Genomic DNA, 70,506 nt, shown 5'->3' with positions numbered 1-70,506 from the left:
ACATAATAAAGATTGAAGTTAATACATCAAGAATAATGTTATGAATAATGTTATGTTATATGTTTTTATTTAATTTTTTATGATATACTTAAATTGTTGTTAAGAGAAAATTAAATTGTTTATAATTGAAGTGTTTGTGTGTAGGTATATAAAATTGTTGAATCAAATAAACTAAAAATAAAATCAAAATATAGTTTATGAGGTGTGAATCTCACTTAACAAATATATATATATATATATCTATATATATATATATATATATATATATATATATATATATATATATATATATATATATATATATGAGATGATAGAAGTTGACATGTACAAACAATTATATAAGATTTTTATATAAATAAAAGTTTTTATTTTAACAAAAATATAATTTTATGTCCTTGTAATTTTAGATTTTTTTAAATAACTAAATTCTTATTAAAAAAGTTAGTGTTTTTATTTATTTGTTTGTAAGTTGTATATGTTTTTTCTTATATAATGAACATTGATTAAATTTAAATGAACAAATGTATATTATGGGCATGTACAATTAGGGAATTTTTAGTATTATTTTTATAATACTGTTTGAATAGTAGATAAACTAATTTATTTAGAAAAAAAGTACTTCGATCTTGAGATTTTCTTGACATTATTTACACCAATAGACAATTAAAAAATTGCACCAGCTTTAAGTGAAAACTAAAAGTACAATCCCAACAAATATTACACTATGTAATATAATAATATAAATAAATACACATAATATGGAAAATTAAACTTAAATTTAGGAGGACTAAAAAATTAATTTAACTTAAAGAATGCTAATATATTAAAATAATATTAAGAACAGCAACATTTTATCCTCCATGTATTTGGATAAACTGGTAATAAGTTAATTAGTATTTGAAAAGTTTGATATATTTTATATCGCACAATTTTTTATTTTATTTTTTTGTATATTATACAAAACTTTCGATATTTCAAAATATTTTTAAAAGATTCGTCCGTGAATATTGTATTACTAGTAATTTAAATGTGGTCAAAGAAAATTATCATGAGTTGGATATTGCGTGGGATGTTTTTGACAATTGATTTCTGAATCGCTTCAAATTTTATATGTTGATATACAACTTTAAAGTGAACTTGAAATATTAATTTCAATATCTGATGTCTATATAATAATGCAAGTGTTAGCAATGGATATGTTAAAATTTTGGTACAAAGGACAGTAAGTTTATTTTGACAAATTAAAACATTTTTTAGTTAATTTTTTGTATTTGCATATATTTGAGTAATCAATTTGAAATATAAAAATTCTTAGTTATTTAAAATTTTTGAAATAAGATCCGATAAAAATAATTTTTAGAATTAGGCTATTAAAGCAATGGTTTTATAATTAGAAATTCAGTTAATCACATTTTGGATTACGGGTTGATATGTTATTCGTGATAGAGTTTGTAGGTGGGTATATACGAAGTTTTGTAAGATTAAAATTCTTATATATATTTTTTTTTGAAAGATTTAAAAAAAAATCGAAAAATTAGAAAAAATTGTGTAATAAGAGTGATTAAACAAGTTTTTTATGATTCAAATGTATTTTTCTTTCCTGAAAGATTCTTATAAAACATAAAAAATTAAATAAATTTGTATAATAAAAGTGATTAAACATGTAGTAGGTGTGTATGAAGTTTTGTACGATTTAAACTCGTGTATTTTTCTTTTTGTGAAAAATTCCTCTAGAACTTGAAAAATTAAAGAAATTTGTGTAATAAGAGTGATTAAACAAGTGGGTGTAGGAGTAATACAATTCAAACTCTTATATATTTTTCTTTTTGTGAAATATTTTTATAAAACTTAAAAAGTTAAAAAATTTGCTTAACAAGAGTGATTAAATAAGTGGGTGTATGAAGTTTTGTATGATTCAAACTTTTATATATTTTCTTTTCGTATAAGATTCTTATAAAACTTGAAAAATTAGATAAATTTGTGTAATAAAAATGATTAAACAAGTATATGAAGTTTTATGTTATTCAAACTTTTATGTATTTTTTTCTTTTCGTCAAAGATTTTTATAAAATTTGAAAAACTTGTGTAATACGAGTGATTAAACAAGTTAGGTATGAAGTTTGGTATGATTCAAACTCTTATGTAATTTTTCTTTTCGTAAAAATTTCTTACAAAACTTGAAAAATCAGAAAACTTTATGTAATAAAAGTAATTAAACAAGTGAATGTATGAAATTTTGTATGATTCAAAAATATTTTTCTTTTTCTGAAAGATTCTTATAAAATTTGAAAAATTAGAAATTTGTCTAATAAACGTGATTAATGTATGAAATTTTGTATGATTCAAACTCAAATGTATTTTTCTTTTCTTGAAAGATTATTATAAAACTTGAAAAATTAGAGAAATATATGTAATTAAAGTGATTAAACAAGTGAGTGTATTTGTATGATTCAAACTATTATGTATTTTTCTTTTTGTGAAATATTCTTATAAAACTTGAAAAATTAGATAAATTTATGTAATAAGAGTGATTAAATAAGTGAGTGTATGAAATTTTGTATAATTCCCTCTTATGTATTTTTCATTTTGTGAAAGGTGATATAGTCGCATCTTCCAGTATGACGACTTTGTTACGATTTCACTTCAGTCACTAATTCTTTTTTTGACATCTCACTATAGTTAAGATAACGACTTCAAACATGATCAACTCCTATAATATAAAGGGTTGTATATACAAGACCATGAACGATATAATTGACCGACAATTACTAGTGATTCTTGCTTCATGCAAATAAATTGCAGCTTACCATCCAAACTAAGAGTTAGCTTACCCTTCTAGAATCACGATTTTTTGTCCTATCCGTTATAGCACATGTATTGCACCTAGTATATAAGAAGTATGATGACTGAAAAATTGGAAAAAATTGTATAATAAGAGTGATTAAACAAATAGATATAATTTAATGCATGAAAAGAAAAGTCGTTTATTTATTTATTTTCTTAAAGGCTTATGTACTTGTTGATTTGATATTTGTTTGAGATAAAAGAAAAGGAAATGTTTTTTTTATAATACATATAAGTCATGCATTCATTCATTACCCACTTTATTTATCACTAATTACGCGTCACAAAAACAGATAATTAACTAATTACAAGCCATATATTAATACGCATCTGAAATTTATTTGGCGACATAAATAATAAATTATAAAGGTTAACACAGTGGCTTGAACTCGTTTTACACATCCAAAAACTATTATTACAAAAAAAACTATTCTTAACCAATTATATTATATAACTAAACAAAACCAATCATGTCACTGACTAAATAGATATGAGAAATACCCATTACCAATAAATATGATTTTCACCTTAAGACAAATTATAAAATTATCAATTATATTTTATCATGTTAATTAAATACTATGTTTATTCATTTTTAGCATTTTTAAAGTTACTATCATTTTCTGACTATACACATAATTTCTATATATATAGAGCGAGAAATTATAAATAATATATATTTCATTTTCAATATAAATAATATATATATATATATATATATATATATATATATATATGTAATATTATATAAAAAAATTATCAGAAATTTAAAAGAAGAGTTAAATTATAATTAATTTTCCAGATATAAAATATAAGAAGACATTGTACTACCCGTGGCATTTTTATTTATTTCATTATTATTTTCCTTTTCTTGCTTTTCCATTATAATACTTTTTCTGCAGGCACGTTCTCGTTTTTGAATTTCCAACGGCTATTCTCTATAGTCGAACCTCAGTCGTCGGATGAATGTAAATCCAAAGGTCCAAATTCGACTCCAGAAATTGACCGTTGAAGGGAGAAGCGTTGTGTCCCTTAGCTTCAAATGTGAAGGCTATTTCACTGTCCCTCTCACCCCCATTTTCATTCAAGCTCATTCTGCGCCTACAGAAAAAGAGAGAGAGAGGGAGGGAAGGGGAAGGTAACCCACCCTTCTACCTAGAGTTGTTTCTCGTACTTTGATTCCATTTTCAAGACCAAAAAGGATATCCCAAATGGCGTCAAGAGCAATAGTTCAACAACACGCAGCCAGAGGTAGTGTCCTTTTCAATCTTTGTATTTTTCTTTCAATGTCTGTTTCTTGTTTGAGCGAATCTTTATTTTCCGATTCCCCTAGGGAAGTTGGGATTCTGTTTCTGTGTTCGTTCCTTTTGTATCGGATGAAAATATGAAAGATACTGTTTGAAATCAAATCTATTTGTATAACGGACAAGTTTCAGTTTTCCCGATCTTTGTATATAAATTTCTTTGCGTAACTCATCAATCTTTTCAGACCAAAAAGTTTTCTATTGTAGGTATTTTTATTGTTGTTGGAACTATCTTGTGGATCTGTGTTTAGATCAAAAGCATTCTTCCACCTTTTGAATGAGTGGTTTGGTTGTGATTTTCCTAGGTGAAGCAGTAATAGGGGGTGAAAAACAGCAGAAGAAGAACGGTGTAGCGGATGGAAAGAATCGTAAGGCGTTGGGTGATATTGGGAATTTGGCCAATGTAAGAGGAGTTGTTGAAGCCAAGCCTCATCGCCCCATCACTAGGTTCCCTCTCACTTTCTCTTTCTCTCTTTCTTTCTTTTTCAGCCACTTTTTCATTTGGTTGTTTAGAAGAAGTTGTTGAGGTTAATATTGATGTGATATTATTATGATTCTTTTAGGAGTTTTGGTGCCCAACTACTTGCCAAAGCACAAGCCGCAGCGGTTGTCGAGAATAATAAGGTACTCTCTATGCTACTTTGTTTCATTAACTTAGGGGCATTATTGTTCAATATAGTTTAGTTATATTATCAAGTCATGACTGTTTCTTGTTTTGGAGTTGCAGAGACAAGCCTGTGCTAATGTGGCTGGTCCTGCTCCCATCGCTGTGGCCAAAAGAGTTCCCAAGCCGGGACAGAAGAAAGTTACTGTAAAACCAAAGCCTGAGGAAGTCATTGACATTGAAGATAGTTCAGACAAGGAGGTCCTGAAAGACAAGAAAAAGGAAGGAGATTGCAAGTCCAAGAAGAATTCACAAGCTTTTACATCAGTTCTCACGGCTAGAAGCAAGGTAGATAAAGATAATAGAGATAAAATGAAAAAAGAAATAAGCTTTTGTCTGAATCAATATTGTATCACTAATATACGTTGCCATCTTTCCTCCTTTTGATGTTATAGGCAGCATGTGGCATAAGTAACAAACCAAAGGAGAATATTATAGACATCGATGCCAGTGATGTTGACAATGAACTTGCTGCTGTGGAGTACATTGATGACATTTACAAGTTCTATAAACTTGTTGAGGTATCAAACATGGTTTCTGTTGTGGTTTTCTGTGTTGTGTCTGATGTGATGGCATTCTAACATTGTGAATGTAAATTGGATGCATAAAGCACGAAAGCCGCCCCCATGACTACATTCACTCACAACCTGAGATAAATGAGAAGATGAGAGCTATTCTGGTTGATTGGCTGATTGATGTCCACAGCAAGTTTGAACTTTCACTCGAGACCCTTTACCTGACCATCAATATTATCGATCGATTCCTAGCAGTTAAGACTGTTCCAAGGAGGGAGCTGCAATTGGTAGGCATCAGTGCCATGCTGATGGCATCCAAGTATGAAGAAATCTGGCCACCAGAGGTATATATTTTTTGTTGCCTTGATAAATGCTATGATAATAAAAAAATGGTGAATAACATGACACTTGTCTTGCATTGAAGGTCAATGACTTTGTCCACCTCTCAGATAGAGCATACACTCATGAACAGATACTTGTTATGGAGAAAGTTATACTGGGAAAGTTGGAATGGACTTTGACTGTTCCCACACCTTTTGTTTTCCTGGTGCGTTTTATCAAGGCATCAGTCCCAGATCAGGAGGTGAGTGAGTGTGTGAGTTTTTTTTTTTTACCTTATTTTCATTTGATGATGATGTCTTGTCTGAATGTCTTTCTGGATTTCTGCATTTTCCAGTTGGAAAACATGACCCATTTTCTGTCTGAGTTGGGAATGATGAATTACGCGACCTTAATGTATTGCCCATCAATGCTTGCTGCCTCAGCAGTCTTCGCAGCTAGATGTACGCTGAATAAGACTCCCCTTTGGAATGACACGCTTAAGTTGCACACTGGCTACTCAGAAGAACAACTTATGTATGTAAAAAATAGATTCGGTGTTGTTAATATTGTTTGGATTTATGATTCAACTGTTTCTTGAATTTATTTGGCATTGTTGATTGCAAACAGGGATTGTGCTAAACTATTGGCGAGCTTCCACTCCTCTGCTGGAAGTGAAAAGCTGAAGGTAGTGTACAGAAAGTATTCTGATCCACAGAAGGGAGCTGTTGCTGTGCTCCCACCGGCTAAGTATCTTCTGCCTGAAGGTTCAGCCTCCCAATAATAGAGTTAAAAAAGAAGCAAAGGAAGAAGCTGCTGTTATAGAGTTTTTTATGCGGATTTCAGAAATAATCCGTTCTAGTTTTATTTCTTTGATTGTACTGGTTTACAAATTCTGGTTTATATTTAGCTGCAAGTTTTGCACTTGCAAATTCCATAAATGAAAACGAAAATGTCATATTGTTGCAAACATTACCAACAGAATTGCATATTTTTTAAAATTGCGTACTTCGCTTTTTTCAAAAACATTGTTTCTAAACCTAACGTAGTGCCCTTCGTTTTTAAAATTACTCTGTTAATTTCTTTTAAATAAAAATTTCGTCTTTTAAAACAATGTTCCATAAAATATATATAAATGGGAAGTAAAGTTTTGGTGCATGGGAAGAAAAGTTATCTTGTAGTATTCTTTTTTTATTATTATTACAGACATATATAATGTTATTGATATTAACTTATTTTAAATTTATTTTCCCCTTCTTTTTCCTTTCTGCTTTTGTCATACACATTCTTACAGAAATCAAATGGTTCTGCGTTGAGAAATTTTCGTTGAGAAAACTAGTGAATCCTGTTGTTAAATTATTATTAAATTAAGTTTGTCGTTTTTCATCCAATAATTAGTAGTATAACAGGTGCAATAATTATTAATTACTATTAAAGAAAATTATAAGTAGGATATAAAAACAAAAATATGTGGTAGGTATGAATCAGAAAGAAAAAAATTGGTAAAATATAGTTAGTTAGATAAGAAATAGGCTTAGCCATATGGACAAGAAAATATATATCATCTGCGGATAGAGTTTATCTTATAAAACCGATAATATTATATATTTCTTCTATCTATATTACTAGTTAATTTTAGAGTTTATCTTATAAAATCGATAGTATCAGTAATTCCTTTTATAAAATGTCTAGGGAATATAAGAGAATTTAAAGTTCGGAGCATGAAAGAAGTTTGTTTGTCTTATAAAATCCATAGTATCAGTAATTCCTTTTATAAAATGTCTAGAGAATATAAGAGAATTTAAAGTTCGGAGCATGAAAGAAGTTTGATGTCGATGAAATGATATTTCATATCTAAACTTAAGAAATAAGACCGTTGTCTAATGGTTTAAATTTGTTGAATATGATTCTTTTGAAAAAAAAAAAAGTGGAGACTTGGAAGAGAAGAGTTAAATTATTGTTTTCTTTTCTTTATTTTTTTCATACACATATTTTTGGAGATAAAAAAAGTTCTACAAATATTAATCTATTATTGTTTTTTAAGAATGAATACTCACTTTAAAGATTTTTAATTTTTCTACAAGCATAGCATCTTTAAGTCGAAATGTTCCAAGTTTTAGTATCTTTAAAGTCAAATTTTAGGGTTTATCTTATAAAATCGATAATATTAGTTATTCCCTTTATATTACTTATCAATTTTTAAAATGTCACTCAATGTGAGAAAAATGATTAGGAGAATATAGAGAGAATTTGAGGTCCGGAGAATGAATGAAGGAAGCTTGCCGTAGATGAAATGGTATTTCATATGTAAACTTAAGAAATAAGACCATCTAAAATGGTTTAAATTTGTTCAAATATGACTCTTTTTAAAAAAAATAAAATGGAGACTTGGAAGAGAAGAGCTAAATTATTTTTTCTTTTCTTTATTTTTTTTTTATACACATATTGTTGGAGATAAAAAAGTTCTACAATAGTAAATATTAATCTACTATTGTTTTCAAGACTGAATATTCACTTTAAAGATTTTTAATTTTTCTTCGAGCATATTTTGAAATCCATCCTAACATCTTTAAGTCGAAATGTTCCAAGTTTTAGTCTCTTTTAAGTCAAATAGGTTGTGATTAGAGCTGTCAAAACGGGTCACTTGGCTCAATTCGACTCAGTCCACCACGGATTGGTCACTTAGTGAGTCAACCTAACCCGACTCATTTATTAGCGAGCTAGAAAAATTCAAACTCGGCCTGACCCACCATGGGTTGGCTCACTAGCTCACTTAATTACAATTTTTTAAAATAAAAAAAATTACAAACTTTCTATAATTCAAATCTAAACAAATTTCACTCCCAACATGAGTGTTTAATTAATTTTGAAAATAAAGAACTTAAATAATTTTTTCAAGCAAAAACAAAATAATAAATTTTTTTTATAAAATTAAAATTAAATTTTAATAAAATAAAATTAGGTAGGTGGGTTGGTGGGCAACCCGGCCCACCACGGGTTCAACCCGCATGAGCCGAGTTTAAATTTGACCCGCATAAAAAAATACAATTTTTTCAAACCCAATCCGGCTTAAATCCGTGGTGGGCTGGGTTGGCCCGCGAATTGTGACCCATTTTGACAGCTCTAGTTGTGATTACAGAAGACACTTCAACGTTCAACTCAATCAAATACGTCAAACAATATTACATATTGTAATAATGGAAAGTAATTAATTTAGCTTGTGTATTGTGCTATTTATACAATGCTTATAGACTTTTACCTCAATAGGTTTGGTCTGCGTGTTTACCTTGATTAACTTTGTCTAATACTCTACTAATATTTTTAATATTGTCTTAACTTAATCACATTTTCCATTATTATTAATAATTTGGCCAATATGATGTCACCCTGATTATGTATACTTAGGCCAAGTACATCTAAGCCAAGGTGGCCAAGATGTTCTTGAGCATGTGTAGTACAATTATAATAACCCTTTTAGGATTCAACAAGAATCCATGTATTTGTGTTTTGTTATTGTGTATTTTGTTGAGTTAGCAAAATTGTTTCGTTCAATATTAACGAAATGAAAATGGTAAGAGGGGTGTGAGAAGATGTTGAACTCTAAATCATAGTAATTTTAGAGATTTTGGTGACTCCCTTCATTCCTTGGGTTGTAACCATGTTGTCATCGAATAGTCTCATGAGTGTGAATCAAGGTCTTCAACACTTCATAATAAGTGTGTCCTATGATCAAGCTAAACCACTTTTTAGGGTTGCAATATTTGCTTCATATGTTTAGGTTACTTATAAGAAATTAAAATAGTGTCATTCTATTTTTTTAATCACATGTCTATCAATTTGTATATGTTTGGTATGATAATTTTGCATTAGATTGTGAAAAAAACTTGTTATAACATTCTTACCACAATATAATAACATTCGTTGATAGACACCCCTAATTCATTAAGCTCGACCCATTTGTCCAAAATGTTACATTATTACCATGTTACACTTGTATTGTAAGTGTATATATATATATATATATATATATATATGTATATATATATATATGTATATATATATATGTATATATATATATATATGTATATATATATATGTATATATATATATATATATTCTATTCTTTGAACTACTCTTACCAACCACATTGTTACCATGCATGTTACACTTATGTCATTATATGAATAGGTCATTCCATACAAAGGTGCAATATCCTAATGTTGATTTCCTATTAGTAACAAAAGAATATGTTGGTGAGTCTCCAACCACTTACGTGAATTTTCTAAGAGAACAATCTTGTTGTCCTGACCCACTAATTTCCATACACATGAAATATTTTAAGAAACTTAAATACTTTAAACTATATTCCTCAATCCATTTATATTTCATAGATAATTTCCAATAAGAATTACATTGTCATATATGATCAATATAAGCCATATTTTCTCTAGTTTAACTCCCACAAGGAGTGTGATACTTTTAATCCATACAACTAAGTAAATCTCTCAAACCAAGTTCATTACTTCACATGCATAAACTTTGTTAAATTGCACAATTTTTCATATATATCCCTATTTAAACTAAGTAGATTGTGCTTACTCCATAAGTACATAGTTACTCCTTCCTCCCAAACTCTATTAAAAATTACACTCTTTTCTCTTATTGCAAAGTCTAATCATGTTGAACTTTGGTACTGATTCCAAATGTCTTTAAATATTATGCTTAATACCAATTTTGGTCCCTAGTTTCATTAGGTGTGTTCAAAGTGGTCTTCCTTTTTTTCAAAAGTTCATAATTGTCCCATATTTGTAAAAACGGTTCAAGTTGGTCATTTTTGCTTACGACGTTAAAAACGTTAACAATATAATGTCCACCCTAGCCAAAAGTGAATGAGTTGTCAAGTTATTGATTGTGTGGCAAGTTCAGGTCAATTGACATGTAAATTTTAAAAGTTAAAGTTATTAACGTGAAAAAGTTAAAGTTAGCGTTAAATAAAATTACAATTAGGTTAGAAGCAATTCACAAATTGGGGTTGAAGAATCTGGTGAAATTCTTCTTGAAATTGGGTTCGTGGTTTGTTGAACTTGCAATTGGAAGAGCGTAGGTCATCTAAGTGTTGTTAACCTAATATTGTTCTTGTTGGTTTTGGGTGTTAGGGTTTAATTTCGTGTTGAATATGTTAATTATGTTAAATGTATGTTTGATTGGGCATGTTTGTCGTGATATAAATTTTGTAATTATGTGTTATTGTTTGGTTAAATGTTGAATCTATATAATTGTTTTGTAATTCGTTGTTAGTTTTGGTTTAAATATGATTAAAGTTGTCGCGTTTTTTGTGTTTAAGTATGGTAAAAATTGTCACATTTTTGGGGGTTTATATTGGTCCCATAGGTGTTACTTTAAGTTAATTTAGTGGTCTTAGTTTCCATTTGCAAGGTTGGGATTGAGATGAATGACGAAAGGTTTGAGGTAGTGGCCCACCACGATAGGACCTTGATAAAAGAGGTGCCCTTTAAGTATATAGATGGGGAGATAACTTATTGGGACATTGATCTCGATAAATGAAGTTTTTTTTGGAATACTAGGTGCCCTTAAAGATATGGAGTACATTGAAGTAAAAGAGTTATTTTATAGTATACATGATACGTTATATAAGTTGTATGATGATAGAGGTGCAATGAATATGATCAATGTGGCAAAATATTTTGGAAAAGTAAACTTGTTTGTTGTACATGTCGTGGACAAGCCAAAGGTTGTAGAAAATTATGTCAATCAAATGTCATAATCTTATGTTTTTAAATGATTTATAACACTTTTGTTACTATATTCGGTCAGGTATCCTTCATATGTATCATAGTCATATACATTACGAACCACATTGCACATTTTTTAATCAAAAGGGGACTAAATTGAACATTACATAATGAAATTAGATTCTTCATTTCAACTAACACAGATTGATACATAATCCATTACATGAACCTACAAACATTAGCCTAAACACCTCAACCTAAACATTCACCTTAACATTACATGAACAAAAGATACAACCACACTGTCCACCTAACAACATCAACCTAAAGAGAACCACAATATCAAAATGTTTAGCGCAATACCAACACACATAGCTCCAACTAAGAATTTTATCCCTTTATTCAATTCTTTCACTAAATTTTCGAGATCACATATCCTCTTCCTTTGCCTGACAGTTATAACATCTCTTTCATCAATGTTTTCTTTAGAACATCACTTGAAAAAGTTACAAGACATCCCATTTGAAGATCCACTATGTTACTCACCAAAATAACTTCAAAGTCAGGGAATGTATCAACACATAAATCCAATAAACATAAAGTGAAAAGGGTATTCAGAAAACCTTGTAATGACGACATCCCAAAAATTGGTTGCTAGCATTTTTTGTAGTTATGGCCACTTTGGTTACAACAATATCACCACAGTTGCAAATAGTGATTATCTCACCTCCCCTCCAACCGCCACCATGTGAGGAATGATAAATTTCTTTGCCCCATGTATTAGAATAAGAAGAAGAACCTTGGGAATAACCCATTCCTATCTCGCCACAACGACTTTGCTCAATTGAGGGAAGAACTTCTACAAACCCTAATTCTTTCCTTTTACCCAATAACTTTAACTTTTAACACTTCCACATCAATAAACCTGACGTTGCCAATTCAATTGACCTGACCTTGTCACGCAATCAATAATGGGATGACCTTGTTGATAAAAAAATAACACCTATACTTGTTCTGAAAGCATCAGTTTCCAATTCGAAGGGTATGGGGAAATCAGGTACAACAAGAACTAGAGCCTCGGGATAGCCTCTTTTTTAAGTCTTGGAAGGTAGAATAACCTTTTTGGACTAAACAAAATTATCTTTTCTTTAAGAAAAGATCATGTAAAGGAGAGGCCAAGACAACATATCCTCTCATGAATCAATGATAATAGCCTATGAGGCCCAAAAACCCATGAAGTTGTTTGACATTAGAAGGAACAAGCCATTGAAAAACTACAACAACTTTATCAGGATCCATATAAGCTCCTTAAGAAGAAACCCTGTAACCCAAGTATATTTTATGTTGTGTAGCAAATGTACATTTTGTTAATTTAACATATAAATGATGTTCCTACCATATAGATAACACCTTTTTCCAAATGCAACAAGTGGTCAGGTAAGGAAACACTACATATCAAAATGACATAAAAGAAAACTAGACCAATTGTCATAGAGAAGTCTGATAAATGTGATTCATCAAGGCTTGAAAGGAAGACAAGGTATTTGTCAACCTAAACGACATTATCCACCATTCATAGTGGCCTTGGTGGGTGCAAAAGGTTATCTTATAACGATCAGGTGGCTTTACCAACAACAAATGGTAACTAGAATAAAGATCCAATTAAGAGAAAAATTAGGCACCATGTAATTCATCCAAGACTTTGTTGACAGTTGGAATAGAAAAGCAGTCCTTGACTATTATTGCATTGAAAGCCCTATAGCTAATGCAAAATCGCCATGAACCATTGTTAACTTATTGGCAAGTGCACCAAATTGTTCAAGTAATAAAACATGGTAAGATCAAATATTGTTTCCCAAGAGACTTGGATAATACTAAAGAATTGTACGATTAATAACTCATATAGACTAAAGAATGTAAAATTATGTGCAAGTAAGTAAATACATAAAGAATAAAGGTGGACTTTTGGTAGCTAGAGGTACTTAGAAGTGGAAAAAGGTCAGAAATGTTATGGAATGACATTACTAGAGGTAGATTTCAATAGGTTCACTCTCTTGCACACACATAATCATCTCCTGTCCATCAAAAACTAATGTTAACTCACTAAAACACTTTAGTCCTAATTCCATAGGTAAAAGAGCCTGAGTTTCCTAACTAAGCATCCATCCTATAAACACTTAACAAACAAACTCGCCTTAAGATCTAGAGTTTAAGATAACTAATGGGTCATGTTCCAACCCTAGATACTAGCATCCACTAGATCTCTAGTTTCAAGCCTAGGTGTAACAAGATACTTCCCAAAACCCTATGAACCATAAATCAAACCATGAATGTCCCATTACATGCAAGCATTAAGAGCTAAAACGAGAGACTAACATTTAATGGAAAAGGCATATATATAATAAAAAAATTTACAAGGTATAAGAGAGTTTAATGGCTACAAATGTCTCTAAGAAGATGGGTTTGGCCCTCTATTTTCATGGAGAGCCTCAAGCTTACAAAATGGCCATGGAAGAAGATGGAGAAGCCAAGAGGAAGAAGAGAGTGTTCCCACGAGCCCTAACAACCCTTTTAGCTCTCCTTTGAGTGAAAACGCGCCTCCAAACCACCAAAGGCCCTTCTCTCCTCGCGAAACCAGAAGAAATAGGGCAGAACTTGTACTCTCAGCATCTCGTCGCCCAACACACAACACCTCTCGCCAAGCGAGAATCTTCAAAAACATTAAAGTTATAGGATGTGGGCGCTCAGCGGTGGCTTGCCTAGCGAGAAGTATGTCTTGTCCAACGCCTAGATCTAAAGCACTCCCTATTTTGATGTTCTTCTTGCTTCTCTGGGTTGCCAAGGTTCTTTGATATGGCGAAGGATCTTCCTAGCACCAAAATAGATAAAAAAAATAGGGGATAAGAGTATTATTTATTTAATGTAGCCCAAAATATAAATATACATAAAAATAAGATAAAAGTGAGGATTTAAGCAAGTAATAAGCTAAATGAGAGCTAACTTTGCCACTAAAATAAAGCTTAGATAATGGTAAGAATTAAAATTATCAGCCATATTTCTTTTTCACTACAATGATAAGTGACGAAAATGGACTAGTGTTGGGTTGAATCAAACCATCTTGCAACAATTTCTAAATAATTTTCTTAATCATAGTTTTATAACTGAATGTATACAAATAAGGACGTACCCTAACCAAAGTAGTACTCCGTATGAGAGGGATGACATGATCATGACTTTGAATTTGTGGTAATCTTTAAGGTTTGCCAAAACAATAAAAGCAAATTTTTGAAGAACACCCAATAATTTTGTAAGAAGAGGTGGACATAATGAGACAAAGAGTTCCTTTAATGTCACATTAGCTTGTTGAGAATGTAAGGTGATAACATTGTCGTTGACGCGATCAAATTAATACTACTAAACTATAACAACTTTAGTATTGCTAAGATAGTAGCCAACAAAATAGAAAGTAAATTCAACTCCCAACGAACACGAAAATGATTATTAACAAATTAGTTCTTAGAAAACTATAAAAAAAGGTTAGTAAAATAATAAAGAAGATAAAGATAAAAAAAAAGGATTAAGGAATAAAGTAACAAAAGATAGAAAAAAAGAAATTTATAAAGATAATTAAAAAGATAAAAAAAATGATAAAGAAAATAGGTTGATTTTGTTGCTTTTTCAAAATAGGATTTATCATTGGTTATCTAAAAGATTACTGTTCAATTAATTATTATCATAGATTTTCAAATTAATCGATGTAAATTCTTAATTATTTAATAGCGTTCTCACTCTTAACCAAAGTACACTTTCAATTAAAAGTAAACAAATTGTAGATTAATCATAGTAAATTTAACCAAAGTACATTCTCAATTAAATATTACTATGCCTAATCATGTTTATTTTTTTACCTCTTATAGTAAAAAACTAATTAACCAAAGTACATTCTTGATTAATTCTTGTTAAGGTTTTTACCACTAATCAAAGTACATTCTCAATTATTGGCAAAAACCCAACCTAGCGAGCCATCTCCACTACCCAACGAGAGAATGACAACACTAGCCCAGCCAAGAGGCCTAAAGAACTGGAAAAAGCCATGTGCCTGAAAAGTGACCTCTCGCCCAACGAGAGGATTTGGTGGCCCAACGAAAACGCACTTTTTGGTGACCTTTTAAAGTATTGAGAGTTGAATAAAAAAGTATTTTTTGTACGTGGGAACATAGAAAAAGCTCAAGACATGGGTTGAGACACTTCTAGGACTTAAAAACTTCATCTTCCTTCATCATTTTCATCATCCAATCCATCTTTGTGTTCTAGAATGTATAGAAGTAGATAAACTCCATTTCATTGGGGTTGGATGTAATGTACCTAAACTATTTGTAGTTCTTTCTATGCAATAAAATATCTTTCATATTCCTTTTGTTATATCCGTTTTATTCACTTGCATGATGGAATATCTATGCTATTTTGTTGGTATCTAATCATTAGAAAATGTTTTGGAACCTAGACATGGATAGAACGACTAAGAGACTTGACTATAAACATAAACCAAGGCTCTTGGTCATTCTTAACATCTTTTCTTAATGCAAATCTTGTGTTTGAATATCTAAAGGATAAGTATTTTCAAATAAAGGTTTAGAACTTGTTTATAAGGAATAAGGGCTTGTTTACCTATGATGTGAATGCTTGAATGTGTTAGAGATATATTGCATGGATGAGTTCTTAGAGTTTGGGTAATGAAATCCAACCCCGATGTACCCATATCATTTTATAATCTTTATATTCAGTAATTTTATATGTTTGTAGTGTATTTGAACCAATTATCATTTATATTCATTTCTTAAATTAGTAAGTAATCATAATTAAGTAAAGAAACACAAATTCCTTGGAAAACAATATTTGGATTTATAATCTATATCACATGAACAATTTAATGCACTTGTCAAAGAGTTAAGAAGGCCTTCCACACGAGTGGCCAGAGACACAAATGTTGTATAATATTGCGGTATCCTTTTGTTGAAGCTTAAACAAGGTTGAGCATGGGGAATCAAACGAAAAAAGGGTCAAAGTGGGTCTCCATCGCATAAGCTAAAGCTTGCCACAGAATAAGAAGGTTGTTGCACTATAACTTCTTAAAGCAGGGCTCAACGTCACCTTCCATATGGATCGCCGCAATGAATAATTGTTGATAATCCAAAGTTTGTTTGGATCATCATTTATATTATTGTTATAATTTATGTAGATGTTATGACCATAGGTATAAAGACTCTTATTCTCGTATTATATCTTTTCATTTTTGTTGTTGAATTTTGTCTCATGAATCCAAACTCCTTTAAATTAACATGATGATGTTTTACATATAATAAATTTTTCTTTGTCATTTTAAGAAGAATTATATATGTATCTAGCCTAATGTGAAAAATTGATAAAATAGGTTCCTCATATGCTCTAGAAACTATTGTAATATCATTTAGCCAAAATGAAATTGTCATTCACAAATTCAAATTTATGTATTTTGTCTTAAACTTCATCAACGTAAGAGCTAAGATTTTGAACTTCTGAAAAAAAAAATACACCAATATGTGTGGACAACTATAAGAGCACCAACTAACAACAACGATGACGAGTAGCATAGAGAGGATCAATCTAGGGAGAACAACAATACAAACTTAGAGTAATGGAAAAGAGTGCAATAAAAAAAAAGCAAAGAAGAAAATGAACAACAATAATGAAAAAAAAACTTATTTCTTATACCACTTATAATAAAGTAGTGTTGACAATTCTTTTAGAAGCATCATTGTTAGCCCCTATACTGACGATTCCTAAAAAACTATTGGTGTATGTTAATGATTCTAAAGGAAGTACCATCTTAAAATTCGACTAAATTATAAAAATATTATTTGTCAATATGATTCTATTCAAATTGTCATTTATTTGGAATCATGATTCTATCATTTTATACCATTAGAAAGTATTTTTAATAATTGGTTAAAAATATAATTTAGCACTATATTATATATTCTTAATCTAACTAAAAAATTATCACATCATATATATATATATATATATATATATATATATATATATATATATATATATATATATATATATATAAATATATAAAGTTTTTAATTTAGGAGCTTTTGGAGTAAAAATGTGAATAGAACCGAATAGATATAGACAATCTTTTAATAAGAATGGGACACATATTTCAATCGACTATATTTCTATAAACTTATAAAAAACAAATATAAGAAAATAAGTTTTCTAAGTTGAAAATATTGTGTAAAATATATTAAAATAATGTTTTGTAGAAGCTAAAATTCACGTAGAATAAACTTAATTGACGTTTTAGCAAATGATTTTAACTTTTTCAAATAGCCCATTTTACCTATTGCATAAGTTTATTTTAGTTTAACTTATATTGAATAAGTTTATTTTTTCTCTTTTATAAATATCTATAAAACAAAGGGTTAAATATGTTTTTAGTCTCTAAATTATTGATCGTTTCTGGTTTTCGTCCCTCTTTCAAAGTAAGTCCTCATTCTTTTTGAACGTTCGTTTTAGTCCTCGGAATTTTGGTTTTGGTTTTAGTCCTCATTTGTTGCTAAATGAGGATCAAATTTTTAAACAGTGTTTAGTTTTCGAGGATTAAAACTAACGTTTTGAAAAGAATGAGGATCAAATTGTATCTTATTTTAAAAAGGAACGAAAACCAGAAACGGCCAATAATTTAGGAAGTAAAAACATATTTAACCTAAAAGAAATTGAGGGTTTAGGACCTAGGTAAAACCTTCTGCATGTTACATTATTCCCACACCAAAACGTTAAAGCCCTCTCTATTGAAAGGGGTTTTGCATTACGGTTCAGTTTTTCCCTCACAACACATAGTAGTGTGAAACAATGCCTTCGAGCTCGAATTCAAAGCAGAAAAGGAAGCAATTGAAGGCGCAGCTGCAAAACTCACCATTGTCGTCGAATGCCACCACCGTGCCTCCCAAAACGCAGCAACAACAAGCACAAGAGCATGCCTCTTTATGCGAAGAAGCTTCTAGAAAGTTCCCTTCTCTCATCGCTGAATCCGCGATCGTCGCTAAAATCATACATGTCGACGACACCGTTCCCCTTTTCAAGGGCTTCAGAATTTGGCTCTCCGAACCTTCGATGCTCTCCTCCTCTCTCTCCCCGGGTTCGATTGTGTCGGTAATCACCATCACCATCACAAACACATTTATGATTATCATCACATTTTTCTTCCACATACGCTTTATATTGTTCAATTACCTTTTGTATAAACTAATGTACCTAACGTAGCATTTTGCTGCCTTCTTAGACTGAACTTGAACTTTATAGTTCCACTCGTTTGGTTCATGTATATTAGATAATATGTTTTGTATTACTGAACTTATATAGCTAATTGTATTTTTATGTGAAGTTAATAAATAAAAATTTATAAAATAATTATAATTGTAAATGAAGTCGAGCTAACTACTCATTTGGAAGTTCAATGAATTGATACCGGATTTAGTCTCAAATTATGTTCGAATTGATACAGTTAATTTCCCTCAAGTTTAAAGAGTTTAACTTTGGTTCTTATAATATTCTGTTTAAAGCAAATTGGTCTTTATGTCAGTTTTGGCACCAACTGTGTCAATTATGGCTGATTTGTCATTTCTTACAGTTTGGCACGTATTACCAAATTAGTTATATGAACTATAAAAAAGGAAAAGATTGGTTTAGCAAAGTAACTTAAGTTGCCAGAGTGAAATTTTTGAAACATGAGGCGAAACTGAAACCTATGAAAGCAAATATTATATTTTAGCTAATGAATGTCAATATCGGTTTGCCGAATCAGTTTGTAATTGGATTCTTTGTTATGCTGCTATACTTCTTTCATCATTTTGATTGATTTTTAGGTGTCTATTCCATCTTCAGACGAGAAAAGTTCACAATTGCATAGTTTTCCCCTCGTGTCATTAGCTAATGAGTGTGCCAAATGCCATGGACTGGAAATCGGGACGGCAGTTGATGATGATGATGCGGGGAACTACTTTGTGCTTGCAACGGTGTTTCCTGCTAATAAGGTTTGTCCTGTTACTATTCTTTTTCATAAAATTGTTTCTTATGAGCTGTATTTAAAGGAGACCTTTTTTTATATGTAAGTCTGTGCATGTATTTATATTTATAAACGTGCGGCATCTACCCTTACCAGACTTCTATATTTTATTACATTTACATAGGTTTTGAAGGATGGAGTACGCCTGTCTTCAAACCTTTATTATTCTATGGGATGTCCTCCTATGGGTTCAAGTGTGTTTGTTTGTGCATTACAGAAACAACTCTTGCCTACTCCTGCCAGTGGGAGCAATCAAAAGCATTATATGGAAAATAATTGTTTACCTATTAATAATTGCAAGGAATTGTATCTTCAGTTGGTTCCTTCTAAAAGTGGGCTACCATTGAAGTTTAATAATTTTCCCTCATTGGACGTGTCTAAGGTGAAATCTCATGTCCAATTTGAGAATGACATTGTGGCTTCTCCTGCAACACCTTCTTCTGTATCAAAGTTTTCTAATGTTAGTGGTTTGTCTTCTCCACAATTTGAGGATTCAGCATCTAGTGTGCCAAATCAGAAGAGTCAATCACTGATTTCATCTGATGTCAGCTTAGCATTAAGTGATGAAAGTTCTAAGCAGTCACTTGAGACATGGGCAACTTCATGGTTATATTCTCGATCTTTACTTCTAGGGAATCTTGTCAGTATTCCAATGTTTTCAGAGTGTTTTTTACAAGTGATAGGAGCTAAGAAGAAGCCAGTTGCCAAATCTGGTCATTTTCCATCAGATGGAAGCAGTGATTTATATCCTGAGGATTCTGATATAGCAGATAGTGTATATCAGGCTTTCACTGTTAATTACGAAACAAAGGTAATTTTATCTTTGCCGTCAAATGCAGCATCAGCATCTGAACAGCCAATTCAAAGGGATATACCTTGTGTGAAACTAGAACACAAAGTTGCTAATGTTAGCTTACCTGATAAAATCTCTAAATTAGGTGGTCTATCCAAAGAATATACACTTCTAAAGGACATAATTTCTTCGTCAGTGAACGATGCTTTATCAAGGTAGGTTTTGTCTGATGCATATTTTCACATGTGAGTTTAACACTTAATAATGAACACTTTTATTTATTTATCTCCTTGCTGTAGATTGTGTGTTGTTCTATGCATAATTTTTGTTTGGTGGATTCAAGTAGATTGTGAATGATGCTTTATCAAGGTATATTTTAACATGTGGGTTAAATAATGAATATTTTTATGGTTAAATATGTTTGTAGTCCCTAGGCTTGGATGCCAAATTGGAATTTGCTCCTATCCCAAACTTTAATACATTTTAGTCTCCAAACTTTAAAAAATGAATGAATATAGTTCTTTTAAGTTAATAACATTCATTTTTTTTACGTGTTAAACGACGTTCTAGGTTGATATTTGAGTTGAAATATGTCAAAAGAAAACAACTCAAACACCAACTTGAAACACTGTTTGACACGTCCAAAAGATTTTATCTATTTATTTTTAAAGTTTGGGAACCAAATCAAAGTTTGGGACAAAGATGAATTAATTATCATTTAATTCTTCTTTCTTGTACACTTCACTGTGTGTGAAGAACATTATTTTTTTTAATTAATGGATAACCATTGAAATTTTACTCATAAGAGAACCCATGTCCTTCATAGAAGTCACTTACTGATAGCTTTAATTTGCATATATTATGATTTTTTGAACAAGATAAAGTTCAAGTTATCTCTTGTTCTTAATGGATTTAATTTGCATATATTATGATTTTTTTAAAACTTCATACGATTCAGTTAATTCTTTGATTTATCTAGTCAGTTTATTAGAAGCATGGATTTTGACAATTTCTTGATGTTCATTTGTATCAGTTTATAACTGTCAATGATTAAATTTATAGTTCAAAGTACGTACCTCAATGATCATGGTTATATGTTCTCGCATACTTATTTGCATTCTGACATGCACTTCTAAATGCTCATGCTTCTTGTTTTTCCAAACTGTAGCTTTGGTCTAAGAACTACAAGAGGTGTCCTTCTTCATGGTCCAACCGGTACAGGAAAGACTTCCCTGGCTCAATTATGTACTCATGATGTTGGAGTCAAATTTTTCCCAATAAATGGACCTGAAATTGTTACCCAATATTATGGGGAAAGTGAGCAAGCTTTGCATAAAGTTTTTGATTCCGCCATTGAAGCTGCACCTGCTGTGGTTAGATTTTGTCAAAATATTGTGTTTGAGCTAAATAATATTTCTGCGAGCTACATATCACGTGAATTTGTTGAAGTTTTACATTATAGTTTTAGACCTTTAGGGTTAACTCTTATCATGTGCAATACTGCAAGTATGCATGTAGTTTAGTGGGGATTTTCTAATTGTGATTTCCCTTTTCTCATTTGTGATACAACTAATGTATTTATCAAGAGCCCCTTAAATAATTCCGGTGTAATATCTCTAATATGGTATATGTTACTTGATTTGTGGAGTCAGTAACACACTTAACACTTTGAGGCTTCATGAATATATAAGAATTTTGCTGCTAGAATGGTGATCTAAATAAATCAAGTGAAACTTAAAGGAGGTATAATATAAAGATTTCTGAGTTTTCTGATGCATTCAATTACTAATGCTGTTAATTTTGTATATTGGTGAGATTTGCAGGCAATAGTATTATATAAAGTTAAAATTTAAGCTTTATTTTTTCATTTAATGCTCTGGTTTTTATTTTAAATTCTGGTGAGAAAATTATGGATTATTATATTTTTGTTTAATTCTCTTCTATGATCTAAAAATCCTTAATTGTTTCCTGAATTATTAAATATTCATGAATAGTTCTTTTTACGTACAACTTCAGGAAGTTATTGATGGTAGCCTCTAATTGTGTATTTAGTTATGTAAAAAGACAGTCTTATATGGGAAATTGTTCTTGTATCTATAATTTATCTGGTGTGAGATTCACCACAAAATATTCAGGTGAGAGTTACACTGTTAAAGCAGGTATATTTAAATCAGTGACACTTTCTCTTCAATAGTCTTAGATTTGTTGAAACATTTCCAATCTTGACATTTTTCTCCAAGCTTTTGATACTCTAGTTTTATATTTTTCAGGTTCAATGAGAATAGTGCCCCTGATTTTAAAACTGATGTTTATATTCAAAGTTCTCCCGATTGGCTGAATATGTGATTTCTGTTATGTACAGGTATTCATTGATGAATTAGATGCCATTGCCCCTGCAAGGAAAGAAGGAGGTGAAGAGTTATCTCAAAGATTGGTTGCGACTTTATTGAATATGATGGATGGAATTAGTAGAACTGAAGGGTTACTTGTAATTGCTGCCACTAACCGCCCTGACCATATTGATCCAGCTCTCAGACGACCTGGAAGATTTGACAAGGAAATTGAAATTGGTATTACCTATGCTAGTACCTCCCAGTCAATAGCATGCTATTATCTTAAAATAAATGCGTACATGCCTAACTGTGAATTTTACACTTAACTTCTGCCTCCACATGTTACTACTTTGTAAGGATGATCTAGTTTGATATGTAAACACAGTGCAATTTCGGCACCATGTATATATGTACTTTTATCAAAAATAGAAAAAATAGGTTCATAATGTACTGTTGCTCCTTTTCATTCCAATATCTAAACTTCTATTACTTTACTACTATAAATACCTTCTTTTGTTGATTATATTCTGTTATAAGACTGCCATTTCGCAATGGGCAGATTTCCAGATTTGCTATTCAATGATGACTTGATAATAAAATTGTGCTTCATTGTACATGTTGGGTTTTGGATTTCATGTCCCTGTTCTAAAAAAAGCCCACTACCCTTAACAGTATGAGGTTTATTGTAACTATTTATTTTGAGGCTTTTTATTAAAAGAACACATAATATCATGGTCTTTCTTTGAGTTAAATATTTTTTTACAAATGTGTTATTTTACATCGAGGCTTTTAGCTATTACTGCCATGGGTAGTTACATAATCTCAATTGGTTCTCCATTATTTATGAAATGGCATACTAGAAATCTGTAAAGTTGCATATTGTTGTCCTTTTATTTTGTGAAAGAGACAAATGCAATATGTGCTATTTTTAGGGCCGGGGTATAATCACCACAAGCTTTGTTGTGCAACTTCTCTATTCCTGAGGCAAAAAGGGAATATTGGAATTCCATTTTGATCCTTGAAAATTACCAATGCCACTATGTAGTGGTTAACTTACATGTTCATGAGTGACTTTGACTCGTAAAATAATGTTAGTCTGAAGCAAGCATTTTGGGATACAGATCAATTTTTCTGTTTTAAATACTTCAATGGATTAACAGAGTAACTCATTCACTGTACATGTCAAATCCATATGCAGGTGTGCCATCCCCCAAACAACGTTCAGATATTTTGTTCACTCTTCTCAATGAAATGGATCATTGTCTCTCTGAGTTACAAATTGAACAGCTTGGTACAGTCACTCATGGTTTTGTGGGTGCTGATCTAGTTGCACTTTGCAATGAGGCAGCCTTGATTTGTCTACGGCATTATGCTAGCTTTAAGAAGACTTATGATTCTTGTTCTGATTATATAACCGGGAAACCTGTTCTGAGGAATGGTGCAACAAACTCAATAGATCATTTGGATGAGTCAACTTCATCTACTTCAGATATGTTGGCCGCCAGTTGTGTATTACCTTCTTGCATGGTAACTTGTGAAACTACGGATATAATTCCTGATAGTGGTAAAGAAGAGCAGATTTTGAAAGTAAGCTTTGAAGATTTTCAGAAGGCCAGGATGAAAATAAGACCTAGTGCCATGAGAGAGGTATGATTGATGCCATGAGTAGGATTTTTTGCGAACTTGTTTTTACAAAAGTATATTATCTTACCCAAGATTTGTCTTATTTGGCTTATTTTGGTATTCCCTAATTTTTTGCTAATCGCTTTCAAGTTTCATCATAGAATGCATTGTCTTAGTGTTGCCAACAGGCATATCCTGGCTCATTAAAATTACTTAAACAAGGAATGCCATCTCTTGTCACCAGCCCCGTTCAACTGTGATCTGTTGTTAGCTGCAATCAGTTTAGTCACTTATATCTATGGAATTTCTCTTAAATAAAATTATATTCCTTTTGTATTCTCTTTATCTACACTTTATTTGATACAAACTATTGAAGTTGAGGAACTTATGATCACAATGCTTTGGTGAGATCTGATGTTCTGTTCATGTAACGTTGTTTATAACATGATTAGATATGCACAGATGAGAATTTTCTACATCAAAATTTTTATGAAAAGGGATTGTGAAGCATAATACTTTTGTTATCAAATTTTTTATGCTTAGGTAATCCTTGAGGTTCCAAAAGTTAATTGGGAAGATGTTGGCGGTCAAAAGGAGGTCAAAGCTCAATTGATGGAAGCAGTTGAATGGCCACAGAAACACCATGATGCATTCGACCGTATTGGAACTCGCCCTCCTACAGGTGTATTGATGTTTGGGCCTCCAGGTTGTAGTAAAACCCTCATGGCACGTGCAGTTGCTTCTGAAGCAGGGTTGAACTTTCTAGCAGTCAAGGGTCCTGAACTCTTCAGCAAATGGGTTGGTGAATCTGAGAAGGCCGTCAGATCATTATTTGCAAAAGCAAGGGTCAATGCCCCATCAATAGTATTTTTTGATGAAATAGACAGTCTTGCTGTAACTCGTGGGAAGGAAAGTGATGGTGTTTCAGTGTCAGATAGGGTCATGAGTCAACTTCTTGTTGAGTTAGATGGTTAGTGATGAATCTTGGGCAGTGGAAATGTGAATTATTGCTTATATACATATTGCTTAATATGTAAGATAAATTAGGGCTCATTCAGCAGGCTCCAAAGCATGTTGATTTGATATTTGTTGGCCAGAAAATTATTATTTTTTTTAAAAACCAGTTAGTTTTGAAGTTTGGATTGGGATCATATTTTTCTTTTGACAATCTTTATTTGTGTCAGGTCTACATCAAAGAGTTAATGTCACTGTCATAGCTGCTACAAATAGGCCAGACAAGATTGACCCTGCCCTTTTAAGGCCAGGTACCCTCTCTCTTATGTTGTTCTCCAAGTGTTCTATGCCCATTCAGATACATGATGGTGGATGAGTTTTATTAACAGCATAAGTTTTAAAATGACTGACGTTAAACATTTACAGGACGCTTTGACCGTCTGCTATATGTTGGACCTCCAAATGAGGCGGATAGGGAAGAGATATTTCGCATTCATCTACGTAAAATCCCATGCGGTTCTGATGTTAGCCTTAGAGAACTAGCTCTACTCACAGATGGTTGTACTGGGGCTGACATATCATTGATATGTCGTGAGGCAGCTGTTGCAGCAATTGAGGTGTGTCAATCAACATGACTTTTTGATGGATGTGTTGTCACTTTTTGCAAAGTAAAATTTGTTTTGATGTTATGTTGCCAGGAGAGCCTTGATGCTTCAGTTATAACAATGAAGCATTTAAAGATGGCAATCAAACAGATCCAGCCATCAGATGTTCACTCCTACCAAAAGCTGTCAACAAAATTTCAAAGGGCCGTCCACTGCAGTGATATAAAGGATGAATTCAATCCTATGCAGCGCGACATTAAATCTACTCACTTCAACATTTGGTAAACGTGTCTTGTTCCATCCTGTGATAATTAGAATTCATTTGTGTTTTTGGGGTCCACAAGGTGGAATTAGAAATTGAAAATGGTTTTGCTGAGGTCAGCTGAAAACTGATTTTTACAGCTGAAAACTAAATTATCTTGTTTTTCTTTTAATGCCTCTGAATAAGCAGGAAGTTCATAAAATCTTGCACGTTGTTCCTCTATCAGACTCCAGCTTCCATCTTCAATTTAAGAACTGCTCGAAGTAGTTAACTACAGGCCTCAGAGTACTATTATGTTTGTCATATTCCTCCCATGACTGGGTTCATGTTCATTAATTGAGGATCATCTGCACTGCAAACTCTAGATTGAGCCTTTATTAGGTATGAACGCAGTATGATGTTTGTTATATTCCTGAGGCTGGGTCTACTTGCTTATGGAGCACAAATATGAGGATCAATGTGTACACCAACAGAAAAAGGGTGCAATTGCTGAAATATGTGCTGAAAACCCCCTTGACTAAATCATGGACAGCCTTTCCGGTGAAAGATGAATATATTTTTAGAATGATTACTAACGTGGTTTTGCTTGCTTCAAAGGTTTATTACTTTTGAAGGTGAGAGAAGCAAGGACGTTGTCTGAGGAAACGGTCACTCAAATCTGTGTCTTTTTCAGCAGGCCAATTTTCTAAAGGTCTCGACCACATAGGTTTACACACAAAATAATAAATTATGGAGTTTGTTGATAAAACTTACATAGCTTGAGGAATATGTTGTAAATTAGCTGAGAGCAACGCATATACAGATTACCCTTGTTTTGGCCAATTCAATGCGTCATAACAATTGTAGATTAAATTTTTTTACTAGCAATTTCTTTAGCAAATTGGTCAAAAATTTCTTAGCTGAAAAGTTGATTTTATTAACTTTTGTAGATGCTGCATTATTGACACATCATTAGATTATTATTATCATTATTAGTCTTCTTTGTTGGATGGCTGCAACGGGCTCACTGAATCTACTCATTGAAATGTACAAGTGATTTTTTTCGTACGATTTTTTAATGAGAATATGTTTCTCCGCTCAAAATTACATCTATACCCCGTTTCACGTCAGTCATGAATGATGCATACTTTTTGGTATGAGATTTTTTTGTTTTGGTCAAAGGGTTTTTCGGGCACGATAGTTATTTTCAGTGAGATTTGAATTTCTAAACTGCTAGCACATTTTGTCTATAATTTCAGCTCGCCAACGAGTTAGACCTGAATAGTTTGTCTGTGATGATTGGATAAACATCACGAATTTAAGATTCTTTACCATTTGGTAGTTTCTTAGGCTGTCAAATTTTCATGTGAATACTAAACAGTCTAGCAATAACACGACGCCACAAACTTTTGTCAGCTCGTTACTTTTCTGTCCTACTGTAAAATACTATTTAACTAACAAAAGTTATACTTTTATTTGTCACATATCTGTAAGTAAAAAAATCCGCCGTAAAGTTGTTCCGTTTTTTTTCATTTTACATCATTGTAATATTTTATTTTTACAAACCCAGAAATCACCATAAAAAGGATATATAAATAAATATATATATATAACAGTATGTGAAAATGTTCGTTTTTGTATTTTGTTGGATTTGATCTCCGAGGTCCAATAATATTGTTCCAATAAAATAGGATGCGTATTTTTTATTTAAATGTTAAAGATTGAGAAATTTAGGTATTGTTGAGACGAAGTTATTGAAGTGGGAAATTTTATATTAGGGAAAGACGAAGAGGAGATATGAAGACAGGGTGTTCGATATTTCTAATTGTAGACATGTAAATAGTTTTGGATTGGTGGGTATTTTTGATGAATATTCCTGGTAGAGAAAAGAGGGAGAAACAAGTGTAGCACCAGAAGAGAAGAATAGTATAGGAGGGCATTGTGTGATAAATGCCAAAACATTAATGATAGAAGAGATACACCTGTCATGATATTGGTATTTTGTTGAAACATCAAACATGGGTATCACATGGGGGTACCCTTATCATATTACTTTGATTCAATTGGTCAGTCAGTACTGTTGGCAATACTGCACGAGGAAACATGCCTTTCTAGGGACAATAATTGCACCATACCCTTTTACTAAGAATAGGTAGACAAAACCCCCCAACCCTTCATGCCTCTTGTGTTTCCCCCTCACCTTCTTTTGTGTAGTGCTGCAAATGCAATGCAACACACTACAATCTATGACTCACTCAGTGACTCATCATGAGTGATTAGGGTATAAATCCATTTCTGCAACAACACAGGTATCCCACTTCCAACAGTTCCCTTCTGGGCATTTCATGCTTTCTGTTCCAACTCCAAACTAAACATACTTTCTCACTTTTCTTTCATTATTAATTTCCTCCAGGGCCCTAGCACTAACCTTTTCCAATTATTTTATATACCTCATCCTCTTTTTCTAATCCATCTAAATAAATAAATAAATAAATAATTAATTAATTAATTAAATAACCTCACCCGTCAATTTCCCTAACCTTGTGTTGTTTCTGCATATATCCCTATTCCCTAATTCATTCACGTTCAGTCAAATCGAATTTTAACTTTGAAAGCGGAGACATCGTGAGAGGCAAACCAACACCAGCTCAACTTATTCCCTATCTACCAAACAGGAAAGAAATTCCGAAAAACCCAACAATCTTAATCTTTGCATCTCTCTCTCTCTCTCCACATTCCTTCCCAGATCAAAAATCTTTCCCATACCATACCCGTACATTTCATTCCCACTTCTCCCCCACCTCTCTCCCCACTCCCTGCATTCCACGCGCCACTCTCTCCCGCCCCAACCTTCAAACCCCTCATTTCTTTTTAAAACCTTTCACACCTGCCAAATAAAGGACACTTTTTTTAAAATATCACATTTAAGAATTGCACCGTGGACAAGGGAGGCGCGTTTGCCCCACGCCCCGGTGGCGAAAAAAAAGTAAGAAAAATACTGGAGCGATCTTGTAACACTCACTCTCAAGTAAGAAGACCCCCAAATCCCGGAAAAATAAAAATCATAAGGAAAAGCATCAACAACAGTGCCCACAATAAAAAGCTGAAAAGAGAGAGAGAAAAACAAGATCCACCTCGAACCTCTCTCCACACTCCACCCTTCGTCACCACCACCACCACTCTCACACCCTCTAATCGAATTCTTCTCCCAAAACGAATCAAATCCCAATCTTCGCCATCCCATCCACACCCTTTCCTTAAACCGTTAAATTTCCAAACAACAAACAAGAACAAGAATTTCCTCCAATTCGAGAAATGAGGGAAGAGGATTCCAATTGGTTTTCGCGATGGGAAGAGGAGCTTCCTCCGCCAGAGGAACTCATGCCCCTATCCCAAACCCTAATCACGCCCGATCTAGCCATGGCTTTCGACATCAGAAACCCCCACACCTCCACCAACCCCAACACCGCCCAACAGCATCAACACCAACAGCAGCCACCGCAACAACAACAACAACAGCAACAACCTTCCAACCCTTCATCGCTCCCCAACCCCCAGCAACCCACCTCCAACGACTTTGCCGACTCCGGCGAGCTCGGCTCCGGCACCGCCGGCGAGGAGCCCGCTCGAACCCTCAAGCGCCCCCGCCTTGTGTGGACCCCGCAGCTCCATAAGCGCTTCGTCGACGCCGTCGCGCACCTCGGCATAAAAAACGCCGTTCCCAAGACCATAATGCAGCTCATGAGCGTCGATGGTTTGACCCGAGAAAACGTGGCCAGCCACTTGCAGAAGTACCGTCTCTATCTCAAACGCATGCAGGGGATTTCCGCCGCCGGACCCGGTGGACCCGGAGGCGGTGCCTCCGGCGCCGTCGCGGACCCCGCCACTGACCACCTCTTCGCCAGCTCCCCGGTGCCGGCGCATTTCCTGCACCCCGCGACGAGGCCTAATTCGGATCATTTCCTTCCGTTTGTGCCGGTGCCGGCGCTCCACCACCACCAGCAGCAACAGCAGCAGCTGGCCGCGGCGGCCCAGTACCATAGGCAGGTGAGCCATTTCGGGTCGCCGCCGAACGGGCACTTCGAGAACCCCTTCATTTCTAGGCCGAATCTTCAGAGGATGGGTGGGGGTGGAGGTGGAGGTGGTCCTGTGCATAACCACCACCCTGTGAGTGGCTATGTGGAGGATATGGAATCTGCTAATGCTGCCTCAGGAGGTAGAAAGGTTCTTACTCTGTTTCCAACTGGGGATGATTGATTGAATGAATATTCATCATATATGATGACGATGATGATCATGATGACGATGGTGATGGTAATAGTACGGTACTCTTTGGTCTTTTGGTATGTGTCACTGTGTCCTTGTTGTATTCTGAATGTGAAGTTTATGTTTGGTTAAGGTCTTAATTGGTATTTTTGTGTTAGGGTTATTGTTAATGAGTTTGGTGTTGCTAATTGGGGGTATTGGAGTCTAGAGTTTAAGTCTGCAGATTCAAAAGCTCCAGCAGTCATGATACTTCTGGTGGGTATGGTGTAATTAATTAATAACCTTGTGGGTACCAATATCCGCCGCTGCTTGGGTTAACTTCTCCGTCAGCTTCAGGTGACTGACATTCATCATGATGTCACTGTTGAGCGGCAATAGTAATGCAACTGCCAGTAATTCTGGGAGACAATCAGTGGTTTCCTGGTGTTGAGGCTTCCTCTGATTCTCTGGGAATTGGTCTCTGGCTGGATGAAATCTGGAGGATCACTGAATGGATGGATTTGTGTTGGTATTCATGGAAAGATTGGCAAAAGATGCCAATTTGGTATTTGTGTCTGCAGGTGGTAGTAAACACGGGTTACACTTTGTAGAAACTAATGGAAGCTAAACTCATTGGCGTGTTTGGTTGTGAATTCTTCGACTAAGTCCGAGAACCTCTATTGCGAAAGACTTGTCTCCTTGGTGTTGAGTTTGTTGTGCTGCGTAGAGGTGAGTTGTACATTGTTTGATTCTATAGAAGACTTGAATGCCTCATGTGAGGCAATCCTTTAATATTCTAATCTTACTGCCGCGTGGGGTCTATATGTTAGATGAACTCAAGTAAATCAGTTTCCATAATTTCTAGGTTTACCTGCTTACGAAAACAATAAGTTCATGTTTACTTAATCATGTAATTCTCATTTGACTGGAATTCTCTGATTTTCTTTTGTACCGGGACTCCTCTGAAGTCTTTTAATTTGATGATTATGTTTTTAGAGACACCAGGGATGACGTTCCAACTGTTCACAAAGATTCTTTTTTTAGTTTGAGTTCATTTCCTATATGATATATGTTATTATATGTGATAAAGGGATGAACATCATGATCTTGCACTCGAAAAATGTATGTATCTATATCCTAGCAGCAGTATGAGTTGAAAAATTTAATAGAAATAGCCACACATTATGGTTCAGACTGACAGTAAGGTCAAGAAGTCTGAAAATTAACAACCAGTTATCTGTCCAATGTATTTTTGGATCATCGTTTCCTCTATATATCTTATCTTAATTGCAGTTTCTCAATGTCAAATTAAAAAAGTGATCTAACAGCGTAGTTTGGTGCGGTCTACGTCACCTTTTAGTTATTCCTTGCATCTTCTCCGGTTTCTAGAGTTTCTTCTTGTGTTAGTAATTTTTCTTGAAATTATTCATGTTTTTAAGGAAAGATGGATTTCGCTTTAGCAAGGACAAGATTATTTTTGCAAAAGCTTATAAACAAATTTACAGTCTGTCATTTCAGGGCTCGCATGAATTTTAATTCCTGTTGTTGTCTATATATTAGTTTTGATTAACAAATGACGCCGCACATATTTGTTATGATGAAGTCGAGCTGTAATGCTTTCTTCATAAACAATGCACCACCACCCAACAACAATGTCCTTTTTGAAGTCAGAGTTGGAAACGTTACAAATTTCTTTCTATCTTCCATGTGAAGAATATCCTTGTCATCTGTAACTAAACTACTGTTTAGTTTTCCCGTTATCGGTAAACAACTTGTAGACATTTATGTGGCATTCTCCTGAGCCACGTATAACGGATTCTTATGGGTGACCTAAATCTTTCAGTACCGAATTCTTTTCGTACGTTGTCTGAAGCATTGTTTTGCCCTGTTTCGGGCTGGTTAGTTTTTTCTTTTCTGAAGAAGAAAAGAGTTATTGCAAAAATTAACTAGAGGAGATTTTATTTGTAAATAGAAGTTAAAGAGAACATAAACATTAAGTCGAAGAAAAAAAAAACTGCAGAGCCAATTAGTACGGTACAGTTTACTACTTTATAAATGGTTTTATGACAATAATGGCATATCACTATCTCTTGTTTTCTTAGTGATCACGTTATTGTCTCTTGTTTTCTTAGCAGCTACGACAGGTACACTAGGTTGTAAAAGTAAAATCCTAATGAAATTTTCATGGGTTTGACATTTGGTGCAATGTAATCGATATTTTTACCTTGAAAGAGAAAAGTTGAACTCCTTATTCAAAGTTTGGTTCCAGGAAGAAAGCAGAGGTTGTACACACATCAGCAGTCACTAAGTTTGTGCGCAGAGCCTTTGTCATTTTGTCCACTTCCAACTAATCAATTGTATGGATGGTGCACTTGGTGCCCGTCAAATCTCTTATGACTAATGTCATCCCAAGACTCAACATGAACTACATTTTTTATACGTAAAAGTGTTCACGGCAACAACCATCTTAATTATTTATTCTTAAGATAAGATAACAACACAATGGAAAGACAGATCTATCCTCTTAGGCCATGACAATGAAAAAAGTGAATATAGTCAATTCTGCTTCAATTTTATTTTTTTTTTGTTTGCTTGTACATGCATATAAGATACCATATTTGTTATTTGCAGTTGCAAAGGAATGGATTAGGTGGGCCATATGTAGAGAAGAAACCAAACAAAAATAAAAATCTTGTGTCTTTGTTTCCTATATTAGTAATGCATTTTTGTATACACTTGACACTTTTTTCAGATAAAACTCACACACAAATCGTAGACGAAACTCATTTAATTGAAGGTTAAATTTGCATCATTCAGTAGAGTTTACGCAAACTAATGAATAATAGTGTGTTGAAAGAAAGATCGTTAAAAGTGAGTCATTTATATATTTCTTTTGTGGCCCAATACATATCTCATATTCAAATAACACAACACAAGGGTGTTACTCCCTCCACCCCCACACGTCTCTTCCTCCACCTCCCCAATTTTCTAAAATGCCAATTATATCCTTCTAAAATGACAATTATATCCTCAAAAGTTAAAATTTTTTATTTTTATTATTTTAATATTTTAATTTATTTAAAACTTCTGATTTACTTCCCTCTGCACCTCTTCCTCTCTTCCATTTTCGTTTACCTTTCTCTCTTCCGTTAAGCTTCTTCTCCACCTATAACAAATTCATATTTTAACAAATTCATATTTTAACAAAATTATTACGTTTAAAAACTAACCATATATAACATTTAAAATTATAAATTTAAATATAAATTACTGTAAATAAAATAAACAAATAAAATAAAAACGAAACGTAAAAGGAACACTGCCTCTGGACGGATGACATCCTTCAACGGATGTCAACATCCGTTGAAGGCAAAACGGATGTCGACATCCGTTTTGCCTTAAACGGATGTCGACATCCGTTTTGCCTTAAACGGATGTTGACATCCGTTCAAGGATGTCATCCGTCCATAGGCAGTGTTCCTTTTACGTTTCGTTTTTATTTTACTACGTTTTGCGGCTCATGCAAGGATTATAGGCTTGGATATTAAAAGGATTATTGGAAGTATGGGAAGGATTTAGGGTTTAGGATTATTGGAAGGATTATGACTACGTACCTGGAGAGGAACCACGACAAGGACACTACACCATAAACGCACTGCACCACGTACTGCACCGAGAACAAGAAGAAGATTGTTTGATAATTCTTTTCACGATCACCAAGCTTTGTAGAAAAATATTTTACTCATACAAGAAACTACGTAGGTTATCAGTGAAATATGTTATAAATGAATAAAATTAAAAAACAACAATTTTAAAAATAAAATTTTACTGAGGGGCAAAATAGTAAAGGAAAGGTGGAGGAAGGGGCAAAATAGTAAAGGGGAGGTGGAGGAAGAGATGTGTGGGGGTGGAGGGAGCAACACCCCACAACACAATTGACTTGTAAGTGGGCCAACCAAATCTTGCCCCATTTTTGTTATTTAATTATGGGCCACAGTGGCTGAGATTTGGGCTCGGTGACGTTAACGTGATGTGGTGGATTCCAGTACAAGGGTCAAAGGAATGGAATAAAATTCAGATCATCTTGCTCCAATAAAAAAAATATGATTTTATAAATTATGTAGAATATAAGTAAGATCAACATAAACAAAAATAATAATAGTCCAACTCACCACCTTTTTCGTTGATCTTATTCAATTTCTTGTTGGTTCAGCAAACCTTATTGGTGAAGAAATGACGTCTATGATTTATATATGAAAGGTGGCAAGATTAATTTCATTGTTGGGGAATAAAACTTTGACCATTTTATATAAATAATTGAAATCAATTTCATCACCTTTATTCGTTGGATTTTGGTATAGAATCTAGAGCTTGGATAAGAAAATAACATTTAGAGAATTTAGAATATTTATATAAATAAATCAATTCAGTTTTTGAAATTTTAGATTATACTTCGTCACACGTGATTTTTCATTTTTATATTGAAATTTCAATATTACATTTACTAAACGTAAAATTGAAAATGAAAATTCTACTGAATATGACTTCATAGATAGTCTTAATATTAGACCATGTTTCGTTATTTGAAAAATAATTTAAATACTTAGTAATTCAAAATACGAAAATACGAATATGTTAAGATTGATAAATTTTATAATCAATTATAATATAATTTACTATTCTTTCCATTTCATAACAATAAAATCACACTAATGATAAATAGTTAGCATAATTAATAGATAATGACATAATTAATAGACAATATGAAATACTTGAAAAAAAAAAGTAGATCATATTATATAAGACATACATTTTTTTTATGGAACTACAAATTATTTAAATGAGAAAAATATAGATTTTGACATTTGTTATTGCTTTTTATGTAAACTATTTCTATCAATTAACATCTTAAGGGGAAACAAAAGAAGAGTTTGTGATGCAATGAATGAAGGTATAAAAAGAATCTCTTTATTTAGATTTGGGATGTTTTCCTTTCTACAAAAAGAATCTTCATTGTAACACAACTTTTGAATAAATTAAAAAAAATCCACTGTGAATATGAGTTTTATAGTATGATTCAACCTTACAGTAATCTTAAATATAATTCAAGTGGGGTGCTACAAATTTTTCTCTCCTATTCATATTTTCTCATTTGATTTTTTTTTAATTCTCAGTTTTTTTTAGTTCTTGTATTGAAATTTTCCCATTCTTTTTCTATAATTAGTCAAACAATTTTCTTATACTTTTTTTATATACTTGGTTTTCTTAATGATTCATTGCTTACATCTCTAAATTGAATTTTAACCTTTTAAAACTATTAATGATTAAAAATAACCTTATGTAAAAGGTTCAAATTTATGTGTTCACATTTAAGGATTAGCCTTAAACATGTTTCCTTTGCAAAAAAGGTACACCTGTTGTGAAAAAAAAAATATTATATCACTATTTAAAACAAAAGTAGTATATACATTTATTTATCACGCATACTAATTATAATTTATATATTAAAAATATTCATGCATTCAACTCTGAAAAAAAATATCTCTTCATACATCAACCTTCTACAGTTATTAATTTTTTTTAAAAAAAAAACTAAATTAAATAATTGAGTTGGATTGGATCTTATAAAAAATGAATAACTTAGATCTAGAATGTTCAGTTGTGTATTTAAAATAAACTAATCTTCCAATTTGGGTTTTCAATGTCCACCATCCAACTGGTGTCCTTATCCTTATTGGGTGGGAAACAGCACAAACAAACCTGTCTTTTCTTTTTACTCCTAAAATTAAATAAGAAAAACATTAATTTTTAGTATATTTCTTTGAATTGTCTTTTTTGCAATCTTACTTTATTTTTATCAATTGAGACTCAGTTTTAGAAAAATTAAAACAGGCATTACATTAATTAAAAGAAACAATAATTCAAAAAACCTTCGGAAAAAAAATAATCAAATAAAAAGAGCCACGAAAAAAATATGAAAAAAAGGAAGTAGTAGAAAATTTTCCAGCTGATTGAAAAGTATTTGCTGAAAGTGTCCATTGTCAAACCTTCGTAATCAATTTCTCTTTCCATAACACGTTTTAATTTAAAATTTATGAACAAGATTAATTTAAATACTGATCCCAATAACATTCAACGGATCAAAATTAATTTTCTCAAATCTTAAAACATTCCAATGAAACAAGTACCTCTCTGTGTAACCCCCAAATTAGACAAAGTTAGTATAAAAAGCAGCACAGAGACCTTATGATATAACTGTAAATCCAGTAACGCACTACAATTCACTATTTTTATAAACTGTCACATGAGAAGTACCCAACGATTTACTATAACCATCAAAACTGAAACAGAAGACATAATACTACAACAAGGGTCTATGACAGCACTGACAAATCAACCTAACATGAAATTCTAAAAGGCTAACATAACTTTTTCATCCAAATTCAATAGTCACCTAATAGTTCTGCGAATAGTCAAAGCTCAAAGGCTGTTGACCAAATGGAGCCTGCAAAAACAGTAAAAAGTATGAGATGAGATGCATAAAATGACAAGTAATAGCAGATATAGTGAAATACAGGAAAAAAAAATTTATTTTGTTCTTGTCAGAAAGTAGAACTCAAACAAAGCATAATTATCACATATCAGGAAAATCAACAGCACTTAAAATGGGTATGGTTATAGACATCTAGCTCCCCACAAATTTAGTCCTTATTTGAGAATAAAAATGATCTAACAATCCAAATCTATAGCATTATCTTACAAGAATAAAAACTATATACACTTCAACACAAAAGCAGTCATTTCTAAAACCCATTTTAAGGAGTTGAGAGCATTAACTAATGTCTACATCATTAATTAATCAAATTATTACACTAATTGCTAACATGTCTTTGTAATTTTTAAAAGCAAATGCAGAAAACACTTGTTCTGCAGGTAATATGTTAAGTAATGGACTTTCAACTTAACTCGACATTATAAAACTGATTTTTAAAAGTAAGATTTGTACTCAGTAAACCCGTTTTATTTTTAGTCGTGTGAGATCTCCAACATAATAAAGTAAGTAAATTAAATGTTAGTTACCTGGAAAACAGCATGTCTAAATTGGTCATATGAATGTGCATACATCATAGCAGCACTAGGCCACTGTATGTAAGCACCGTCCGTAGGTGTCTGATTTAATCCTGTGGTGCCAAAAGGATTCATTATGGGGGTGGAAGGAGCATAGCCATGTGTGGCCTGAGTTTGTGACATCTGACCCAAACGATTAAATGTAGCGTCATATTGAGCAAATGAAGGTTGAACTTTTAGCAAGTTAAATGGCACCAAGTTAACAGCAGAGGTTGGAATACTCCTGGCATACCTGCACCGATAACTTAATTCAGTCTGATAAATGTACACTAAAAATTAAATCAGTACAAATAACCAAAAAAAACTGAAGAAACAAAACGATCACAAGTTATATAAATTCTTAAATCCATCAAATGTGCCGGCCAAATAACAAAAAATGCCATTATTCAGTTTTTACTCTTGACCCCTCCCCCACTCTATGTCTCTATAACAAAGAGACAACTTTTAATCTTTTGTTTTCAAATATATTATCATGCATCTGCAACTATAGCATTGAATTGGTGGAAAGCTCTCAATTAGTTAACAGGGTACAGTGATATGACTCACCTTCCATAACTACGGTCATAATCTGGATCACTACGGTCCTTTTCCCTATCCCTGAATATGGCAACTCGATTCGAACAAATATCCCTGACACTGATACATCTTTCTGAATCAGCAGCCACGGGGTTCTTGCTAGTTTCACTCTCATCCTTGCTAGTAGAAGAATTCCTCCCATCCATTGGAACCATGGATGAGATATCACCAGAGTCAGGGATTCTAGAGCCACTAAAGATACGTGCTCGTGCTCTGTCATATTCTTCCTTCCTCTCTTCCACACTTCTTACAGGATTTCCTTTCATCCCAACTCCATTAGCATCATTCAAACGGTTTTTATTAGGCCTAGGTCTAATAACAAATTTTTTCTGCTCAGATTTATCATTTTCCAATTGCTTTGCAGGTATTTCAGATAACTTAACCATGGGATACTTGCTCTCTGGTAACTTTCTCACGAGAATTTTACTTCCCTGACCATCTAAGCCAACATCTTGAACCATTGTCTGCATGCTGTAGTGTTGAGCAACACGATGTGCAGCCAATCTGAGATAGGAAGAAGGGAAATGTGGAAACTCAAAATGCTGTTGGTCAGCATTATTCATAAACCTCTGAATGTCCAGCTCCATCCGCAAAACTAAGGACAAAAACAAAGTACAAAATTATAAGAAAAATATCAAGTTTAACAACGACCAAGAAAAAATCGGAAAATGTGATCAGAATCAACATTGGCAACGGGAAATCACAGGCAGAACATAATCATCAAAGAATAAGTCATCCATTAGCTAGAAAACTACTTTAAACTTGTGACAGATGAAATTTTGATCAAAGCAAGCAATAGCACAACTCCATCTAAACAGTAAGAATGCTACAGAACAATACAATCTATGAACTCTGGAAATTAAGCTGCTTCCCTATTTCATCCCAAATTAAAATTTTATTCGGCAGAAACATACATGCCTACACGGCCTACGATCACATCATTTTCAACGAGAACGTGATTTTCAATAAAGCCCCCAAATGACCAACCTATTACTTAATTATTACCAAAGAGCTACCTGAATCTCAAATTATCACAATTAAGCAGGAAATAACCACAGCCATCCCGGATCTGACTTCAATTAACCTAAACATAACTAAAAATATCAAAAAGCACAAAGATTCGCATAAAAAAACCTACAAGCAAAACCCATAAACGAAAAAATTCAAAAAAAATAAAAGACAAAGGGGTCAACGAGAAATCGAGCTAAAGCAACAATTTTGAAGCATACCCACGACGCGGAAACACAAGAATAGCACAAACAATCCCACCCCAGAAACAAAAATTCGAAAAAAACAATTAATAAAAAGAGAGAAAGAGGAGGATAATTAAGAAAACACTAACTGGTAAGGCGGTGACGAGGGTTCTGGAGAGCCTCGACTAAAAAGGGGTCAACCATTGACTCCTTGTCTTTGAATCCAGAAACCGAATCGTTGGAGAGACAAGAGGAATCCATGGATGAGCAATTACAACGATAATAATAATTTTAATTTAATAATAATAATAAATAATAATAATTATTATTATAAAAATAATTACAATAATAATACAATTAGTTGTTCCTTTTTCCTTCCCTTCCTTTCTGGGCAAAAGGTAAAGGGTAAAGAAAAGGAATAATAAGAGTCAGGAAGAGAAGAAAGAAGAAGAGAGGAGGTAGAAGAAATTGTGCCTTAAAAGCATAGGAAAAAGGAAGATTGGATTACAAAACCCAACCCTTCAACTTCTTCTCTCTCTTCTCCTTCTTCCTCTTATTCTTATCTTGCTTCCACGGATCAAGTAATAAATACTTCCTTCTCCAAATCTTCTTTTCATCCATTTTTCTTTATTATTTTTTTCTTCTTTAATGTGAACACACAAAATCCCTCACCACATTATCTCCTTTTTCACGGTTCACTTTCTACTGTTCCATCCATCACAAATCATTAATTCCACACTATCTTTTTTTCTTTTTTCCCTTTTGTTTCAAAATAATATTTACCCAATCTAGTTTTATGTATTGTTCTATTTATCAATTAATAGAAACTATTACTTGTATTAACATCATTTTCTTAATTATTTTGTCTGCTTTTCTTTGCAATACTATCAAGAACATATTTAGAGGATTAGAAAGTTTCTTTAGCTTTCAAAAATTTTCAAAAAACAAATATCTGTTTGACTAAAGTTAATGGGTTTTAATTCAATTTTAAACACTTGCATGCTCCATTTTTAAACTAAGAAAATACGTAAATTTAGCTTTTGGCTTTAAAAAGATATTTACTTTGATTATGACTCTTTTTTATCATTATTCGTTAAACTAATTTTATTGGTGTTTCTATCAAACATATATCATTAAACTAATAAATATTGAAGATTTTTTTTAAAGATATTTACTCTGATTATGACTTTTTTTTTTCTATCTATTCGTTAAACTAAATTTATTATTGGTTCTATTTAACTTATCATTAAACTAATAAATATTGAGATTTGTCTTTTGTGTTTGTGTCAATCGTGAGCGAAGTGTATGAATTTTAATTTCAAAATCAATGAAAATATATAAAATAAATCTGTGAAACTTGAAAATTAATATTTGAACTTTAAGAGATTTTCTTAGTAATGTTAGTAATGTACACGAGATTCAAAGTGGTTTTCAACACATGAAATTGAAGCTTTCCAACAATACTCAAATTCGGGTAAGTGACATAAGTAGGATATGCATATTTGTTTTTAATGTTAGGGATAATGTAAGACTTGTGTAAGGCATATAATTGGGTTAATTATTCACTTTAACCTTTTAGGAAAAAAAACAATGTAATCTTGTAAGTCCTAGCTCTCCCTATTTTTTTTTTAAGTTTTCTTTTTATATATAGTATCTTTCAAAAATTCTTTATTATAATTTATGGTAAAAAAGTGATATAGTTAATAAATATTGTTTATGAAAGTTTGGTAGATTGATTGAATTTTATATACTTGACTTACTTAGTTGATTATCTTTTACATGTTACATTTTGATTATTTGAGATAGATTGGTTTAGTTTGATGTTTTTAAAATGTGTGTATCAATTTTGGCATAAGAAATGAAGAGATAAACTCAATTTTATATATTTGACTTAGTGTATTATGTTGATTATTTTTTATAGGTTACATTTTGATTATTTGAGATAGATTGGTTTAGTTTGATTTTCAAATGTGTGTATCAATTTTGGCATAAGAAATGAAGAGATAACCTTAATTTTAGCAAACTCTCTTTCCAGGTAAAATTAGTTTTGTAAAAAACTCAAAAGCTTATAAAGAATTGGTCGTTAAGAGAGTCATATTCTCGCTTATAATAATTAGGCATGTCATATTCTCATGTGAAACCATTTTTATAAAATATCCTAGTGGTCATTAGTTGGGAGCCAAATTATTTGGCAATCCAAAATTCACTTTTTATGCTAAGGTTTTTGGTTAAGTGAGTAAAATTCTAATAGCAAATTTTAGCATGTGCTTTACAAACCAAATGTTGACTAAGAGAGTATTTATGAGCTCTAAAGAAATGAGTTTAAATATTTTAAAATGCTAAAATTAGTTTATCTTTCATTGCTTTATTTTATTTTATTATTACATTATATTGGGATATTATATTAATACACTAGAAGATTTATTAGCATTTAAATTGAGATTAAGTATATGTGATTGATGATACGTGATCAGTTTGACTGAGACAAAATGTATATGTAGAATGTGAGATGATTTGAAACTCACATGAAAATGATGAACCTTACATGAATTTGTTATTACTTATATGTTATGATAAGTAAATTTTTGTTTGATTTGAATATTAAATATTGACACTTATGTTATAATAGAAACCACTTACTTTACCGATGATCTAAGTCATAGAGATAAGATATCATGTGGTGAGAAATAATGGGAGATCCTACACCGCAATATGTGTAGATCAATGGCATAAGTTGTAATGAACTTACTCTAATTTTATGATTTGTGGATTCGTTCGTAAGTTTGTCTTTGATTAAATTATGAATTAGTCTCTAATAGAACATAGTCTTTCAGAAGGTGTCAAGTGATATTTCACTTATTGAATATTTTTTATGAATATATCTATGTATGGTCTATGTGATTATTATATGTTTTATTTTTAAATGAAAGTGAATTGTTGTGACTAGTTAATTAAAATGTATCTTTTTATATATGACTTTTAAATAAATTTGTTTTTAATAACTTACCCTATCATACGTATACGAACAAATATAGGTATTGGTGTAAAAGCAACATTAAGAATAGAATATAAATTTTTAATTTGACTTATATTTTGTAAATATTTGTATTTATGTATATTTTGTTTTGGATTGATATAAGTTTTTAATCAATTCTTTAATAGATCTATAGTATAATTAATATTGTAATTTCATTAAATAAAACTATATTATATTAATACTTTTTATGCATTTGCTTTATTAAAAATTGACCTTCCAATATTTTCTTTTTCTTTTAACTAATTTAGAGTAGTTGAGTTTGCCACATGTAATTTGACACCCAACAAATTTTTTAAACACACTTTACATCCACTATTTTATCTTCAATTTCTTTCTTTTTTTACAATACAAAAATTAAAGTTTTTAATGACTAAAATATCTCAAAGAGTGGGTTGTTAACTAAGTGCTAAGTGGTTTAAAAAAAGCATTTTTATTAAAAGATATTTTTTAAGTTAAGTAATATTTATTTTGTATTAATAATACTTATTAAATGAAATAACAACATTAATTATATTTATTAAGTAAAATGAAAATTTTCAAATTTTTGATTCATTTATTAATGTTTTTTTAGTGAATAGGTGTACTTTTTATATCCATCTAGCAAAAGAATAATTAAATATAACAAATGAGATAAAGATTTAATATTATTAGTACACAAAAAACATATAGAGCATAAAATCATTGTTTTTTTAATCTCTAAATCAAAAGGTAAACAACCATACAATATTTTTCACAGAATCAGAGTTTTTGTGGCACCTCATCCAACCAAATCAAAGTTTCCCCAATCCACTCATTCCATACCAGAAGAGAATTTTCTCTTTTTTTTACAGTTTTTTTATAAAACACATTTGTATCGTCTAGAGTTCAATTAGACACATCTTCATTCTCATTAACCATTAACGAGGAAAAGTCATATAAACTAGCCACAAAAGAAGGAAAGTTTCACCGAATACCTATCCATGCCAAACTAACAATAGAGTATTATAACCTTACTCTATCAAAATAAGGAATTATAGCCAATTTAGATATATAAATGTCAAAAGATCAATGATCATTTCAAAGATTAATACAATGTTCCTTACCTAGTGTCCAAAAAGTATTTTCCATAACAACATTATATGCATCCTTAATACCATGCCAAATTGATGATGATTTAAATATATTTTTGATACTTAGACTTAAGAAATCAAGTACGCATGAGCTTAATCCAAGTCATTTTTTCATAAGCAAACTCTCGAGCTAAAGTAACATATAAACTTTATACTCCATCTAAATATTAGTAACCTGCAAATCACCATTCAACTTAGAACCACACAAGATGGACCATTTAACATTGAGTAGTAGACTTGTCAAATTATCTCATCTTATAGGACTTGCCCCTATCTCATATGGGTTGGGGTCAACTCATATATCTTTTTTTAACATGTTGATTATCTTATTCTTTATAATACTAAAAAATTTTGTCATTAAGTTAGCATATTAGTCTAAGTGATGTTGTAACTTAATCACATCCATTAGTCATGCGTATCTGAAATAAATTATGCAATTGTATTAACGTCTAGTTTCTCTTTTTCTTTTTTATAAAATTATGTGTATTTGTATTCAATTTTAATATACAAAAATGTTTATGTTATATTAGCACTATTTTATAAAAAATAATAATTTATTTGATTTTTTATGAATGATTCTTTTGAGAAAAAACCATTTCTTTTTAAATGAAACACGTTTATTATATTTTAGATATCAAAACTAAAAAATAAGTTAAAAGCTTATTTATATATAATCTTTTTAAATAGTCTATTAAAATAAATTCATAAAAGCTTTCAAAACACAAAAAAATTAAAAGAAAATGTGCTTTTATAACTGTATCTAAATATACAATTATATCTACATATAAGTAATTTTTGAACTTATAAAAAATATTTATTTTGAATATTTTTTTTCCAAATTACCTTATTTTAAGGTTTAAACAAACTTAACATATATCATATTTTCAACTTTTCAAAATAATGAAATTATGTATCTAAAATAAGATTACAATTAAAAAATTATTTTTAATAACTTTTTATAAAAGCAATATTTATATATTTTTTAGGAATAATATATTAGAAGCAAATATAAATTAACTTTCATTTTTCTAAATTTGTATAAAATAATTATTACACTAATTTCTATTAAAACTACACCTTTTTTATTATACAATAAAAAATACCCTTGTGCAATAAATTCTTAAACAATAATTTTTCTTGGGATATTCAACAATGTAGAAAGATGTTTGAAGTGAAAGAAATAACTAAAAATGCATTAAAAATGAAGTAATTTAGTTTTGAACGTCAACCCCACCCTAATCCTACCCCAACCTACTTTATGTGGGACTTTGGGACTGAGACTTTTAAAAAGCTCCCTATTAAGTGTGTCAAAAAAAATAGGACATGGTTTTAGAGGGGTCAAGGTCAGCCCATGGTTTAAGAGGTCAAACGACAGTTCTATTAAGTAGTCTTTTTGTTTGGGTATCTTTAGTCAAAACAAAATTTTTGAATCCATTCTTCCACCTCAAGAAGAAGCTTAATAGACCATTACAGAATTGAAATCTATAAAGCAATAAGTTAACGATTACCAAATTTAGTAGCTGAATTCTTCTTATCATACTAAGCAATCTTATTAACCAAAAATTGAAGCTAACACACCTTATGATTCTTCACAAAATTGATACTTCCAAATATGTAAGATATATTTGATTACGAAGAGATAAATCTCTTGCAATGTCTAATAAAAAAACAAAAACAACATTAGTGTAAAAATGACTTTTAGCATGACTCACCCATTTATAAGAGAAAATGTCATACTCATGTAAAAATGATGTCAAAATATTACAATATTAAAGTATCTCCTCTACAACAATCATCCATCAATTACGATTTAGAAATTTTAAATAGTACTTATATTTATTGCTTTTGCGTTGTACTCCTTCTATTACATTATTTTTCTTTAAAATATTATGCTTTACTTTAAGTGCCATCTAACAATAAAATTTATCATATATATAATAAATTTATTAGACTTTTTTAATAACTAGCTTAAAACTTATTATTGATAATTTATAGCTAAATATGATAGTATAAAAATGTACGAACATTAATTCTTATATTAATCAATTTATACTCTTTAGTTGAATGTACTTTGAGGAGTGTACAAATATAACATAAATCATGATACATGCATTGCAACAAAAGTCCAAACAATATCCATGAAACACTATTCTCAGGCACTGATATGATATCTTAGCTCGTGCATTTGTTAGTTCAACTAATTTTGGACAAACCAACTTACGCAGACTAGGCCGTGTTTGACCACAACTCTTTTGGACTCGGCAACGAACTTGGCCCATTCTTCTGAATAAAAAGTAAAAAATATTTGAATGTTTAATTGCTTCCTATACATTTTCTCCTAAGTTTATTGTAGTTGTAGTTAGCTTTAAATCTTTCCACGAGTAAAAACAAAATCATTTTCATTAGTCAACAATATAAAACAAAAACATTTGACATTATCGCTTAATTATAAATTGTAATTTGTAAAAATTATTAAATTTATCATACATAGTACATGTAACTTCTTTCTTTGTAAAGAAATCGAATAAAATAAGTTTTACTTTCTGCTTCACGAAAAATAATCTTAACCAGGTTATTTATTTTTGTAATAGAAAAATTACATGTTTGTTTTAACTTCAAGATGAATATATAAATTATTCATTTTATAAATACTTTTTAAAAATATAAAAAAAAAATAACGTCTTTATAGTTAATTGAGATCTATTCTTTTTCGTGTACTCATAACATTTGTTTTTTCAAAATTAAAATAATTGTCTTACCAATTTATACCAATTTTAACCCTTTAAGTATCATTCTTTTCTAAACTTAACAATTTTTATCCGACCTTCTTTTTAATTTAGTTATATTTTAAACTGAAATGTATATATATATATATATATATATATATATATATATATATATATATATATATATGATAAAAAGTTATCTATAATAAAATTATAAAAAATATTTATGTAGTCATAATAATTTTAAATTTATTAATTTTTGTTATCATAAAAGCACACATTCAAATCAAATAATACAAGTAAATCTTACCATGATCTTGTGTATCTTCAGGTAGGTGGCAAAATCCTACCAGTGGCTTGAATGTTTTTGATGGTCAAAATTGAATCTTTTCTTACTAAGAGGAGAAATATCCATTTAGAAAATATTCTTTTTAACATTTAAATTTGTAAGAGAGTTTGAATATTTATGAATATAGCGAGTATGAGTCATTATTAAGTGTGTATTCCTTCCGAGAATACTATTTGTGTTTATAAGATCAATACAGATTGTGGACCTGTATTATCATTGGAATAATACTTACCCCCAAGTATATAGTAATAGAATAGTTAATAATAATAGAGTGATACCTTATTATAATATAATAACCATAATACTAAGCTGGCGAGATTAGTTATGATATGTGTATTTTTTATCAATAAACATAGGTTTTAGAAACATAACTTTTATTTTAAATTTTCCATTATCTTATTCTTATTAAAGTTTTTGTCTTTACCATTACTAATTTAAGGGTGTTGCTCCCTCCACCACCACCCCTTGCTCCCTCCACCTCCCAACCCTTTACAAAAAAATTTTAATTACAAAAGTAGTCATTTTTACTTTTAACCCTATTTATTTACTTTATTTTAAAGCCCTAAATTTCTACCTATTTTTACTCACCCAATTTCACTGCACAGCCCCGCTCCCCCACTATCCTAAGTCTCACTTTCTCTCTTTCCAGATTCTCACCCCCTCCAACTCTCATCGGATTCGTTTCTTCTCATATCCCAATTCTTACTTCTCTTCTCCATATCCATTTGGTTCTTCTTCATATCCATTTGGTTCTTCTTCATATTCTTGTCTCCATATCCATTTGGTTTTGTGGTGCGGTGGTGTGGCTTTTCGTGGTGCAACGATGCGGGGTGTTTGCGGTGGTCATTCAGCGGTGCGGTTCCAAACGATAATGAATATTTTATGACTAACATCATAAAAAAATAATTTATTGACATTGATAAAAAAATTCTAAATGACATCAATGGAAACGTAAAAAAAATGATTGCAAAGTAAATTTGGAAATTAACCATAATCGATTGTTAACATGAGAGAAATATTCATTATTGTTAGTAAAATGTGTTAAAGTATCTGTATCTCAATTTCAAAACATAACGGAATAAAAAAAATGAAAAATGTATACATGAATTAATTAAAAAAATTTCAAAAGTTCAAAATTCTTACTATTTAATTATAATTTAAAATTTTCTAAATTTAAATGATCAAATTCCTCTCTTAAAGTTTTAAAATTTCAATATTTTAATTTTTTATTTAAATAATTATATAAAATGTTTCAACCTTTTTATAAAATTAACTATCCTCCACAATATTTTTTCTGACACATTGCGACATATATTTTTTCCTCATGTATCAACACTTTTTTTATGTGAGATTGCATAACTCTTTGTACGTTGGTGTGGGTAAGATAAACAATCAGAAAGTTCAAAAGATATAACAATGGAAAGAAGCATAAAAAACAGAGAGAGACAGAAGAAAATGAAACATAAAAACATAGGTCCACCATTAAAATGGTTGTGTTGTTTGGGAGATGAGATCGAAGAAAGAAAGAAACAACATAATTGTCAATAACAAATGCTTGTTGGTTAAGCATAAACGAGACTATCACATTCATGTAGGGGATTAGAGTGGGTAGAAGTTAAAAAATATTAATCCTAAAATTAAATTGTACTGAAGGGTAAAACAGGAATAAGAAGGTGGAGGGAGCAAGAGGTGGTGGTAGAGGGAGCAATACCCCTAATTTAATGTCCAACCAAAAATTCAATTCTAGTCCTCGAAGCTCAGCTAGCCCAATTAAATTATTATTATTAGTATTAGTATTATTATCAGTATTATTATTATTATTATTTTGTTTTAAGTTTTAATTAGGTTCGTTCCTTTATTTTCTTTTCTTCAAAACAAGGAAGCCTTGTAGGTGCAACCAGACCCAAACTGGCTCAGCCCAACTCAAGCCAAATCAAACCAAGCTACAGGCCCAACAAGACAACCCCAAATCTATCAACCCAAACCTAGTCGAGGGACTCCACGGTCAACCACCGCAACCCCCCACTTGCGCGACCACCCACAACCACAAGAGTCCATAACATCAATACTGAGTTTATCAATAATATATTATTATTATAGCCATAATATCTAATTATATATAATAATATTTCAATATATATTTTAATTAACTATATAACAATATTCAAGAATATTTTTTAGAATATCTAACAATATCTAATAATATTATTTTCTAATAATAATATCTCTTTTAATCTCAAGATTATAGCTCTTATTTTCTTTCAACTACTTTTTAAAAATAGTAACAGGTAAATCTTCAAAAAGATTTATATAATATCTTTTTATTAAATTCTCACATTATTTAATTTGCATGTTTTTCCTTTTTACACCCCCTATTTTAATTTCTTACACCTAATTAATAAAAGGTAAAAGACCATTTTTTCCCGTAAGCTAAAATATAAATAAAAAACATAACAATTATGTTCTAACAAAGATGTACACTTAAGAATACTAATTATCAAACAAAAACACGAAAGTTTCAAGACTACTTTATTTCTAAGACTCGTATTTTTTTCCAACCTTACAAAAATGCTTTTGAGAGAGAATGAAAATAAAAAAAGAAAAAAGAGAAGTGAATGAAGAGAAATCAAACATATATTGGATGAAAATTCATAGAACCTTGTTCCAAATAACCATGACATCATTGTCAGGCCTTTACTATCAATTTGTATACTACAATACAAGTTTAATAAATTCCACATAGATTAAAGATTGGTTGTTATCTTTCAAAAGTTTTAATTTAAAGGAAAAAAAAGTTTAAAAAAATGTGTTCAAAGATTTGTTTTCAAATATTGGGGCAATTTCATTTTGATTAATCTATTAAAACTCCAAAATTAGAACCATCAATTGGTTAGATAAGGGGAATCCCCTTTCATTCTTCATGGATTCCATCATTGTTTCTTATCATATATTCCACTTTGAACCTAAATCTTGACCAATCTTTTCTTACCATCGTTTATTTTCTTGTTTCAAAACCTAAATTGAGGTAGTTAATTTTTTTTTTTGCATTTTCAAAGACCTTGAGCGATTTCATGTATGTTATTCAAATAATATTTTGAAATAAATGATAAGTTGAACATTTTTTAAATAAATTGATTAGACCAAGGAATTATATATTTTTTTTTAAAAAAAGGAATGAATCCATAAACTAAGATAACAACATAATACAAATTAATTTATATGAATTTTTAGACACTTATTTATATTTAAATTTTCTCGAGGTGGTCATATTTTTGGACACTTCTGCTCGGATTTAGAGTTAGTCATTTTTTTACGCTCATGCTCGAATTTTCCTAAGTTAGTCACATTCTCAAACACTTAATTATACTCGGATTTTATTGATTTAGTCACATTCTCATAAGCTTATACTAAGATTTTCTGGAGGAATGCTTACAAAACATATAATATAACAATATGTAAAAAGATGATTTTTTTAAGGTTAATGCTTGATGTGCTTCATTAAAACTTTGCTCAACAAAACTATACTTAGGGATAAAATTTAAACTATGAAAAAAGAGCACACATATCCTCATATGTAACATCGAATAGTACATCTTTAAATGAGTAACATTTCATGTCCTCAATATTAGTTTACCACTAAGGTATTCAAGGTTGTATGCTCCATTTTGGATCCATCATTTATACAACAAAGACCATTTCAACCAGGTGATAACTTTCCTTCAAGTTCATCTTCTCACTTCTCTGAGCTTCTACCATATAAGGTTGTCTTTGTGAAAAACTTGTTTCTTTACTCACGTGTTGTACCTCCATGCAACTCTTTGTTTTGTTGCTTCAATTTGATCATTGATTTATGAAGAGACTTGACGTTTTATAGAGTTACTCCAAAAATTGTTCAAAGTCTTTTTTAATGAATGGTCAATCATATTTGGTGACAACATAGTTGGGTAAACTGTGTCTGTATACAACATTTTCCAAATAAACTTTTGAACTTGTTATATAGTGTTAGTTGATAAAGGTTCTACCTTTATCCATTTAGTAAAATAATCGATTACCACTTTTTCGAGGGATGTTGGATGGTGACATTGAGTAGTTGCAAAACTATTCACCTTCAGCCTTTAAACCAGAGTGCTAATAAGCTTATTACCATCATTGGAACTTGCAACATTTATTTAGGCATGTGTTATAAAAGGAAAAGGAAAAAAACTATTTTAACACTATTATTCACAAAATTTGAATAAAATGTTATATAATAATAAAATTTTAACGTAAAAAAAAGATAGAGTGTTAAGATAACACTCCTTAAAGACATTGCAAATTTTTGACCATTAATTCAAGATAGCACGAGTGAGACGATTGTTAACAATGATGGATTCTCTTTGTCATCCATCTATAATGAGTCATCACATCACTTAAGGATTATATAAATATGGAGATAAGATAAAATTTTGATTATCTAAATCTCACTTTGAATGTCAAATATTCTTACTGGAATTGGACGAATAATCTTCGAGGTGAAGTATGAGACTTTTAAAAGTCAAACTATTACTTTTTGGTGAAAAAACTTTGAGTTTTTTCTCAAAATAAAAAGAAAAATCTACTACAAATTAAGAAAGTTTAAATATGAAAAATGAGAAATATTGAATGTGAGACTTTATATAAGAATTCTATGTAAAAATTCAATCATTCCTTGTAATAAATATTGTATTTATAAACTTTCTACGTAAAAAATAAACACATATATTAAACAAATTCGTTACTTAATTATTATTAAAATATTATATAATCAATCATTACATTAAAATATCTTAAAAATATAACATGATAATTAGTTATTCTATCATAAAATATTAAATAGTAAATTATTTCATTATAATCTATTAGAGATATAACAAAATTAAATTATACTATCATAAAATATTAAATAATAAGTTATTATATAAACATATTTTAGAAATAAATAATATATTATTATACTATAAGATATCATCAACAGGCTTTATCATCTAAAATAAATTTCCTTCACTAAAAGCCAAATCCTTAATTAAAAATGCCTCCATCAACTTGATTAATAGTATGAATGTAAATTAATTAAAGAATCAGATATGTACATGAGTAGTGAGTTGCTGACATTATAATTTTAGGTTCAACTTTCGAAAAGAAAAGTCGTTTAAAACATGACACCTTCCGTCGTGGTCGTTGAAAGCAACAGAACGTAGCGGAAACGCAATTCTTGCTCACAGGATTTTGTGTCCTACTACTTTCTTCCCATTATCCCTTCTCAGATTTCTGGACACGCTTTCTTGTCCTTTTTTCTCCCTCATAATAATAAACTCAAAAAAATTAATGCGTGGCACATAGAGTGACTGACACACAAGAATTCTGTAGAACTATTTATCGTATTCGGTAGACAGTTTCATAGCGCGTGACTCACGCTCTCGTCTTCTAATAAGGAGCGAAACCCCAACATTTCTTAAAACCCAAACTTTCCTTCTTCCTTCTCGGAAACCCTCACCCATGACCGAGTCAATGCACGCCGTGGAACCGTCGCCGGAGGCGGCGGTGCTGCCGGTCTCCGATCCCTTGTTCGACGAGTTTTCCACCGAGTTTGGATCCCTCCCCCTCCTGTCCATGGACTCGCTCTTCAACTCCGACACGCTTCCCTTCACCTCAGATCTCGAATTCGGCATGGATTTTGATGACAACAATGGAGAGTTCGAAATCACCTTCGACGATCTTGACGAAATCTGCATTCCTTCCGACGTCGAGGATTTCCTTCTCCCTGACGCATGTGACCCCAATAATACCTCCGTTTTGCCGCCGATTGACGAGTCTTCCGCGAAGAATTCCGATTCTCCGCGTTCAGACACGTCTGTAGTTTCTGGAGATCGGAGCTTCGGCGTTTCAAGGTTTTTCAATTCGCAAGCGTCGGATTCTGTTTCTGAGGGTAATTCGTGCAAAGAGGGTTCGCATGACGCGGCTGATGTTAGGGTTTCGAATATTTCATCGCCGGAGTCTGAATTTTGCGACCGGGAGGAGTCTTCTGGTGGACCGGTTTCCTCTCAGGGTTCAGGGAACGGTGGATCGGGTGTATATGAGGCTGTGAACTCGCCCTCGCCTGATTCTGGATCTTTCGAGAGGGACATAACATCGTCTCATGAGCATGCTGTTATGGACAAGGGTGTGAAATTGGAGGAAATTTCTGGGTGTGATCTGAAGAGGAAGAAAGTGAGTTGTGAAGGAAGTGCTACCAAGCACAGAAGGTTCTCTTCCTCCTCGGTGGACACTAAGACAGAGAAACAGACTCCATCTGATGTGAATGCAATTGATGACGATGATGAGAAAAGGAAGGCAAGGTTGATGAGGAATAGGGAAAGTGCACAGCTTTCTAGGCAGAGGAAGAAGCATTACGTGGAGGAGCTTGAGGAGAAAGTGAGATCAATGAATTCCATCATTGCTGATCTGAGTAGCAAGATTTCATACATGGTGGCTGAGAATGCTACACTTAGACAGCAAGTGGGTGCTGGTGTGATGTGTGCTCCTCCACCACCTGCTCCTGGGATTTACCCTCATCCTCCAATGGCACACATGACTTATCCTTGGATGCCTTGTGCTCCGTATGTTGTCAAGCCTCAGGGATCTCATGTTCCTTTGGTACCCATTCCCAGGTTGAAGCCTCAGCAACCCACTTCAGCACCCAAAGGTAAAAAGTCCGACAGTAAGAAGAGTGAGGGGAAAACTAAGAAGGTTGCTAGTATTAGTTTCTTGGGTTTGTTTTTCTTTATCATGCTTTTTGGTGGGCTTGTTCCGCTTGTGGATTTTAAGTTTGGCGGTTTAGTGGACAATGTTCCTGATACTGGTATGTCTAGCTTTGTTAGTGATAGGGTATATGGTCAAGGTGGGGGTAAGGTTTGGTCTGTGAACGGTCCTAGGAATGGGTCTGAAAGAGATGAAGAAGTAGGGTTTTCTAATGATAGGTTTAGTGTTAAAGACAAAATGAATCATGAGAGAGGCCGGCATTTAGGAGAAGAAAGGGGTGAACGGGAGGGCCCTGATAATTTTGGTCGCCAGGGAAATGCCAGCGAGCCTCTTGTTGCTTCTTTGTATGTTCCTAGGAATGATAAGATGGTGAAGATTGATGGAAACTTAATTATCCATTCCATAATGGCTAGTGAAAAAGCTATGGCATCTCAAACTGCCGATGCAAAGGAGAAGAGAGAAACAGGTTTGGCCATTCCTAAGGATTGGGATTCTGCATTGGCTATACCTGAAGTTGGAAGACATCCAAATGTATATAGGGTTCCTGCTGAACAGAGGAAGGCTCTTGCCTCTGGTTCAACCAAAGCTTTAAAGGACCATATGAAGTCCTCTGCAACTGATGGTAAAATGCAACAGTGGTTCCGTGAAGGTCTTGCAGGTGATTATCCAATATTGTGGCTTTCATTGTTAATTTTATTATGTATAGGCTGCTTGATAGGAAATAATATGATACATCACTCTTCTAATTTATGTCATGTCTTGGTTATTTTCTAATCTTATTCTGTGAATATTCAAGCACATTAGGCTTAAGGTTTCTAATTTTGGTGATGATTAAGTCTTGAGGATGCTATCTTTGCTTACATAACATGTTTTTCTTTTCTCTGGTTGTTCCTTGGTTTTCCCTGATAAGAAATCATGATACTGTTTTGTTACTATAAATTAATGATGAAATATTGTTGCAACAAATTCTGATGCCTTTCCGAATTGATTAGGTGTTTTCTCCTTTGTTTCCTTCGGAGTCTCAAACTAGTGTGATGAGATTGGTTTTAAAAATATTTTTCCAGTACGTTTCGCATGTTTATTGTTGTAGCTGTAGAATAGGTGTTCTTAGGCCATGATTTACACTCATTATCAACGGCATCTCGGCTAAATATAAGAGCTGAAAACAGTGTCTTCGAGATTTCCACCTTTCAATCATTGCAAATTAAAGGATCTGTCGACCTATTTTGTTTCTTCATAACATGGAAAGTATGCTGAGTTTTCTGGTTTTCTGATACAGGGCCAATGTTAAGTTCTGGCATGTGCACTGAAGTTTTCCAGTTTGATGTTTCTCCAAGTCCTGGAGCTATAGTTCCTGCAACATCAGTATCTAATGTGTCTACCGAAAAGCGTCAGAATGCTACCTCGGTGAAAAAGACCAGGAATAGAAGAACCCTTCGTGGGCTTCCAGATTCTCTTAATGGATCGAGTCTGAACATAACTGAAGAGCTTGTAAAAAACATGGATAAAAACCACCTCCATGGTAATGAATCTTCCATGGTGGTTTCAGTTCTTGTTGATCCTAAAGAGGCTGGCGATGGTGATGTCGATGGCATGATGAGACCGAAGTCACTCTCTCGGATCTTCGTGGTTGTGCTAATTGATAGTGTCAAGTATGTCACTTACTCTTGCGGTCTGCCTCGTGCTTCTCCCCATTTGGTGACTGCTTATGTATGAGAATCCATCTTTCCTTCGGTGAAGTGTTCCGATAGAGCTGAACCATCTAACCTGAGTTCTAGTTTTATAACAAAGGATATGTGGGAACTGGGAGGGAAGGAAGGAAAGAAACTCTGCTCCAGTTTTGTACATAATAACATATTTAAAGTAGCAGGCTTAAAAATGTAGCTGAGAATACAGAGCTGGGCTTCAATGGGGGTTGTTCACCAGCCGTGTAAGGTTGAGACCTTTCTTAGAAACTGAATAATATATGCCCACTTTTTAATTTATGAGCGGATCCCTTGTCACGCATCACTGAATTTTTAGTTCGAATGTGTGTTTGAGACAAAGCATGTAAACTCGATTTTGGATAATGATAATTTTATGAAATTGTTTTTATGATAACTGTCTAAAATTCATATAGATTAGAAACCGCTCCAGAGCTTTGGTCGCTTATATTACGTTTCTTTCACTTAGCTTTCGAGTGGAACTTCTATTGAGTGAATTTGGGAATTATATTCTACTTTTCAATAAAGAAACTAACGTTACATTTGAGTGGGCAAACGCTTACAGTATTGTTACTATCAGTTTTTAAACTAATTGTTTTAAATAAATTTTGGAAAATGATACTTGAACAACCATTTTTGACAACATTTAGACACGCGCACACGTGTCAAAATCTGAGTGGTCCAGTTGGAAAAATTAAATGAAAATGGACCACTCAGATTTTGACACGTGTGCGCGTGTCTAAATGTTGTCAAAAATGGTTGTTTAAGTGTCATTTTCCATAAATTTTTTACAGTACTTTGTTGATAATATAAATCTAAAATCTTAAAATACTCTATTTATTGGATGATTAATGATTTTGTTGATTAAAAAATAAAATAAAAATATGAAATTTAAATTATATAGAAATTAAAATATCAGTAAATATTTAATTTAATGGAACAAGAAAAAAATTCTCAAACTTAGTTTCAGAATGTAATTGGATAAGTCATACTTTTAGAGCTAAAATAGCCCTTTACTCTGATATGATTTTATTCCCTGTATATTCATTCTTCAACCTAAAGCTTTTGCCATAACTAAACATGCGATTTTATATAGATGTCCACATGGCTAGTTTTTATATTAAAAAATTGATCCCGAGTTAATTATTTTACTTGAAGAAATGAAAACAAATAAGCGGAGAAATATAAAATGTTTTTAAGGGGTCAAACCATATTTTTTTCCTAATTTTTAAGAAATTAAATGAAATAAATGGACAACTTAAATAACCTCGGACAATTAAATTTCAATTTAGAGGAACCAATTGATAATAACAGTATAAATGTACTTTTCTTTCCTCACAATAATACGGCTTTCATATTATATAACAGTGGAATAACACTAACCAAAATATTTATTTACAAAAAGGTTAGTACCATATATACATAAATACATTTAGAAAAGATATAGAATGTGTCATACAACTTTAATTAGTTTTTTTTTTCCTAAACAAAATGAGAGTCAGTGAAAGTAAAATACAATCATAGATAAAATACAGCCTTAATTGTCTAATAGGTATAATATAATTCAATGATTTTAGTTTTTCTCCAGTTGAAATGTGTTTATGTAAGATTTGAGTCACGGTTCTCAGACAACTAAAATTAACTTTAAGAAATTAAAACTATAATATAAAATTGTGAGGTGACACCTTAAATTATTGGAAAATTAGAAATAAAGATTTGATATTTTCTATAATAAAAATATAATATGAAAATAAATAAAATTTTATTAACAATATATATATATATATATATATATATATAATTTAGATATTTTTAATCATAGAAGATTGGTTTTTTATTTTATTTTAATAGTTATAATATTTCTTTTTAAGTTTAGACATATAGGTCATACATTTTTAATTTGTTATAAATATAAATAAATCTAGTAGTTATGTCTTTTTATTTCCAATCCTTTTATAAAATCACAATCTATCTCAATATATTTATTATTTTATGAAAGATATGATTAGAGAAAATGTATATAGCTATGGTTGTTACATACGAAATGTCTTTCAGAATTTTCTTCAAATTTAAACTCTTCAAGAAGTTGCTTTGGTCATATGAGCTTATAATAAGTGACTAATTTCATTATATTGTATCCACCAATTGAAATTGTCTCAACATTTTATTTCTTACTTTTCTTTTATATTAAAATTACTTCCGACAAAAATAACATACCTTTAAAAATTGGATTAATGAATTAATTTAATTTATCAACTAATCTTCTGCTTCATCTCTTAGAATAAAAACAAGGTTCTCTTTGGTCAAATATAAGTTTAATACTAGAATCCGTAACTCTCCTTCAAGAGGTTGTTTGATATAATCTTGAGAGGGTTAACATGATTCTGTTTTGTGTATTTTGTAATTTTTATTTGTATTTCTAATTATGAGGCTGACTAGTATCATTAATTTGGTTTTCTTTGTAATTTCTATCATGTTTCTAATCAAGAGGTTGAATTCTCACATGGAATGAAAGAAAAACCACAAGAAAGTGAATCATTTATGTTCTTGTGAGTGAAAGCTAAATACTAGTGAACATTAAAAACTACTTAACGAAAATTGACGTAAAATTTAGAAGGTCTTACACAATAGTTTATAAAAGGATGTATGTGTCATGCAACATAAGATTTATAAATTTAAAATGAAAATTGAATTTTCACTTTGAGACTTTGTAGAATTGTTTTTAGTTATAAGAATCCAAATTTATAAAAATAACTTGTAATGATCAACCTCATCATTTGTCGTTCACCATCTTTTCTTTTTTGAATGTTTTCTTTTTTTAATGTGACGTCAGTATCTTTCTCTAAATTAAATACCAGAATAATTCCCATTGTTTTCATCGTTGTTTCATGTAGAATTTTTTATCAAGTTCACTAGAAATGCATTTTTAATGTTAAGTTGAAATAAAGTCCGGTTGTGAGTAATTGCAATGGAAAAGAGAAGTCAAATAGGAGAAAAAGTTACTATGATCCTGACCATAGATTTGTTTGTATTCTTTGACAACCAATCAAGTTTTATAGCGATCAATAGAATACAACTAATTCTAAAAATAAATTATGTCAGAAAATTAAATAGGTTAGGTTAAAAATTTATTCCACGAATCAAGTTGGTTAGTTATAAAGGAAATAGGTCCAGCAAAAAAAGATTGAAATTCACTAAATGTGTTGTTAATATTATATATTAACATACAAAACAAAATTATATATATAAAAAATAGACATTGCGATGCGATTAACTTGCCCTATCCTATTTTCTGAGTTAGTCTGAACCATTTTATCATCTCCAAATATGAGTGTAAAATGAAAATATTTTAGTGTTTTAGAAAAAATAGAGTTGACTACTTTTTATAATGTTATATTTCATATTTCTAAATTAAATAAGAAATAAAATTTTAATTATGAAAAGCTTTGATGTCTACATATTTGAGAGTTTACAATGTTTAGAGTTTGATTGAATAAGGATTAATACGAAAAACTTACATCATTAGTTAGAGTATAGTTTTAACTCCCTAAGGAGTAGATTACTCGTGTTTTGAACATATGGGTTCTGATAATGAAGAAGTCAATGAATCGGCTACTGCACTGAACATCTTTATTCTCTTCTTCTAATTGTTATTTATCTACTTTCTTGATTCTAGTGTTTGGTTACAAAGATGAATAAATTAAGAAATTAAGACAATCCAAACATATGTCGTTTATTCAATGAGGTATATACAAAGAAGAAAAAGGTCATACTGCTATGAAGTTAAAGCATTTAAACATGATTCAACCTCCAAACACAAAATTTGAAACGGTGAACAATGCATTGCTGAGTCTTTTTGTATAAACAAAACTAGAAAGAAATAAACTTCTTTATTTACCTCTGACAGAAAACTAAACTTGGAAGGAATCAAGCACGGTCTTTAGAGTTTCTTCAGAAGTTTGCCACTGCTTGTCATTGGCACTGACCACAAACAGCACAACAGTGTTTCCCTTTGCTGTTGCTTTCGCAAGATTGTGTGTGCCAGTTAGAGCATATGGAGTTTCAAGCACATATTTGTAGTACTGCAGATAACGTTTCAGAATGTTGGTCACTAATATACATCTGTGTATAAACCTGTTCTACATGGTCATTTTAGTGAAGTGCTTCAACTGGAACACTTTTGTTCTGCCATTGATTTTGTGACAGTGTTGAAAAAAGTAAAAGACTAGTAATTATTAAACTTATTGGTTGAGTACTTCATTCAGTTTCTTCATTATGTAAAAGCAAAAATGTAAGTGTTTAGGAAAGAAATGTACCGTCTGATCACCAAGCTTTTCTACTGAAGTCTCAATGAGCTCTTCTGGATCAAGTGTGTTTCCAGTGACAAAAGGGCCAAGAGAAGCAATCAGCTTTTCTGGGCTACCAATGTCTTCAATTGTTGCATTCGGTTTGTTGGTAAGGCGTATCAAAGGCGAAGCCACTACCTGAACCTTTCCCTGCTTTTCATCTTCAAACTTAACCTCCACCCAAGGCTCTGCACACTTTGGCTGACAGTAATTTCCAGATAATATGTTTGCTACACGAGCCTGTTTCCAAGTTGGGGGGAGGAGAAACTTGTATGGCTGCACATTTCCTGCAAAGAACTAAATCTAGACTATCATTTGCATAGAACAACATTAGGCAAGATCAAATGCCTCATATATGCTTTTTCTCTCAAATATTTATACATATACAATTCATGGGGAGGATGAGAGTAGACACAGTAACAAAATTGTACGTTAATCAGACCTAGATTCTAATACAATGAGACCTTTTTCAGAGTCACAAAGCTCCAGAATTACAGCTATAATTTTCAAATATGCAACTGAGAGGTGCAAAATTATCGATTAACAAGCCAAATTGTCTGCATAAGAGTAATCAAAATCATAGCTTCCTTAGCCTATCAAATTATTCAGGTTCTTGGAACATAAAAAATTAATCGTAATCACAAATTGTCCTTGCACACGAAGCTAAACAATGTGATGCTCAAATACACAACCATGAAATAATTATCTATACTAGCACTCACTCCGGCCACAAATGTGAACAATTGAACTCTGTCTGCAGTGTTAAATCCATGTACCTGCTCGAAGGGCGGGAGTGTCCTTGGGAGAGGCGGTGAAGAGAACGAAAGAAGGGTCAGAGGGTGAGGGTGGGAGGAAGGATCCAACCTCAACTTCTCTAGCATGTGAAGGGGGTGGCTCTCTCAGCACAACAAGAGGAAGAGGCATCAAAGCAAGACCCTTCAAGAATTCCCTTCTGGGTGTGTGCCGGAAGGAAACATACTCGGAAGTTGAGGCTCTGAAAGCATGCAAAGTCGAGAGCTTGAAAGATGAAGATGAAGATGAAGATGAAGATGGAGATGAGAGTGTGAGTGGGAATAAGGAAGTGAATGGAAAGGTTGCCATTTCAGATTGGGGGGCTTAATGTTAGTGAAATGTTTGTATGGAGGGACAAGGTTTAAGAGTCTTATCCACTGTGGACACACCACGATCACACTTCATACTCCCCTCTGTGGGAACAACTATTAATGTTAAGTTTCGAGATGTTCTTTAATATAATTATTATCACATTAATTTAATATTTTATTTTTCATTTTTTTAAAAACACTTTTTGATTCATGAGTTCATTTCAATTTTATGTTTATTATTATTGTTTTATGTTAAAAAGGATGAAATAGTTTAAATATCATTGATTTTTGCATTAGTGCTCACAACCGACCAATTAGAAACAATTTTACATATTGTTTTATATATAACTATTTTAATTATTGCACAAGGCGAATATTTATATATAAACCATTATAATTACAGACTTTAACTTTGTATGTTTATAAATTATATCATAATTAAAATTTATAACGAATAAAATTTAAATTACGATATAATATTTTTTAAATTGATGAGTGGCAGATAAAGAGAGTCAAGGAGAATATAAAGATGATAATTCACTTGAAACAAAAACCATGTTATATTGTAAAGATCACTGATATAAAGAGATATCATAAATATTTCATTGTGTTCATTTTTAACATATAGAGTAAATTTGAATTTTTTATGAAGTTGAAGTTCTTCAAGTGTGTTGATTTTGGTATCCATTTTAATCCATATAAGACGTTATGTATGTTATACACTTTTATCCTTTAATGACAAAAACTTTTGGTTGTTTAACAAATATTTCTTTCATTTAAACATCCATCCAAAAATATAGTTTGTATCCTTTGATCTCCTACATATTTGCTTTTCAAATAATTCCAAATTTCTTTTTTTTTTTGTTGATTTGAGATTCATGATTCTAATGACTATATATGCTCTCTCTTTGAGTTTAAGAATGGAGAACAAAAAATAACCTATAACATATAATCCCAAGAAGAATTAATAGAAATGTGTTTAGACAAAATTCTCTTGGAATAGAAAATAATTTCTTATTTTCTTCGTTTAGTATTTCTTGAAAATGTAATTAGAAAAATATTATTTTTATGTGGTGTAATAATAAATATACATGGATTTCTTTAAAGAAAATATAGAAACCTATAATATATATATATATATATATATATATATATATATATATATATATATATTATTTTATTTTTTCTTTCCGTCAATGTGTCTTGAACGTTCTTGAATTGTTATTACTTGAATGTCAACCTTCACATTTATATAATTTAATGAATTAAATTTGTATTTAGTGAGAGTTATCTTTAAATTGTAGTTTCAATAATAAAATTCTAAACAAAAATTAATAAAGTTTATTTTCTAACTCTTAGTCCAAGCTAAATCATAATATAAAACCTATTCAATTTCCTTTCCAATCTCCGGTGTCTCTTCGATTATTCTTGTTGACTTTACTGAACAAGTTTGTCTTTCTATCCATAACTCCATAACTCTGATTTATTTATTTCTTTTAAATTATATGCCTCTACTTCTCAAGCTTCATAAGGTTTACGATTAAAGCTCTTATTCCTTCAACAACATTTATTAATAACTATCAACAAATTTTGATAATTAATTAGAATTGTTGGTAAATATTACTTTGATTTTTTTTCTTTCTATTTTCTTCTTTCTCCTCTTCCTTTTTTAGACATTGAAAATTAAAAGGGTTAGTTCTTCAAATTAGCATGTCTATAATCTTTCTCTCTTTGGAAATATATACGGTATATTGTATTCAGCAAGGTGTCACGGACAACACTATGCAACAGACACTTATGAACCTCAATCTCTTGTGAGGATTAATTAATCTAAGTACTAACTGCATAATTGTATCGAAAACACAAATTAAAATTATTGCATAATCTGTCATCATACGAAAATATTTGATTTTATTCCAGTGACACAACATAGTCTCTAACTTCAAGTGTTGCAGACGTAAGCAAGGACATAATCATAATTAACTTTATTTACTTACCCAAAAATAATGTCTTTTATTGCTTGTCATTTTGATTCCTATTTTAGTTTCACATTTAGAAGCCATGTCTCTACTTAATGATAATGCCTACGAACCCTATTTTGCGGAAAAGATAACATTTGTAAATTATTATATTTATTGTCATTATTATGGAGGGTAATATTAAACAGAATGCTTTTGAAAAAACCTGAAAATATAATTTATAAATTAATTTTTATCATTGGTATGTAGCTGTAATATTCTATTAATTAGTGTAAGATGAAAACAAATTATTTTTTTAATTTGTTTTTCAAAATAAACTTTTCTTTTTAAAAGATATCAAATTATATTTACATATATAACTTCAAAGAAAAATATACTAAGTATAAAATTAATTATTTTCCGTCTTCTTAATTTACCACTCACGATATTCTCATATAACATTATTTATTATTTATGTTTATATAGATGATACATGACTTTTTGTGTTACACAAGCTTGTAAAATAAAATTCAGTTTTTTTTTTAAGTATAGAGGTTAACCTAAGTCAAATCATATTGTTTATTGATTGAATGCAAAAGAATAATATTTATAATGATTCTATTTTTTTTTTCAGGAATGTAGGCAACTGTTAATTCTCTTCAAATGCCATGGTTTACAAAATTTGTTAAGTTCCTTGGAGGTAAATTTTTCTCCTTTATTCGTGTGTAAGCAAATAATGCTTTCTCCGGTCTCCTTTTCTACCTGTGTTTTGAATTTTTTAAATAAAGAAAAAGTTTCTAATTTCTCACTTAAAGTATACTTCGGGATAAATCATCATTAAAACTTATGATATATCTTTTATTACTGCTTGAAGTTGGTTAAATAAGCCTGAACCACCTGTATCTTCTTTGATGCTCTCCAAAGACTTTTCTTTGATATTTCATTTCAGTGTTGTTTCCCTGCTAAGCACTATGCACATAGATCCTTGGGAGTTGTGATAGGAGGCAACCATTTCACCATTTGTTTAATGACCGGTGTTTTTAAGCCATCATAGCTTAAATGTTCTAACCGATTATGCCATCGTTAAGAATCGTGCGTAAAATCCACTTGACAACAAGTTGTTGCTCCTTTAGTGGATGTGAATACAAACATCTTGTTTCCACTCATTTTTTATCTCATAATTAGGCCTCTTTTAGGATGAACAACATTGCACTTTTTGCTCTAAATGATTATAGTCAACCTTCTTTTCTATGTTCAATAAATTATTTTTTAGCTCAGGAACATAAAATACATTTGTTGTTTCGGTTGAATTGGTCCGAGGGCCAGTCGTCCTTCCTTGCTCTGCTCTCTTTCGATCGTCCAATCCTCTCCAATAACACAATCCACCCCGATGATTTGTTAACCTGCAGAAGACACTTCGACGCTCAAGTCAGATATCTTTTTCATCATCTTGTTCTACCATATTCTTTATTTTGTCATAATTCACTTTCTTCTCCCACATAGGACATTCATATTGAAAATATCTCATACATTTGAAGGATTCAATTTTAGCCTTATTGAATGCTTGTCTTCCCCTTCCTCTGCGTCGATACACTACTGCAAAATAAGTTTTTTATAGCGACTTTTTATACCTATTAAAACCTATCAGGTATAAAAAATGATGTGGTGACAATTTTGTAAATAAAAGAAACCTTTTTACACCGTTAAACTAAAATTAGGTGTAAAAAATAATTTGATGGCAAAATTGTAATAAATAATAAATATTTTTATACCAGTTACGCTTAAAAGAGGTATAAAAACGTTTTTCTATAGCTTTTAAACGTATAACCAATATAGAAGTAACAGATATGACATTGAAAAACTTTTTTTAGACCGATTAGACATCATAACCGCTATTTTTGGTTCACACATTTCTCTGTTTACGATCCCTTTCTCTCTTTTACGTCAAGGTGCGACGATGCTCATGATTTGAGATGCATCTCGCGCAAAGGCTCGCAATGGTAAAAGGTTGGCGCGATGATAATGCTGTGCAAGGATAGTGCGCGATGCTAATGGCTAACTGGCGCAAAGGTCTGCTAGTGATGGGATGCTCCGATAAGGCTTGCACGACGACTGGTTCGCTCGACAATAAGGTATGAATTTTTCATTGTCTCTCTGAATTTTCATTGTCTCTCTACACTATATACAAACAGAAACAAGAACAACAAACACAAAATTGAAGATGGAAGACCTAGTACAGGTTCTAGGATTGAGCGCAACGAGGGTGGCGAGAGCAGTGATAACGCCAGTGCGCACAGCAGGAACTACGAGCGCTTGGTGGAGCAGGTGAGGGTGATAGGGAACCTGCTGGCGACGCTGGAGTCGGCTGAGGTGGCACGACTGCTGGCGACAAAGGAACCATGGGATGGTCTCCAAGAGGCTTTGAAGAAAGCGTTGAAATTGGTGGAAAGTTGCAAAGACAAGAGTTACCTTTACATGATTGCCATGGGTTGGAGCGTAGTGAATTAGTTCCGCCATGTTCAGACGCAGATCGATCATCACCTTCAACTCGTGCCCCTCATCTCCGCTGTTCATGATTTTCGTACGCAGGTTCTTCAATGGTTAACAATTTTTCTATTATTACAGTTTAGTCCATTTTACTCCTCAATTTTTAAATCATAGGTTGAGATTCTATAAATCCCTGCATAATGAAGGATTTTGGGAGACCCAATTTGGGTTTGTACGAATGGTGGTTACTGGTTCTTCATGATCTATTGAATTGTAAGAGAACTCTGTGTGAATATATCATACTTAACTCACTGCAATTACGGCGCATAAAATCTAAAAACCTTGAGGTGGTGGGCTATTCATCCACAATTACAGTTGTGAAAAGTTCTAAAAATGTTGAGGTTAATTGGCTGCAACTATGGTTGTGAAAACTCTTAAATGTACTCTGAAATGTTGTGGATGACTTCATGTTAATATTACTATGTAGCTTAAATGTTTTGGTGCTTTACAGTTTTGATGGTGTTAATATTTTTCCACGTCATTTTCTTTTGCTGTTTCAGCTGAATCTAAACAATGACATCAGAGAGAGATCTAAGATTATCAAACAGCACGAAGATAACCTTAAGCTCATTAATTCTCAATCATACAAGTTTACTGAATCAGTATTTGACTTGCAAGGTATGTCTGGAAATCTATTCTGGTTTTTATTTTACTTGTTTCCCTAGGGAAAAGTAGGGGATATATGGGGAGTAATTAGAATTATAAATAAAGTGCTCAGTTTAATACTGCATCGTATCATTACTCATTAGTAGAGAGAACCACTTTAATCAAGTTTTTCAAATTTAACTCACTCCAATGTTTTTTGCTAATGAAATTTAGTGTGACTTGTAAAGTACCATTCAAGTATCATGACTGCATTCTAATCTTATATTCATAAGCCATGTCATGCGTCTTTGAATTTTGAATGATTGGTTTTTTCCAACTCAGGATTTTAGGCAATGCGATGCCAAAAGGTGCACTGGTCGCAAGCTTTCAAGATTAGGCATGCTAAAGGCAAGTATCTGTTATCTTTTTTGTTTGTTATGAGATTAGCATGTATCACATGATTAAGTGTACTTTGTTCATACATATTTTCATTTATAAGGACAAACATGATTATATATACATGTCCAAGTATATCTACCTGGATCTTGTATTTGATTTAATTGGATATTAGATGTCATTGTCAATTAGAATGGTTACTCATATAAAATAAACAAATGTAACATCCCAAAAATACAGTTTATAACCATATAATAGAATAATCACATTTAATAATATACAGATCAGTCTTACACTAAGAAGAGCGTACGGTTCTGGCCGAACGACCTTACAAAGCAGTACGAGAAAACAAAGTTGTACAGGAGTACAATTCTGACCGAACGGTTTACAAAAGAAAAATACCGAACGGTCATACTTAACAAAAGGGAAGGTGATCGAACGACCACCTAACTATAAACTAACTACTGATCGAACGTCCTACTGTTCGGTCTTCACTTCTACCTCGACCAGGTTCTCTTCTTCCAGCGCATCTTCCAACAGCTCGTCTCCTTCTGCTCACATCCACACGGATGATCATTGCAATGACAAGACGAACGTATACAACATGACAAGACAGGAAACACAGGGTAAGCTTATGTAATTTAATTCATGTCCAAACATACATTTCACACAATCAAAGAAACAAGATAAATCATCATAAGTTAATACAAAGCCTAATACTATACTGACTGTCCGGACTGTATGAAGTCTGTGTAGCTACGACGTTCGTGCACCCGGGTGATGTAGTAACTGGGATACCCTCAACAGCCGCCACCCGAGGTTAGTCCTATCTATTTAAAGTAACCCTAAGGACTAGGACCTCCTGCTGTTCCCACAGATGACCTACCCTCCTCTACGTGAGGACGAGTACTCACGGAACATCAGGATGAACCGCCAGCTTAGCATGATCATATTCATACTTTACCAATTCCAATATTCAACCATGAATCGTTCCTCCCCGGAACGCTCGTCCAAAAATCAACACATTTTATCCATATCACATTCTCTTCATCTTTCATTATCAATCATCTCAAGTTAACCAGTTGTACCAGGATCACTAAGGGTACGAAATACCGAATGTTCAACCGCTAAACTCAGAACGAGACCAACACTTGGAGCGAGACCGAGAGGTCTCTAGTTCCAGAACGGATTAAGTTCAAAGTGGGTTACCATCAGGTTGAGAAAGAAACCGAGTAAGATCATATATGACAAGAACTACTAGAACGAGTGTTACTTACGAAGTGAGTGAATTAAATGAACTGACTCTTGGAAGATTAAAATGAACACTTCAAAGATGATGTCAATTGCTAAAACTCTAGGCCGAAATCAATGAATACAGACACTTCAAAGAATAATACTTATAAGAATTTACATGATGAAACCGAACGTTAATAAATATACTTAGCCTTTGAAGTAGCTAAACATCTGAATGTCAGTCAAAGACTGAACACTATAGTGAATGAACCCTATTAGGCTTGAACGAACGCTCTTATTATGAAGTTGGCTTAAGGAACTAGAACGAGTGCATGGTGTAAGACCAAATACTTGCTTAGAACGAACACTTGGTATAAGACCAAGTGCTACTAAGCTTATAGAGAATAGGCTTGATAAATATAATCAGATACTATTTGAGTAGTGTTTAAGAATAACTAAAATATACAAATACACACACACACACACACACACACACACACACACACACATATATATATATATATATATATATATATATATATATATATATATATTTAAGTTTATCACAGAATACCCAGATACAACTATGCTTGGTCGAACGCTCAAGCATAGTATTACAACATGAAGACGCTCGTCCTCAACTAAGATTCTTCCCAAATGAAAGAATCCAATTCTAACCAAGTATACTAACATTATCGAACAGTCAATGACCATTTAGTGACGAACGTACACTATCATAGTGAAATTTCAATTTTCAGAATTCATTTATATTCACCTCATTTCTTAACATATAGTTTCATAACTTATACATTCATATCATAATAAATTTTCATACTTCATACAATCCCAAACATATCAACCATCATATATTAATGCAGTCAATTCATCGAACGTTCATGCAACACACATAATCATACAAATTAAATTAATAAGCTTTCCTTACTTCTGAGCGTGAACGAACGTTCCTAGAAGCAGAATTAAGGTTCGCCTGACCACAATTCCTTCTACCCTCACGTTCAACAATTCTTCAACTAACCAAACAACAGACCAAAAATGGTTCAGAAAGAGACTATGAACTCGTGCAACCAGAACTTGGTTTGCATGTACCAGATAACGAACGATTAACGAGATAAAGAACTTACCAGTTCAGAACCCTAAACCGATCGGTTCAAACTGAAGCTCTTGACGCTGGAAATACTTCCACGGTGCCTGAACGGAGATCGGAGAAGAGAAAGGGTGAGAATTGGTAGAGAGAAGGGAGAGCCTTTAGAGAAAAGGAGGAGAATTTGAGAATATCAGAGTTTGGAGAAGAAGGTGCATGCAGAGAGTGTGACGTAAACTTTCCAAAACTCAGTTTTTGCTTCCCACGTCAAACGAACGTCCGCTCATCTGCTGACACCTGCATTCCACTATCTGGTTTCCTGATCTCCTCCGCTTGACACCTGGCGTCTGTTCAGAGGGTTTTTGGGTGCGTTTTTAATGATTCTGACAACAAGTCTTTATAAAAGGTCAATTCTCAAATCAAAATGCAGAGTGGTGTTGATTTTCAATGCTAGGGTCACAACCAAGTCATTGGTAGAAAATTTTGGAAGATTATATTAGATATCTTGGTATACTTGAAAATTCAAATGGAATATTGTGCAAGAGATTGTTGAACATATCAAAATTATATAAAGGGGAAGAACATGATTGAAATGTGAAGAGGTATTTCTTAGAAAACAATGTCAGCAAAATGAACTATTCTTTACGAATTTTGATTGAAATATGTATACACACAATTTTAAACTGTTTCAAAACTTTGTTACCTTTTTCAAAAATTATTGTATTTATGCTGAAATAGAAGGTGTATGTTTAACTATAATTAGATTGTATATTATTTATGTTTTCTTTATATGGGAGTAGAACTGTGAAAGACAAAAAAATGAAAACAAAATAGAAAGAAAAGTGTTGAATCTAAGAAATTAAAAATTAAATTGATGGAACATTATAATAAATTATAAATATATTTTGAATAAGAATGAGTATAAATTAAAATTAGATAAAATTATTATTAGTAAAATAATATTCATGTCTTTTGTTAATATTATTTTTCGCAACAAAAATACACCACATAATGCATCAAAACATGAAAGAGAAAAATGCAATTGACCACCCGTGTATATTTTAGAGCTTAAAATTATATTTAATATAAATAAGCTAAATTATTTTTTTAAAATTTCAACATATTTGATCCTATTGTTCAATTACATGAACTAAATCCTTAAATGAATTTGGAAGTTAACTATTTTAAAAAAGTATTTAAATAAATAATTACTTATAAGCTGGTAGCGAGATACTGCACTGAATACATTAGTTTTATTTTACATTTTGATTGTGGTTTATTATTTAATCATGACGGACAACACTTAGGCCCTGTTCTTTTGAGTGGATTTGAGAGGATGGATTTGAGGGGATTTGAGAGGATTTGAAGATAATTTTTTTTGTCGTTTATTTGAGTGAATTTGGAGATAAATGAGAGTGAATTTGAAAATAAATTTTGTGAGAATTAGTATAGAATTGTATTGACATGACAAATTAAAAAAAATTATTTCCAAATTCACTCTCATTTACCTTCAAATTCACTCAAATAAACGACAAAAAAAATTATCTTCAAATCCTCTCAAATCCCCTCAAATCCATCCTCTCAAATCCACTCAAAAGAACAGGGCCTTAGGTTTCAATTAAGCTATTTGGTACTTGAAAATTACGCATTTGTTTTATATTCCTGAATTCATTACATTACTCCTTTGAATATGTATCAGATAGTGGTTTGTGTTGCAAGCACCTCAAGAAGGAAAGTTGGGTCGTGGGAATGAATGCCTAAATGTTATAATGTTGGAATTAATGTAAGAAGATCGAATGGATTTTGTAATTAATGTATTGTATTCATAGTGTTAGAATTTGCACTCGTATTCTTTATTTGAGCATTTGTGCGCTTTATGTTGTATATGCAAAGGTGTTGCATAACTTGTTTAGGAACTTAAATATCTAATATATGGTTCAAACATGTACTTGATATACAAAACTGAGGCACGACCAAGTGAATCTACTTTGAGACTTCATTGGACATAACTTGAAAATTGATATGAACAACACTAGCCAATGGAGAAAAAGAAGAGCATACATGTCTTACATACCACCTATTAGTCTTATAATCTTGTTTTAACTAGTCTGGGAAGTTTGTATTTAGCTTTACCTGCTATTGATAGTTTCAATAACTTGTTTTAGACGATTTGTAATTCATCATTTCATAATACAAATTACTTTCTTTTGTTCATCTCATTCTTTTGTGTTTCCTATTGAACTTGAACATTTTATTCATTATGAACTTGTTATATGATGATCATGTTTGATAAATATGAAAATAGAAAGTAATGTCATGAAGAAAAATTATCATAACTAAAACCCTTATATTGG

The 70,506-nt window shown here is 31.8% G+C and overlaps 6 protein-coding genes across 7 annotated transcripts; 4 read left to right on the top strand and 2 right to left on the bottom strand.

Moving 5' to 3' along the window:
• Positions 1 to 3,906: 3,906 nt before the first annotated feature.
• Positions 3,907 to 6,629, top strand: LOC124834507 (G2/mitotic-specific cyclin S13-7). Its single transcript, XM_047309214.2, has 9 exons — positions 3,907 to 4,095; positions 4,454 to 4,595; positions 4,712 to 4,772; positions 4,876 to 5,100; positions 5,208 to 5,333; positions 5,423 to 5,671; positions 5,752 to 5,910; positions 6,004 to 6,182; positions 6,276 to 6,629. Exons 1-9 carry the CDS (start codon positions 4,056 to 4,058, stop codon positions 6,427 to 6,429), a joined length of 1,335 nt encoding a protein of 444 aa, XP_047165170.1. The 5' UTR covers positions 3,907 to 4,055; the 3' UTR covers positions 6,430 to 6,629.
• An 11,460-nt stretch (positions 6,630 to 18,089) lies between these two features.
• CIP111 (Cam interacting protein 111) lies at positions 18,090 to 27,070 on the top strand. Its single transcript, XM_047309200.2, has 11 exons — positions 18,090 to 18,598; positions 19,312 to 19,479; positions 19,636 to 20,519; positions 21,473 to 21,677; positions 22,667 to 22,874; positions 23,836 to 24,284; positions 24,804 to 25,230; positions 25,445 to 25,525; positions 25,641 to 25,831; positions 25,913 to 26,100; positions 26,271 to 27,070. The coding sequence occupies exons 1-11, from the start codon at positions 18,299 to 18,301 to the stop codon at positions 26,350 to 26,352; spliced, it is 3,183 nt and encodes a 1,060-aa protein (XP_047165156.2). The 5' UTR covers positions 18,090 to 18,298; the 3' UTR covers positions 26,353 to 27,070.
• Positions 27,071 to 28,738: 1,668 nt separating this feature from the next.
• Positions 28,739 to 31,304, top strand: LOC124834502 (transcription factor MYBC1-like). The gene is made up of 2 exons (XM_088091588.1): positions 28,739 to 30,403; positions 30,485 to 31,304. Exon 1 carries the CDS (start codon positions 29,376 to 29,378, stop codon positions 30,315 to 30,317), a length of 942 nt encoding a protein of 313 aa, XP_087947714.1. The 5' UTR covers positions 28,739 to 29,375; the 3' UTR covers positions 30,318 to 30,403; positions 30,485 to 31,304.
• Positions 31,305 to 36,557: 5,253 nt separating this feature from the next.
• LOC124834497 (uncharacterized) lies at positions 36,558 to 39,780 on the bottom strand. Its single transcript, XM_047309199.2, has 4 exons — positions 39,352 to 39,780; positions 37,980 to 38,604; positions 37,386 to 37,665; positions 36,558 to 36,810 (listed from the first exon to the last, which is right to left on the bottom strand). The coding sequence occupies exons 1-4, from the start codon at positions 39,461 to 39,463 to the stop codon at positions 36,760 to 36,762; spliced, it is 1,068 nt and encodes a 355-aa protein (XP_047165155.1). The 5' UTR covers positions 39,464 to 39,780; the 3' UTR covers positions 36,558 to 36,759.
• A 12,050-nt stretch (positions 39,781 to 51,830) lies between these two features.
• LOC124834505 (bZIP transcription factor 17-like) lies at positions 51,831 to 55,164 on the top strand. The gene is made up of 2 exons (XM_047309212.2): positions 51,831 to 53,837; positions 54,459 to 55,164. Exons 1-2 carry the CDS (start codon positions 51,938 to 51,940, stop codon positions 54,893 to 54,895), a joined length of 2,337 nt encoding a protein of 778 aa, XP_047165168.1. The 5' UTR covers positions 51,831 to 51,937; the 3' UTR covers positions 54,896 to 55,164.
• Positions 55,165 to 58,590: 3,426 nt separating this feature from the next.
• On the bottom strand, positions 58,591 to 60,377 carry PPD6 (thylakoid lumenal protein (Mog1/PsbP/DUF1795-like photosystem II reaction center PsbP family protein)). Of its 2 annotated transcripts, none has more exons than XM_047309193.2 (3): positions 60,005 to 60,377; positions 59,199 to 59,515; positions 58,591 to 58,964 (listed from the first exon to the last, which is right to left on the bottom strand). In XM_047309193.2, exons 1-3 carry the CDS (start codon positions 60,327 to 60,329, stop codon positions 58,794 to 58,796), a joined length of 813 nt encoding a protein of 270 aa, XP_047165149.2. In that variant the 5' UTR covers positions 60,330 to 60,377; the 3' UTR covers positions 58,591 to 58,793. The 2 variants fall into 2 exon arrangements, with proteins under 2 accessions (XP_047165149.2, XP_087971471.1); XM_088115345.1 differs by having other exon boundaries at positions 59,199 to 59,525; positions 59,951 to 60,250.
• Positions 60,378 to 70,506: the final 10,129 nt, after the last annotated feature.

This window comes from Vigna umbellata, chromosome 5 (assembly GCF_029865625.1).
Source record: "Vigna umbellata cultivar VRB3 chromosome 5, Vumbellata_1.0, whole genome shotgun sequence".
NCBI classification, from domain to species: Eukaryota; Viridiplantae; Streptophyta; class Magnoliopsida; order Fabales; family Fabaceae; genus Vigna; species Vigna umbellata.
The sequence above is the reverse complement of the archived record's forward strand: the minus strand, read 5'-3'. Positions and strand labels throughout refer to the sequence as shown.

What these genes read in the sequence shown, in the direction of transcription:
- LOC124834507 (XM_047309214.2), top strand. Translation starts at nt 4,056, where the DNA reads ATGGCGTCAAGAGCAATAGTTCAACAACACGCAGCCAGAG. An exon ending in TTCTCACGGCTAGAAGCAAG is followed by an intron (nt 5,101 to 5,207) that starts GTAGATAAAGAT and finishes TTGATGTTATAG; the next exon opens with GCAGCATGTGGCATAAGTAA. An exon ending in AAGAAATCTGGCCACCAGAG is followed by an intron (nt 5,672 to 5,751) that starts GTATATATTTTT and finishes CTTGCATTGAAG; the next exon opens with GTCAATGACTTTGTCCACCT.
- CIP111 (XM_047309200.2), top strand. Translation starts at nt 18,299, where the DNA reads ATGCCTTCGAGCTCGAATTCAAAGCAGAAAAGGAAGCAATTGAAGGCG. An exon ending in CCCCGGGTTCGATTGTGTCG is followed by an intron (nt 18,599 to 19,311) that starts GTAATCACCATC and finishes ATTGATTTTTAG; the next exon opens with GTGTCTATTCCATCTTCAGA. An exon ending in CGGTGTTTCCTGCTAATAAG is followed by an intron (nt 19,480 to 19,635) that starts GTTTGTCCTGTT and finishes ACATTTACATAG; the next exon opens with GTTTTGAAGGATGGAGTACG.
- LOC124834502 (XM_088091588.1), top strand. Translation starts at nt 29,376, where the DNA reads ATGAGGGAAGAGGATTCCAATTGGTTTTCGCGATGGGAAGAGGAGCTT.
- LOC124834497 (XM_047309199.2), bottom strand. Translation starts at nt 39,463, where the DNA reads ATGGATTCCTCTTGTCTCTCCAACGATTCGGTTTCTGGATTCAAAGAC. An exon ending in TATGACCGTAGTTATGGAAG is followed by an intron (nt 37,666 to 37,979) that starts GTGAGTCATATC and finishes TTATCGGTGCAG; the next exon opens with GTATGCCAGGAGTATTCCAA. An exon ending in TTAGACATGCTGTTTTCCAG is followed by an intron (nt 36,811 to 37,385) that starts GTAACTAACATT and finishes CTGTTTTTGCAG; the next exon opens with GCTCCATTTGGTCAACAGCC.
- LOC124834505 (XM_047309212.2), top strand. Translation starts at nt 51,938, where the DNA reads ATGACCGAGTCAATGCACGCCGTGGAACCGTCGCCGGAGGCGGCGGTG. An exon ending in GTTCCGTGAAGGTCTTGCAG is followed by an intron (nt 53,838 to 54,458) that starts GTGATTATCCAA and finishes TTTCTGATACAG; the next exon opens with GGCCAATGTTAAGTTCTGGC.
- PPD6 (XM_047309193.2), bottom strand. Translation starts at nt 60,329, where the DNA reads ATGGCAACCTTTCCATTCACTTCCTTATTCCCACTCACACTCTCATCT. An exon ending in CACTCCCGCCCTTCGAGCAG is followed by an intron (nt 59,516 to 60,004) that starts GTACATGGATTT and finishes AGTTCTTTGCAG; the next exon opens with GAAATGTGCAGCCATACAAG. An exon ending in AAAAGCTTGGTGATCAGACG is followed by an intron (nt 58,965 to 59,198) that starts GTACATTTCTTT and finishes CGTTATCTGCAG; the next exon opens with TACTACAAATATGTGCTTGA.